General features: G+C 36.4%; 1 protein-coding gene across 4 annotated transcripts; it reads right to left on the bottom strand.

Moving 5' to 3' along the window:
- Positions 1 to 14,570: 14,570 nt before the first annotated feature.
- On the bottom strand, positions 14,571 to 57,129 carry cfap20dc (CFAP20 domain containing). 4 transcript variants are annotated; one of them, XM_038268514.1, is made up of 16 exons: positions 56,921 to 57,129; positions 56,725 to 56,814; positions 56,075 to 56,168; positions 55,898 to 55,970; positions 53,566 to 53,680; positions 53,277 to 53,418; positions 52,767 to 52,913; positions 49,639 to 49,784; positions 49,119 to 49,227; positions 46,152 to 46,262; positions 43,701 to 44,014; positions 34,557 to 34,898; positions 30,718 to 30,957; positions 21,716 to 21,777; positions 16,018 to 16,112; positions 14,571 to 15,170 (listed from the first exon to the last, which is right to left on the bottom strand). In XM_038268514.1, exons 1-16 carry the CDS (start codon positions 56,939 to 56,941, stop codon positions 15,052 to 15,054), a joined length of 2,220 nt encoding a protein of 739 aa, XP_038124442.1. In that variant the 5' UTR covers positions 56,942 to 57,129; the 3' UTR covers positions 14,571 to 15,051. The 4 variants fall into 4 exon arrangements, with proteins under 4 accessions (XP_038124442.1, XP_038124443.1, XP_038124445.1 ...); XM_038268515.1 differs by lacking the exon at positions 21,716 to 21,777; XM_038268517.1 differs by lacking the exons at positions 21,716 to 21,777; positions 30,718 to 30,957.
- Between the last annotated feature and the right edge of the window lie 14,960 nt (positions 57,130 to 72,089).

The raw sequence follows: 72,089 nt of genomic DNA, 5'->3' as shown, positions 1-72,089 counted from the left end.
CTTAAAGTGTTATCCCACTGATGGGAGCTGCTTCTACAATATTACTGCTTCAGATATAAAGCCATTCAACGAATGGCATCTTCTTTTATATACTGCAACAAAACATTTTCTTCTAAATTTATGGAAGGCATTCTTTAGGCATGAGCTTTTAAATGTTGATTACTGACTAAAAATTGATAAAAGGTATTTATGAATACTTTGAATGGAGGACTTGCAGTTGATATAGTCTACCACAAATCTTGATTCTGACAACGCCTTCTCTGGTTTAACAGAGCTGGTAGGTATGTTTTGGCCATCTGTTTACCAGTGCAATAAATCAAAGAGGAGGAAGGTTATGTGTCCTGAAAATAAAGGAGCAGAACGCAAAGACCCAGCATCCATCTTGTAATTCTTTTACAATCAAACTATCATAGGAGACGTCAGCGAATAATTAGATAGCAAGTATGGCAAAAGAAAAAGATGCTTTGGACTTAAAAATGTAATTATCTAACTTCCCTTTGGGATGAATAAAGTACTTTTGAATTTAATAGAAGCATGTTAGGTATATTTAAGAAAAATAACACATATAACATATTTAACATCCTTAGCTCACTAGTGTGCTTAAGGCCAAATATTTATGAATCCTAAAATTAAATACCATTTAGACCATCATGCTGTCTGTTTTTTTAAACTCTCACAACTGAAGGTTTAAATATATCGGTATGAAAAGCAGGGATGTTGTCACAGTAGCTACATGTATCTCATATAAACAGTTTGGTGTGACAGTACAAAAGGCAGTGAAAACGCATTCCTATAGCTCTGAAGATGAATAAAAAATAAATTCCTCAGTCAATAGGCAGAGATTTTTATTTGAAAAGAGAAAAAAAAATCAGTTCAGAGAGAAATTCCTTTCCCTCTAAGTAGAAAAAGGGTAGCCTTGTCTTAAGCAGCCCCCTCACAATGTGCAAAGGTTAAAGGAATCTGTAGATAAACCATAAAAAATAATATATATTCCATCTAAATCGCTGCAGAATAAACTCACAAACATGCTGTCTGATACTTTGTCCATCTTCTCTGCCACCTACGTTAATGAATATTTCATTTATGTTCTATTGTTGCACATTTTAGATGAATACTGACAATGGCTCCTTTAGCTTCTTTAAGCCCTGGGTAATGCCTGCAGGTACAACCTTCACCTATCAGAAGGTCCAACAGTAGCCGGAGGTAAAAACAAGGTCAAAGATTAATGCTTATCGACAGCTCGTGTCACTTCAAAGACGTCAACTTTAACTGTATCTGTTCGCTGATAGAAACTGACTCAACTCGTGGGAATCTACGAAGCAGCTGAGGATCAATACCGCACATCAAACAAAAGATAAAAGTCTGAGGCGAATTTAAATGAATGAGTCCACAGGGCAGGTGAATCAAGTCTATTATCTGATCCTCTGTAGATCAATCAAAGGGTGTTAGTAAAAATTAACTGACCTGAGTTAAATCATCAGTTAAAATAAAAATACTTTGTGGGTTCCAGCTTCTCAAATGTGAGAGTTTGTAACATAGTCTTATCTGACGGCGTATTAAATCTAACATTTTAGGATGAGCAGTAGGAAGTAAAACCAGTCCTAAAAATCTTCTGTCAAGAATTGTCTGCTGCAGGCCTTTGTGCCACACAATCCGTCGATGATGAACTATTTTCCAGTCAGTCCGGCTGCGTCCCAGTTGGAGATTTATTCCAGTAGCTCCTGTCGCAAAATAAAAAGAAGAGGCTGCATGAAATGAGGAAGGTTATGGCTGTGTTGACTTGCGCTTGGGGACGGGAGAGTGAAGGCTAGAGTCAGAGATGCCAAGATGCACTGACCTCGTCTGACTCCTCTCCCACTGTGGAAGGCCCCCTGTCTCCATCTTCCACTGTCACCGCCGACTCCTGGTCCTCCATGCTCCTCAGCACAGAGTATCTGTATGTTGCTTCGCTGGAATAAAGTTACGTGACAGAAGAGGCTGATTAGTTTCTCCTGCGTTAATGGTTTAAAATAATCACGCCACGGCTCATTAATCAGGCCTGCTTACTTGACTGGGAAGCAGTATTTTCGGATGATCAATACAGCAGCAGCGAGTGCCGCCACACAGACCAGGATCACCGATGCAATAACGCCAGGGTGAAGCCTTAACCCGGCCTAAAAAGACAAATGAATCCAATAAGATGTAACAGTGGGGTAGTTAAAGAGCCCATAAACCTAACAGCTCGGTTCATGATGTGTAGCACAGATAAAAAGGAAATACACGCAGGAGATATGACAGCTGAACAGCCATGGGTTATAAATCACAGCGAAAGCTCCACAGCAGGGCTGTGAATCTCTGAGTAAGCACAAAAAAAAGTGTCACTTTCTTGGACAATCACTAATCATACAAATCATCTATTATTCCTTAGTGTGTTTAAAGGACGGGTTTTGCATGGAACTGCTGTGTAAAGTGGACTCTGGGTATCGGTGTTTGCAGCAATAATTAAAAAGCACAGCGAGCGTGACTGAAGCCCAACAGACCCAATAGGAACAATTTAACAGGTGTGGCACCGTCAGACATGAGACACGCTGAAACAGAGAGGAGGCTAGATGTGACACTGGTAACGCATCATTTACTGCGTTCTTTTAATTGGTCGAGCTGAGGGCCCAGCAAAGGTATCCCTACTTTTTCAACCTTTGCACATTTTGTGAGGACACTGCACCTTACAAAGTTAAAGGAAAAAAATACATATCTGACTATTTATAGTATCTCTACCAGGTTTGCACAAATAGACACTGAATTTTTGCTAATTCAGTTTTGCCAACTAGCTTTAATAGGATTTCTTAATAAAAAAAAGTAATGCATTTCTACTCTTGCTGCATTAGGTCTGGAGGCAAATTGATATCACAAGGATATTGATATCCATTGCAGCCTTAGCTACGTTGTCTGGGTTGTTGTTCTGCTGGCAGGTGAACCTCCACCTCATTCTCAAGTCAAACAAATCCTTTAACTGGTTTTCTTTTTTTTTTGTTGAGTAACACTGGTTCTTCCTGCCAACTCTGTAGTCAAATTGCCATAGCATGATTCCTCCCTCAACTATATAACACCGTGGAGATTGTGCATTCAATCAATGTAAGGTGATTTTTTTTAACTAAAGCATTTTGCATGAATGCATATTGATTTCCACTATTGCTAACCCATATTTTATTCTGAGTGTCCCCCCTTTACCCTCCCAGACCCCGATTTCTGTCCCTCATGCTAGCAGTGGGGCACAACTCATCCATAAGCTGACTTCACTTATGCATGTTCAGCTAAATAAAATATTGACTCTGCTAACGATAAGCCATTGGTAACACCAACCGCAAATCATAAAACGGTCCTCATCGCAAGATTGGACATTTTCCAGCACAAACCCAACTCAAAAGCTACCCATCAAAAGAAAACAAACAAAAAAAAAACTCCTCCACTTAAAACCTCTACACTGCTACACAGAAGAAAAGGTCACAGTAAAAAAAACACCCATTAAAAAGGAAATAATTTACACAGAGAGAGTCCTGACAAAGTATGCAATCAGGCATTAATGCTCGGATCAATGATCTTCATGCAAAGCCTGTCAGGTCAGCACTGTGTTTTGTGTTTTTAATGTTTTTAATGGGGATGCACCGTTAAGAAAATTTGGTCTGATATCGACGTCCAATATTAATATCACCATTATGGCAGATAACCGATATTTCCTAACATCATAAGTCAGATATTACCCCACCCTTTGGACACCTTGACAGATCAACCACAGTGATGACACTAGCTCTTTGCTTAAAGGTATAGTGGAGGATGTTCTTTTTCTGGGTGTATCATCAAAATTAGAGGTCCTCCTAATTGTCAATCATTCTGGTGATACGTTTATATAAGGCCGTCCATTGTACTCATCCCCATTTTCACTTACCAGTGGTAAGTAGTGTTGCACCGATACCGATACCAGTATCAGGCAGGGCCCCGATCCAGCACTAAAATGGTGGTATCGGTATTGGTGAGTACCGACAATTATTGCACCGATACCATTTTGAGAGCCAAAAGTTTATTCAACTATTGTCACCCTGACATGGTTTTGGTTCTGTTCAAGTTTTCTCTGGTCTTATTTTCATTCTTGTGTTCTAGTCATTTTTAGTATTGTATTTTAGTTCTTATATATTTCTTGTTAGCGCTCTTGTGTCAGTCTCCTTTTCCCCAGCTCCCTTCTTGCCTCTGTTCACACCTGCTCCCAATCTGCTAATTAGCCTGGTCTTTGTTTCTCTCTCACATTTATTCTCCTCCTGTTCAGTCATTCTGTCGTCATTACTTTGTCCTCTTCTTGTTTTGAGTATTCGTTGTTGTCAGCATTTTTGGATTTTTGTGGATTTATGTTTTTGGATTTTTGCTTCTGCTTAACTTTTTGGATAAAAAATCTTGAAGTAACCTCCTTCAGTTCCAGTCTGCATTTCAAACCTCGACCCCCACTTGACACACCCATTCCAGGTAGGAAATAAAAGTTCTACTGGAATGACATTCTATTAGTCTTTTTCCTGCTTCACAACGGTAGGCAGCAGCTTGACAAAGCTGCAATTATTTTACATCCAAATAGTATGCAGTTCTTCACATCAATTTCAAACAGATGGTATTGGTGTCGGCGATACTGCACAGCCAGGTATCAGGTATCGGGTGTCGGTATCAGGTGCCAAAAATCAGCATCGGTGCAACACTAGTGGTAAGTCTGATACAGGGGAAAATGTTTAAATCTGCTTTTGGAAAGTAAGCTTATATAAGTCCTTGTGATACAACATTTGCTTAAAAAAGAGAAATCAGTGATCAAAGCCACCTCCGGTTATTGATAGTCTCTAGATAATAATAAATTCTTACTTTTTTCATTTATTGGGGGAATAATAGTTAATATAGTAAAATAAACACAAATCAAATGAACTTTTCGCCAAATAAAACAAAAACTGGCCATCAAAGCCAGCGGGCCTTCACCGAGGGAGCGCTTCTGCAGAAGGGCTATGATTAGACCTGGCGTTCTCTCGGGAGTGGGTACTGGGTTGTGCATATGCTTTTTTTTTTAAAGTGGAGAGGGTGGGTCTTTTCCAAAAATCGCGAAAATCCTTCACCATACCTCTAAGTTAAACTCCTACACTCCTGAGCTGCATCACAAACAAACCACACATGACCGATTCCCTCCTCTCTTTCTACTGAAACAAAAACCATGAATACATGAAAATAAACATTGTTTTAGTTATCGGACCAATACCTAGATGTTCAAATAAATAAACAATGGTATCAAATATCAGTACCAAAACATCATGCATCTCTAGCTTAGATAAAAGTAAAAAAAATATATTTTTTTTTTCACAGTTATCATCTTGTTATGGTCTTTTACATAATATCCAAGTAAAATACACTAAAGCTTAGATTCAAATGTAAAAGAAAGGTTTTCTTTAATAATAAAGTATCTGTAGGCTGGAACTTTATCTCTAAAAATACAAAAAGAGGCTAAAGTTTTTTCCAATATACAGAGGGGATTCCATCCTAAAACAGACATGCTTTCATAGAGCTTAACCAGTGTGTCATCTGTGAATTTCATGTTCCAATAAGGTGTTATAAAATCATCTGTATCTGTAGAAAAATAAGGAGAGACAGTCCATTGTAAACTATTTAAGAAAACAAATTAGAAACAAATGAGGAACTTGGAGCTGCTTAAACATTAGTGAATGTGTACCTCCTAATTAAATAGTGTTAATGATAGGCTAATGGTAAGCTAATTAAAAATGAAGAACGACACAAATTAGGAATTAGGTTTGATAATTGCTTAAACCAAAGAGCCTCCATAATGCTTTTGAAGAGAAATATGGATGAACTAACTCATTTCTCCTCACACTCTGAATAGAAATACATAACTCTGAAAAGACCTGAAGCACTCCGAGTTCTCCTTCATTACATCATTGATAACTTTAAAGCAAAACGCAGCCTCAAACTGGGAAGCTACTGCATATCGAACCTTATGTAATCAAAATTAATCTACTACGCAGATTGCAACTTCTATTTATTATATATTCTCCAGAAGTTAAATATTCCAATGCATTATTTATTTTTTCCCTTTTAGGTCTTGCTAATTTTGTCGTCACAGAAGTGCCTAATCCGACCATGATGAGGGGATGTTTTAGAATTCATCACGACAAGGCAGAATATGAGTTTATAGGGTTTCAAACATCATCAGCTCTTTGAAATAGAGGTTCTCAAACTTTTCAGCTTCTTAACCGAGAAAATGTCACCAGAGTTGATTGATGACCCCAACTGTTGGTTGAAAATGCAAACATTTCCATCAATCAATTAACGCAAGGTGTAGTTATATTAAAAGCAAGCATCAACAACCAAAGTAATTGATTACAAATTTATTAAGTGAAGATTTGATACCTTTAAACATTTTAAAGGTGTAGTGGAGGATGTTCTTTTTCTGGGTGGATCGTCAAAATAAGGGGTCCTACTAATTGTCAATCATTCTGGTGATATGATCACGTAATGCCATCCTACGTGCTCGTCAACATTTTCACTTACCCATGGTGAGTCTGACATTATGGAAAAACTGCAAATCTTCTTTTGGAAAGTAAGCTTATATGAGCGATGCAAATGGCAACTTTTATACAGAGCGTGCACGAGGAGAAATGTGCTCGTGCACGCTCTCACATGCATTTAATAGGCATTCCCTCTCGGGAGCGGGTACAGGATTGTGCAGGGTTGTGCATGTAAAAAATTTTTTCTGGAGCAGGTGGGTCTTTTCAAAAATTTGCGAAGATCCTCCAATATACCTTTAACATAGTTATCTATTGTTTAGTTGTTGTTTTTTTGTGGATCTCAAGACCCCATATTGGTTGATCAAGGAACATCATTGGGGTTCCCTCCTCAACTTTGGGAGTCAATGAGATAGTCAATAAGAAGCAACCATGGTACACGACTTCATTTGGGGGATGATATTCTGGAGTGATGGATTAACTATGTTGCAGTAATATAAAGAGAAGAGGAAAACAGTATGGTTGTAGCAGTAATAATGAATGAGTTGCATTAAAATTTAAACACCACTCAACAGTATAACTAACATGAAGGCAGTTTGACATATTCAGGAACTTCATGTTTATTAGATTATCGGTTTTCGAGGGGGAAGGTTATAGATCAACAACTATTTGATTGTATGCATTGGCACTCATTATAGCAAAAAAAAATTCTGTGTTGAAGTAAGTTAGATTTTGGATATTCGATATTCAAGCTCTGTGTAGTTAGAGGCACCTAGCTCACAGCTGATCAGATTCAGGAGCTCATACCAGGAGCCAGAGACTCTCTGTTGCTAGGTGGTTGTTTTAGGGACCGTCCAAAATAACTTGCAAACCAAACACTCTTGATAAACAAAAATAAATAAATTCCTTGTCCTGTAGCCAAATAAGCTTAACCAATGGTAATGATGCTATTTTTTTAATTTTAAGCATTTTTTATGTTTTTTTATTTTATTTAGAGTTTTTCCTCAATACCATCCCAATGATCGATCAATCTGTCTGTCTGTCTGTCAATTTCAGTGAAGGAAAAGTCACAAACCAGAAACTTTCAGTAGTAGTTGTTTAACAGCACAAGTGATAGAGCTGTTTCATAGTTGTCAATTTACCTAAAACAGCATGAAAAACCTCTACTAATGGATTACTCGTTTACAAATGTTAGGTTATTAACCTTGTCATGTGACAGAGTGTAAAGCTTGCAGCGGTACTGATGTCATTAAGTAAGAAACAGAGAAGTGACTGATGTGACCTAAATTAATTTCAGAATAATTTGATCAATATGTTGATTCATTTGATTCAGTGATTGACATCAACATTACTCTATGACATGTTAAGTAGAGCCTAACACATGTTGCATACATCATGTCATCTCTTATAAAGGAGGTGTGAGGTCTGTTATCCAGGTTCACCTCCTCATCCACCTGGAAATCCATCTGTGTCATTAACCTTTCTTTCCCAGATAAGGTTGTAAAACAGACCCTGATCTTCATTCTTAATTTATCTCTAACTCAAACCAAAAGGTGTAATCTTTTTAATTAAAAAAACCACAAACCTCCTAGAACAAAACCAAAACAAATCCTAAAACTATGAATAGGCTTAAATGAAATAACGATGAGTGTGCCTCATCTGTCACATCTAGTAGAACAATTTCAGACAGATTTTGAGTCAGTGGGTCACATGAAAACTATTGAAATATAAAATAAATCTTTAAAATTTAAAAAAGACTTAAGATTGCATTTAAATGTGTGTGCCTCGTTTATGTATTCTAGTAGCATTATTTGTTTTGGTTTTGCTTTAGTTAGCCACAAGACAAGGAATTTATTTATTTTTATTTCTCAAGTGTTTGGTTAGGAAATTTGTTGACGGTCCCTAAGTGAACCACCGCGCGTGAGAAGATTAAAGAGCCGCTGTTCCGAGCGCGTGCCGCTAACTCAATGGAGCTTAAAGATCAAATATCCAACTTTACACTAACTTCACCGCGGTACAAATAAACAACATTAAAGAATTAGATAATTTCACAGCAAACAAAAAAAATGTAGTTCCTCATTTGAGGGTGTTGTTCCTACATCAGTCAGCTTAAGTTGCTGTTAAGATCACAGGACTAAGTGTTTCTGCTCCAAGCAGCTCAAAAAATGAAAATAAAAGTTGCAACCGATCCATCAGCCAAAATGCAAGAGGTATTTGGAGACTTGGTTATGTTGAGATCGAGATTAGTACTTCGAAAAAAAAGCAAAGAAAAAAAAAAGCTTAATCTCTTTGCATTTACTATTTTGTACAGTTCTTTAACAAACAAAAAATGATAATAAAAAAAAAAAACAACTAGTGACATTTAGTAGAACATCTGATCTGCTCTCATGAGGAAGTCAAGTCTTTAAATATGTACCTGCTGCGTAGACATCCTTGAAAACTTCAGGGCTGTTTTTTAAAATACTTTGTCATCATAAAATGTTTCACATCTTTTTCTAATCTTCAGAATCCCAAATGTTAAAAACGGTAAAACTGTCTTAGAAAAGGTTGTTTTACAGCCTTTCCACCGGTTCAAGGACAGCCATCGTTGTTTACTTCCTTGTTCCTGGTCGCGGCGCATACCTGTTGCCACGCCCCCTGACGACGCTCGATAGCGACGGGTTTTTAAAATTTTATCACTCACTCATGAGTGGTGTAGGAGTTTGACTAAAGTTTGTTAAATAATCGTTACTTAAACATAGTAATATACACAAAGAGACAAGAGTAAAGAATAATGGAAAACTCTCTCTAGGATACAATAAAAAAAAAAACCTTAATAAGTAGGCTACCATTTTTTTTATAACAATTTATTTCTATAAGTAGCCAGAATTTGTGAGAAAGTTTTCCTTCCAAGTATTCTTACTCAGTCAAAAGTAAAAAAAAGAACGACTCAGAAAACAGAACTATAGGTTGTTTTTTTTCTTCCAAAAACTCCCTCAAATACTTGTTATCAGAACTGGATAGTAACTAGATAACATTCATTTGGTTACTAATATGTTACTCTAATAAAACCTAATATTACTTTTGTACAATCCAAAAGTAGGAATAATAAAAAAAAGCTTAATAAAAGTAAAAAGATATTCAGTGAAAATACTGCAGATGTATTAACTATGTAATTCTGTACTGTCACAGATTCATATTTTGGGGTTTATGCAATTAGACAGAAAATGAATAAGAACAATTAAAAGATATTTTATATTTTAAAATGTAAGTAATTAGTAAAAAGTATTACATATTTGCAACAACAAAAATAAAATAGCAACACATAATTTTTTCCCAATCTCATCCATCCATCCCTCCATTATCTTACACGCTTGTCCCAATTGGGGTCGCGAGGGGTGCTGGTGCCCATCTCCAGCAGTCAATGGGCGAGATGCGGGGTACACCCTGGACAGGTTGCCATTAATTTAATTAATTTTTTAAGAAGAACAAGAAAAAAAAAAACACCTCTATCATTCTCAGTAATAGAAATTATAGCAATTTTAAACTTTCTTTCAATATGTAGCCTGATTTTTATTTATTTATTTATTATTAAATATTCTTTTTTTGGGGGGGGGAGGGCTCCTCCACATCTAACCTTAAATTCCTTTAACAGACTTTTATGCCTGATGGGCCATAATACATCCCGTCAGTAAAATCTACCTAAAGATTTTTTTAAAAACCTAACTCTTCCAATTGTATGCATAAATCTCTGTTTAGTAGGATTTTCTTGGTTTCTTTACAGTATGTGTCTTTGTTTTTTTTTTTCTCTCATTCTCTGGTTGATGCCATTTTTGTTAATTTATGGTACACCAATTTCTTAGTTAATTTTTGTATATTTTGTATTATCACTCTTGTTAGGATTTCTTTCCTGGGCATTTTTCTTTTTCCTTCTGCTAATTATTCTCTCTCCCTCAGTCTATTACTTTACTTCTTTATTCTCACCCGATTACTTTCCCCCCTGCACTCCATGCCTCTCCTGTCCCCTGTGTATAAGCTGCCTGGTTTTCTCCTCTCATTACTTGTTCCTTCCATTTGACTGCTCTATGTCTGTTTACTGTTCCATTATGGCTCTGCCTTTTCTACATTTTTTGGCCTTGTGATATTCTACCTTGTAATTTCTTTCTTGATTCATATCATTAAAATACTTGTCACATCTGGGTCTATTGCCCTCAAAATGCTACAGCAGGCCTGGCAGACAGAAAACAACACTTCTTACATTCTGACCAACCTTTGGTACTACTTCAGAAGTGTATGGCAAGCATACCATTGTCTATCTATGTATTTTTAAATAGTACAATAACAGAATAAGTACAAAAAAGGAAATGGAGAACGCATTAAATCAAAACCTGTTAAGCTTGAAGTTAGATAAACTAACATGGATCATTAGAAGGTGGAATTCTGAGTGGGAAAGAAAGAGATGTCTTACCAAGCCAGACCTCAAGATTTTTACCACCGTTTGAGAACCATGGGATCATCATCGCTCCTTAAATTATCCTCGACTTTGAGGGGAAACCAAGGAGGCCAAACTCACAAGTAATCCCTCGACACATCCCAGTCAGTCATGCATTATGATATAAAACATTGAGATCATGTTTAAAATATATGACTTGTAGTTAATTTATGATAGCTCCTTATATAACATTCAATGTCTTTTTAACACTCATGCTGCAGCACAGTTTCCTCTACACGAGTCTTATAAGGCATGAGAACATGAGAAATCTGATTTTTTTCAACTGTATATCCAAGGTTTTGTTGTAGGTCTTAACTATTAATTTAAAATGATGAAATATACAGGAAATAGTCTAATACTGAATACATTTAAAGATGAAGGTTTACAAGCAGTCTTCATGAGCCTGAATGTCCTTCATTTTGGCCTTCATTAATGTATTTTCTGGGTTGGAATCATTATAAAGCCAACAGTTGCACATTAATAATTTTTTAGAAATTTGAAATCGTTAGAATTTTTGAAGGTTTTCATTCATCCACTCAAAGTATATACTCACATACATGAATCCCCACAACAATTTAGACCAATGTTTTTATTATTATTTTTTTTTTTATCAAGAAGTTTTGGCATAATTCAGGCTAGATATACAGTATGAACACTCTTCTAATCAGACCTTCTGCAGATAATTTCCAGGCTTTATTAACAGAGTCGTTTGTAGGGGTTGTTCTTGTCTCTTCACAGCTGGTTTTAATAAAGCAACTTGACATTAATTTTGTGAAAAAGAACCCTTTTGTGAATGTATTCACTTTGGAAACAAAATACTCAGCTCTGGCAATCAGCCAAATTAAATGAGTGTTTCAATTTCTGAAGAGTAAAGAGGTCAATATTCAGACACATTCATATCTAATCGTCTTTTTTATCTAAAAATCTTGTAAAAATAGTTGTAAAACAAGTTTGTAGATGCTTTCACTGTAATGACCTTTTCGAGGCATTTCATTCATATTTTAGAGCTTATCATAACACTGAGCCCTGGTGAAAGTCATTGATGACATCCTCATGGCCTCAGATAAATGACTTGTATCTTTAATTGTCCTGTTAGCTCCCAGTGCTGCACTTGATGCATTCGATCATAATACTCTTTCAGAAGGACTTGGTTTAAATATATTTTTTCTGACAGATTTCATTTTGTTCATGGCAATCATAAATCTTCCTCAAGCATCAGGGTTACCTGTGGAGTACCACAGGGATCCATGCTGGGACCAGTTCGCTTTGCTCCCAATTGGTAGAATTATTAGACAGTGTGGGATCAACTTCCACTGTTAAGCAAATTATACTTAGCTATATTTGTACATAAACCCTGATGAAACTAACCCATTACATAGACTACAGTCATGTCTTAAATATTTATCTTGAACACTTGGATGACTCAAAAATGTCATCTTTTTAATACAGACAAAACAGAATTTAATCTCTTTGTTCTTTCAAAAAGAAGCTGATTAGTCAGTCACTTAAAGGCTTGAAGCTTTTGTTGTTTGTCAAGCTTATAGTTAGAGTGGATCAGGTTATCCTGAACTATCTCTATAATCATGCTACTATAGGCTTAGAATGCTGGAGGACATAAGGACTGCTTCATTATATCTCTATTCTGCAATTCTAGAGTTTTGGTTAGATAAATTAAAACTCTAATTTTATCTTTTCTCTGCTTTTTCTCATCATAGTAGCCACATTTGTTTGGTGGCTCTCTGTTGGCTCTCACACCATCCTAGAGGAAAATATCAACTGGACTGCAGCCATCAACACCTTCAGTTCAGGATGATAGAGTTGGGGCTTTTTTATGGCTTAGTTCTGTTTCCCATGTAGACATAGCTGTGGGGTCAGCTTTTACTGTGACTAACTGTATGTGCTAACTTTGATCACTTTTGGCATGAAAAAGAGGTAAGCTCATCTGCTTATCTGTTTCTTTCATAGACAAAGCCACCTATGGAGTTAGTTCACTGTTACCTTTGCTAACATAGAACTTATTGTTTTCCAGATCAGTGCTTCTATTTTTCCTTTAGTATGTCTGCTTCTCTCTTCTCGTACTCCCAATCAGCCTTGGCAGAAGGCTGCTCACACTGAGCCTGGAGGTTTCCTCCTGTTAAAAGGGAATTTTCCTCTGATTGAATTTTCTCTGTAATGTGCCTTGAGATAACATTTTGTAAATTATTACTATATAAATAAACTGACTTAAATTGAAATAAAAAAAAATAAAAAATCATGCTAAAACTGTGTTTATAGCTACAACAGGTTTTTTGTTTTTTTTCCAGACTTGCTTAGAGCCAGCTATGTGAATAGAGAAAATATGTAAATGCTTCAGCCAGTGTATAAAATTGTATCTCTGTGTGCAAAAAAATTAGCCAAAAAAAAAATGATCATCCTTTTACAAATGATGGCTGCTAACTTCTAACCAAAATCTTACATAAAAAACACATGTTCACAAGTGAATCGTTTTACTAAAGCCCCTGTCAGACCTTGACAATTTAGAAAGTGTATGACACACATGTACGGAAAATCTGGCAAAAAGGCTGGCATACGTTGGATAATTATGGGTACGTTTTGAAAACGTTATGAGGTGAAGTAAGCTGAAGCATGTTGAAATACACCAGCACAAGTCATCATACCACACGTCCCGACGTATGCAAGCGTATGATCATACGTGGGCCACAAGTTACAGGTAAGTTATTTGATCGTTGACATACGTTAAGTAGCCATTGTCAGTTCTCCTCCAGACTTTATCCCCATCATTGGGTGAGCATGAAGGTGAGTGTGATGGAACCTCCCTGCCTTCATGACCACGACCAACAAACTTCCTTGCAGACATGACGCTGAATCTGCTGCGACTACAAAACTTCTTTCTTTCTTCTGTCTTGATCTTTTTTTGGCAGGCGGCAAACAGAAGCTAGGTTAGTACCGTAATCAAAGACATCTTTCTATGCAGGCCAGGCGCCTCCAGGTGTATCGCTGCCCCCCTTAGGACACTGGCTTGGGCATCATTTAATGGGTATTACGCTGCCGTGCGTTATGCACAGGTTAGGCTGTCGTTGGACATACGCTCTGGACTCATTATGGATACGCTATGTTTACACCCAAAATTGAAAAAAATACATAGAAAGTTCAGTGTATGCCAGCTTTTTAGGAGATTCTGGGACGTCAGGTATATACTGGCTAAATCGGCATGGTGTGACAGGGCTCTAACTGAATGATTTAGATTCAGTGTGATCAGAACTAATGGAACAGAGACACTTTTTTTCATTTTTTGTTTCATTTTGTGCAACAATTCTATATCAGCCACAGAAAATGATGAGCCAACACCCGATTGCTTCAGGTGTGACAAGTATTGTGGGGGAGAAATGGTTAGAGACCTGCCAGCCTAATCAGCAGCCCACCTGCTGCTTATCCCAGTAAAAGTTAAACACCATGAAAAGCCTGGAGTATTTCAAATTAGCTTGAATGTATTAAAATCAATCATCTTTCATTTTATTCCTGTATTCTTGGACAGCTCTGACTAATTTAAAAAGAAAACAAACACAAGAAACCGGAACCACAGTTTTCACATCAATTTTATTTTAAATACTATAAAACCACATCAACATATTTTGATAGCTTTTTTTGCATAAATTTGACTAAATAGGAAGCATCTGTCCTTTTAGTATTGAAATGTTAGACAGTGTTATATTAAAAGGAAGCTCAAGCAAGTTCTTTCAGAAGGTTTCCATATTCATTTCCAAAGCAAGTCTTATGAAAAGCTTCTCTTTTGTCATTAAAAGTCACTATGAATGAGCCCATACTTGCAAAAGGGCATGTGTTTAATTTAGTGACTTTCCCAATGCCTTACAGTTGAGTTTGACTAACCACACATGGCAAAGCAAAGCTGTCGTTGGTTCCCTGGAACAAAGGTGGGTTTTGGTGAAAAGGGAATTCACTTCCAATCAATAAAGCTTGGCCTCAAAAAAACTGTAAAATAAAATCTCGGAATAATTTATCTGCTTTAAATATGAATTATCAATTCTGATGGGAAACGGATTTGAGTTATGCTAGTTCATAGTACTTCCCTGACACTGGATCAAAATAGCAGTTGAGGCACGGATCATAGAGCAGTTTGAGATATTCATCTCCATTCTCCTCTCCATGCACCAAGTCATTCCCCCCTGTTTAAAAACAGAGAAAACCAAAGTAAAAAAAAAAAATCATGTTCAATACATGCAGAATGAAACAAGAAAGCATCCTTTACAATCAAGTCAGCACAGATATTCTTTTTGTATTTATTTATTTTTTGTTGCATTGCAACGCCAGATGCGAAGAAAGGCCTACTCTGTCAAGTTTTAATAGAATACAGCTTGGATTCGTGACCTTCAGACCGAGGTGGATTTAAAAGTTTTCTGCCGCTGCCATTTTTTCCCTAATCAATCAAGCCCTAAGACACCCAGACGCAGAACCAAATTATGAAGCCGTAAAAGGATTCGCTGTAATCCCCAACTACCTTAAAGCGCAGAAACCAAGCTGTTAAACTGACAGGCAGTTAAATGCTAAAAAGGTTATGGAACGAATCGAGACGAGCATTTTATCTTATCCGAACGTGGGCAACAATAATGAAAACTAATTATATGACACGTTGTGCTAGGGGTTTAAAAGTGATGTAGTAAACTGGAAAGGTTTCATCAGTTAACCTTGCGGATGTGTCTAGGGTGGTACAGGCCTGTAATGAGCCTGTCTCTTCTGACCTATGGTGTTATGTGGAGGACAGGGAGCTTCATTCTCATGGCTTTTTTTTTTAGCCCTAATTAGATACACTTTCAGTTGGTGTCCCATCTTCCTGCCCACATCCTTGGCGGAAATGTACCATCTCTGAAAGCTCTTTCAGCAGCGACTCTTTCCATTAGCTGAATGCTTTCGTGTAACTAGTCTTAAAGCAGTGGACTGTTTGCTGTCTTTCGTACTTGCAAGGACATAAAAGGGAGAGTGAGGGTAAAAGGACTAAAATGAAGGTTACCATACCTCTGAGTAGACTTTCCAAATTGTTCTCTGTGTTGCCTGACCTTCTCTGCTGGCTGGGAGGCATAATAGGAGGGCTGAGCACGTCCATCCACTCTCTAGGGAAAAGACCATAAAGCCAGACAGTCATGACAACACATACCATTACACTCACCATCTTACCCTATGACATTTTAACAATGGAGTCCCATCATCATGCACTCTCAGAAGCCCATCTAAGATTCCATTGTCCTTGAGCCACTTCTCCCACAGCCTCTCAGATTTACCAGAAGGATCACTTATTAAATTCTGACTCCAACTGTGACTTCCAAGTAACATCACATTGTGGCAACGACTCAGGGTCCTAACCTCGCTTGTTTCTGTGGGAGCATGACTTTATTTCTCCCGAAATGAGTGCATCCTCCCCCATCTGTGATGTACGCAGGGTACAACTATAGATCTTTCACTTACCAGTAAGTGAAAACTCTGCTCCTTTAGCACGGCGTGAATGATTGCAGCCAGGGAGGAAATATCGCAAGATGAGTTATTACTCGGAAGAGATGCAAGATTCATTTGTTAAACAGCATCCATAATCATTTTTCAGCTATACATCAGTTGTGCAATCATCCATTAACATTTTGCGCCTCTGGATAAGAGCAAACCAGAGCATATTTAATGTGGAATTATGGTATAATCTTCTGCACAATATTCGCCTGGCAGCAGGAGATTCAAGCGTTTGCCTCTGGTTGGTCTGCCTTCTCATCCAGAAGTGCAATGTTTGCTGCTGTCGCTCTTTCTGAAAACAGTTCATCCACTTAGGAGGCAAATTTTTCATGGTTTGTTTACTGCTATATTTTACAGCACACTGCCAGCAACATGACATATTTAAGACTCTTGTCAATTTATAAAAAAAACAACACGTTTACATAAATCCAAAGAAGCTTTTCTCAAAAGCTGCAAAAAATTAACAGACAAATTTAATCATTACAAAAATTTTTGCATGATTAATGGAACCACAAAAGAGGTAGTTCATATGAATATTATGCAAATAAATAAATAAATAAAAATACAAATGGCTCTAAATCACACCCATATTTCTTATCTTAGCATTGCATTTATTTTTTCCATTTCTACCTCTAGTTTGTGCCTGCAAGCATTCATTTTGTGCCCATGTACGTAAACCATGGTGTCAGTTTATTGTTTATTGTAGTTAATTACTTGCAGGAAGTCCCCAAAAAAGCTGAACTGTCAAATTAAATTCATAACAACAGAAAAAAAACTAAGAAGAGATAAAAAAGAAGAAATTCCCCAAATATTAACATGGTGAGTTTAAAGAACACTCTGTGCACTCCATGGGCAGCTGTGCAGAAGACCAGCACGGCCATAGAAATTACTTTGGACCTTAGTTGTGATGATGTTTTTGAATTAAGGGAATCTACTGTGGTGTGTGGAATGAGCAGTTCTCTGGAGAATACAAGGGCATTTCCTTGGACAACACTAATAACTGTGGAGGCGGATCTTGCATTGATAGAGAGTGGAGACAGAAAACCAATAGAGAAAGCAAAAGGTGGGAGTAAGGTGGTGAGGTTTTTTGAGTTTTAGTTTAAATTCTGGTCGCATTGTTCTGAATAGACTGAAACTTCTGGAAATTTGTGTTTAACATAACAGGTTGAAAAGTATTACATTGTCCGGCCAAGAGGAAATGATGGCAAGGACAAGTTTTTCAGCATCAGGGAGAGTAAGGAATGGAAGTAGAACTACACTCTTTTTCATTGATGGAAGAATGATGTCTTGCAGAGGGCCTTAATTTATTCTTTCACACATGCCACTCTACAGGTGTTGCCCTCCCACTTAATACTCATGATCACCACTACTATGTATCAGTTCAATTGCATAGTAACATTCAAACTTTATTTGCGTTCTGATTTTGATCTTAGATTTAGCTTTTTGACTCTTACAAAGCAGGTCATATGATGACTTCAGATAAAACTGTCACACAAAATGACATACTTAATTTATGGTATAACATTATTTATAGGACACATATAATGTCGTTTTCCTTATAGAAGTTTATGAATACCTTCAAAAATTTGCTTAGAATTGGTGGTTAACAAAGTAGGTACAATGCTTTACTTCAGAAGGTAAGGACTCATGCATGGTAGGGTCAAAATAACCAAGCGGCTTTTCTGGGTATGCCTCTTGGCATACCCAGAAAAATTTGGTACTTATTGAGTAAAAGTGAAAAGGGGTATAAAATACAGAACAGACCTCAACACCAAAAGCAAATATTCTCTTGAATATTTACAGAAAAAAATTACACATTTAAAAATCCATTATCTTCATGTATTTGGAGATGAATTAATTTCCTTTATTTTTGCTCTAATAGCATTTAAAAGAATTCCCACGCATGAGTTCTTCAGAGGGTTTGATTTTTCTGGATAACAAAAGCCTTTACCTCTTTTCAAAAAACTACTCTGACTGTTTGATGGGCAGGGACATTGTACAAAAGTTAATAGAAGCAATTTTCAAGGACAAGGGCCCCTGCAACCGAATTGTAAATTGGACTTCAAAATGTTAAGTGGGACTTGGCAAGAGTTATTAAATTCTTGGAATTTTAATTTATTACACTCCAAATACAGGCGTGGGATGAAGAGAATAATTCATCTTCATTTAACGTGAGCAGGTACGCTGCCTCGGCAAAGCTAGTCAGTATATTGAAAATATGCTCTTCGAATAGCTTCCATAAAAAGACAAAAAATCCAAAAATATGTATGTTTTCTTTACACCTTTGAAACTCCACTAAAGCTCACAAATGTATTCTCTTTGAAACTATTGTGCTTCTATTTACATCTAAATCGTTTTCTAACACTCTTATTTGCATTTTCTCATTTTGTGTGTCAGCTGACACCTGAGACAATTACAAGATGAATGTACACATGTTAGATTAGAAAATAAGCTGCAGAAAAAAATGGGTAAAAAAAAAGAAGCCATAGCAACATAAAGCTCAGAGACTTGAGCAGTTTAGTTGTTAAGGAAGCTGTAGCTCTTAGCAGAGAAAAAGCCTTGCAGTGATGCCAGAATGCTCTAAAAATCATAACATTATTCACTGTAGGGGTGTCTGAATATCCAAAGCCTTGAAGAAAACAAAGAAAACAGCCAGAAATCCTGTGCAGCTGCTATTTAATATGTAAATCATGACTTGCCTCTAAGTCTAATTTCAGCATTACAGCTATAGATGCTACAGAGCTGTATGTTTGAGCTTCTATTCAATACTAATATCCATTTCAGTGGACATTCAATCAAATAACATCCCTGCACTGAGCAATCGCACAGTTTGTTAGCCAAGTACAACAAAAAGGAAAACATTTATCTTGTTTGTTCCCACAGCTGAGGAGATATTTTACATGTGTTCTTACAAACGACACAGTGACTATTCAAACACATGGGAGTCAACATGTGTTCTGGTAGGAACCTTGCTTTTCATCAGTAAATCTGAAGCGTTTGGCCGGGTGATTGAGGGTGGTGGTGCTTGGAGTTGTATAATTTCAGTGGCGGATCTGTGATGCAACCTCTTTGTCTTCTTTTGTAACACATCACATGGTTGTGTACGCCCATAAAGAGATGGACAAGCACAGAGATGAGGCTGTGCTTCAGCAGGCGCTGGCGCGATTTAATGTCTCCTGAAGCCTCCAAGGACAACTGAATCCATTCATACACTGCCACAGCAGGGCGCTCAGATGGATAAATAGGAACAATACAGCCCCAGATAAAGGCTGGGATTCGGTATCACAGACTCAACAGTATACTGTGACATGCTTGCATTGTAAAAATCATTTAGCATTCTTTGTTTTTATTGGTGTATCGATGGAAAAATGCAGGTATTAGTGTGTTTGGAACCAGATTTCTAAGCCTTATCTCTCTCCAACGACCAAAACAGTTTTGACTGACAGTGGCAATAAAGAGACAGTGCGTCCATGTTGTGTCTGTTTTCTGTGATGTAAAAGACATAAGGCCAGGATAAACAACTTCAGAACTTGTTAGATCTGTAATGTGACTGTGCACCTGTTCAAATGATTACTATTAGAGCTGAAAACAAGGAAGATAACATTTTCATTAATTAAATACTTACAGTTTAATTACAGTCTTTTTGGATAGCAGCCCCTGGAATTGTGAAATGAAAAAATTTCCAATATATTTCCAAAATATACCTAGGGCTACGTCCTTTTCTTCATTAGAAAAGCTTCTATCCTGCTAGACTACACAACCTTATACATGAAGCACATGAGAACATATCAGTTTGTTTTTACAATGATCGCTTGCTGGGAATTTCTGCACTCCTTCAATGCTCCTAATGACCAGTCTTCTCCATGTCCTTTCATCAGGTTTGAAAAATGATCCGGCTGACTTTAATGCCAAAGTTGTTCTGCATTCTCCACTCTTCATCCATATTTTCTCAACTTGATTTACTGTATTCCACATTATATCTAATACCTTGGATAATTGTTTATACAATTCTCCTTTATATGTTAAGATCCTTCCAGTATTTTAGAAGCCCTCAGTAGAAGTTTGGCTTGTGATGTGATTAAGAAAATGACAAAACCACTTAAATACATTTGTGTTTCATTAAAGACGCTTAAATGGCCTCAAAATACTGATGTTTTGCAACTTATAGAGCTGAATAACAATGGAAACATATCTGAGAAGATAAGCTGGTATAACTTTTTACAGAAGAAACTGATGACTTTTTATCAACTCCCCATGAATGTTATAGAACATAATATTTCTCTACCTTTACTTAGAAACTTAGAATCTTAAGCAGAAATGATAGTTTGGAAATATTTCAGACATTCTTTCTAGCTGGTTAGAATGTTTTTGTCATGCAGCAGAATGTAGTTCAGCTTTAAACTTGAATGAAGGCTGGAATTACTAGATTATTCTATCTCCTCTTGTAATAAGAGGTTACTCTGCTGAATTTTATTCTATTTTTTGTTTGAATTTCAATCTACAGGCAAGGAAAACCTGTGGAACACGTCTAATGGGTGTTCTTTGTTAAAGAGAACTGACTATTCTGATTCCCATAAAGACAAAAGGACTTGCTTTCTGTTTAAAAAAAAAAAAAAAAAAAAAAATCTAATGTCTACCAAAATTTTACTTCTTATTATTTTTTTCCCCCAGATATGAAATCTGTCAAGCCTAATAATCTGTATATAAAAAAAAGAAACAAATGGCATTGTGAAAATGACAACAGCAGTTCTGGGAGAAGAAAGCACAGTACCTGACATACTCCAAGTTTATTTGGAGTCTTCTGAGAGCAAGATAAGCCCCAGTCTACATATCCATCTGACAGTTGACATTTAGAGTAAATATTGCAGTCACTGGTAACCATCCGATTATGAATTTCTATCTGCTTTTCCTTTTTTCCACGTCTAACTCTGAGCTTCAAGGCAATTTGTTTTCCAGGCAATGCATGATGTACATCACTGGTGCTTACAGTTTCTAAACTATTATCTCCTCTCACCACAGCTATTAATAATCCAGTATGCAAAGAGGTTAGACAGCATGTCAGTTCTGTTTAAGAGGAGCGAGTCTTTTACCAGTGAGATTTTCAAATTCAAAACAGAAAACCTACCCGTGTCCTTATCTAGCCCAAAAGTTTGTAGAATATAATATATTTCAAAACTATAAAAGGCACAGACATGTTTTGTGAGATGCATGCTTTTACCTTGGATTTGATTGAAGCAAAGGATTCATTTCCGTCTGATAATGATGTCCCTGATTCACTGCCTAAATAAAATGATAAAAATCATGTCAGAAGATCAGTGTGAAAAAGCACAAGGTATGTGAATTAGAGACAGAAATCAACAAGCATCAAGGCTCTACACTGATGCCTCTAACTGCCATTTACAACGGATAGTTGTTGCTGGGTTTTTAAGTCTCTTTTTTTCTATAAACAGAGTTATGTCAAAAGAGTCAGAAAAATTTTACTTCATTGTAAAATAAAAAGGTTTACAATGATGAATTAGGTAGTAAGTGGAGACAGTGCACCAGTACAAATACTCAGGTGTTGATCTGATAAGCTTTACGGCTGCCTGTGTTTGTTTTGTCTTTTGAATTGTATGAGGGAAATTAGATTAGTGGTCTCTAACAGAATAACTTTTTACTCTTCTTCCTTAAACAAAAATCACAAACAGTAGCTGTTAAAATTCAAGCTCACTCAATTTACTATATTTGGGGATATCAGAGCTGCTGGTAAATCTTTATATCCTACATAATACCTTTGAAAGCATTGGTTCATCAGATCAGCAGCAGACACCAGTGACAACAGAAGCCATGTGTGTCCTCGCTATCTTACTTTCTCCACATATTTCTTACGATGTACGATGTGTGGTTCAGATCATAAGCCATTCAAACCTTATCTGCTCCTTTTTTATTCAGCACCCTGGTTAATGTCGATCTCTCGGCCTTTAAAGAATGTTGTTCTTGAGTAATTGCGAATGAATGATTTTCCCCTTAGGGCAAACTCTTAGTATTTGCACTAATGAAGTTTCATGACAGATGTGGATAACGATCCGCCATTCTACTCCAGAGCCTTCTTCACTTAACTGGATTTTCTGAGCTGCTTTTTTTCTTTAATATTGAAAGGACTGCCACAACAGCTGTCTCCTATGGACCAGGTCCTTTAAATGCAGTTAAACTCAAAGTGCATTTTTTTTCCACTGCAGAATGTATCAGACTGTACTGTTTTCCCCCATCAACAGTGTTCCTGCTGTCTCTCTGATATATTTTGATTTGTTTCTGCAGCCTAAGGATGGCTGGTTCCATTTACACTGAGAACTTGTTTGACTGCACATTGTGTTTGCACTGCAACAGTTTCCATACACACAAGCATCAGTTTCATACCTAGCTGTCCACAATAATGTCATATTCGATCCATGAAGACTTTTAATTAGTGTTTAAAAAGACAAATTTTTCATTGTTATTACTTGAAACATCTAATTTTTTCTAATTTTATTATTTTATGTTAATAATTTGTATGACAGTTTCTTAAAGATTCACAATTTTACTGTTATTTGTGAAAGTTATTTATGTTTTTTTTTTAAAGAAAAAGTAGATGAGAAAGAGTGTTGGCAATGTTGCTACATCTATCTTGCTATCAGTTATTGTTCCCTTTCATTGAATTAACTCATAAACTAAGCTAACCTTAAATTAAGGTATAGCTATTGTTTAGATATACCTTAGTATAACTAAATCAGACCCCCTTTTTCCCATTAGGAGTATTTTAGTAGTTAATTTCAACGATTTAGCAAAGGGTTATTTTAGTCTACATTTACAAGAGAGCATCACATGGTTGCTGCAGATCAGTAAGCTGTGCATCCATGATGCAAAGCCTTTGTTTCACCACATATCTATAATTCTTTGATAGATTCTGGGATGAGTTGAGATCAGGTGTCTGGAGTACAGTGATCTTTTTTGTGAAGTTCCAGAAAGAAGTTTTAGATTATTTAAGCTTTGATACATTGTGTACTATCCTTCTGGTAGTAGAAATCAAAATAGGGGTATATTTTGGTTTTTAAAGGATATCCTCTTTTACCAACAATACTAACCTAAATGAGGGAATTATAGCCTTGGTTTTGCGTTTGCACCTTGATACTAGTGCTCTCTGGGTGTTACTTGGACAATTTTTTCTATACATTAAAAAAATGATCTCACATGAAAATCCGTAGCTTCTAAAGACTCAGACAATAGTTTAGGATCTTTGCGACAGCTGGGTCTGTCTTCATTTAAATGTATTTTCTTCACCTTTGTGATGCTTGGATTGATTTAGTCACCATGTCTAGATGTCCAACCAAGCAAATCTATTTGCTCAAATGTAATTGGCTTATTCACTATTTGTATTAATAAACAATTGAACAAGTGTACCTAAATAAGTGTCTGGAACTGTAAGTGTATGTAATCTATTACCTATTATGAAATTAAAGCTTAGCTTTGGAGCTTTGAAATTCAGAAGCTTAGGTGTGTTTGGGTAAACATCAAATCTAAATGTGTCAGAGATAAAAAAAACAACAACTCTAAACCAGGCCATCTGGTCCCTGACCTTTCTGCATGACAAGAATACACTCTGGTAGTCAGACTTCTTCTGACAGGGCTCCACCCATGTTTTACATGGGGTCTTCAAAAGGAGGCCCTCTGGCAGATGCATGTGCAGCCCTGCAGCGAGGACCAACCAGAGGAAGTGAGCTTTGAATTCAACTGCTGAAGTGTGCTTTGATTTATCCTCTGCTTTACAAAATAGCTTGCGTCCTTGAGAAATGCATATGGAGCCATATGCTTTGTACTTCCTCTCCCATTTGTGGAGATCCATGACTAAATTCAATGCAGTCTTGTCTGAGAATTAAACCATGCCAGCATGGCCCCTATTATCAGCGGAGTAATTTCTGTATTTCTGGAGCATGTCCCTCAGGTAGGCATTATATTCAGTGTGAGGAGTGTCTTGTGGAGACACGGTCCAGAATATCAACTCAACTCTCTAACACAAAGTGTACCACTGGAACTGCTCATCAAAACAGCACACAAGAATATGAAGGGGACCAGGGGGGAATTCTCACAAAAGCCTTTAGGTCTTTAGTTTCATATTTCTATGTAATTTATGTATATATTACGCTGCCTGGTCAGAAAGTTTGTTTCCTGCAGAACAGTTTTGGTTCTGCACAATAGAATAGGCGAATATTTTAATTCAAAGTAGAGAAAAAACAGATATGCAGACACACACAAGAGATCTAAGAACCTGAATAAAGGGGTGAGCTAAGAAAGGTCAACACTGCAAGATCAAGGGATCCATAAAATTATAAAAAACAAATTATCAGATGTATTATTCAAAACTAAAACTACTACAGGGAAGGCAGAGACAAACAGAAAGACAGAACCTGCTGAGGCTAAATACCATAGTATAGCCTCAGGAGTGTTTTTAAACGTAAGGGCTATTTTATTAGATGACTTTGATGAAGAAGAAGACACACTAGAGCTTTGGTCTTTGCATTGCCTGATTTAATTTTGGCTGTCTGTGTGGTCCCACTGCCTTTCTTTATGTAATACTGTAGTAGAAACTAAAATTGCACCCTGAGGATTTCTGCAGGTAAAATGGACTGATGATGACAAGTTACCAGGAGGGGGATAAGGAAAGAAAAAAAACCCCACAAGCTGAAGGTTAGAAAGCATTTCAGTATTCCATTGTAAAAGAAAAACAGTCCCACATGTCGTCATTTAAACTTGCTTTAACTGGAATTTCAAACAAAGTACTTACAATGAATAGAATATAAAAATGCATCTGCTGTTCTAAGAGGTACATTATTTATTTTGAACACTATTTCCATTTGTTTGACAGCTAAATGTGGTTTGAAGGTTCAGTTCGGCAACTGCAGCTGATGCAGCGATGGCTTGCATGACACAGGAGTTGCTGCTGAGCTTTTCATACAAACACATATGAGACGACTGGTTTTTACAGCTGACATCTCAATTGCTTGTATTGTCTCACTGTGTTATCATCAGCAATCATGGAGCTCTAGTTTATTATAGCTCCATCTCATATCGACATTTGTAAGTTAGGATTTTGCATATTGAGTATGGAAACCCTGCAAAAAAGTAAGAACTAAATAGAAAACCTTGAGAGCTGTGTTAGTCTCTTTAGACATTGTCCCAAACATACTTTTTTTTTCCTTAGAAAAATTAAAACATTGAGTAAAAGGCTTTGAATAAAATTATGCAGTGGAATCCTATTGGCAAACATGTCTAAATAAACCATAGCAGATAATTACCGTCTACCTCAAGAGCATTTCTTTTAATCAAGGCTGTTTTCTCGGGGATGAGTGGTAGTCCAGCTGCCGTCTCAGGGCTGTTTTCTTTCATTTTCTATGTATGCAACTCCAACTGTTTACTTGCACAGCTTACTGCCCAAACAAATTTACAGGCGAGGCAGTAACAATGAATATTTGTCCATAAGTGAAACAAATGTGTATTGTGTAACTCTCACAGAAACCTTGCTTAGCGGCGGCTTTCAGATGTAATTATATTACACTTACAGTGGGAATAAATCTCTCTTGGATTCAACGGGAAATATAGTGAAGATGTGTTTACTAATGAAAAAAGCGGCTTTCTTATTTATTAGTTAAATATTTCTCCTAAAACATTTTGTATCATTAAAAAAATTTATCTAGCAAAAATACTATAGATATATCAAAGTCTAAAAATGGATAGTGTGCTGATACTAGAAAGATAAGGGGAAAACATTTATTTTTCTTTGTGTTTAAACCAATTAAGAGATGCCTAGAAAATCAATTGGTGGGGCAAAATAGCTGAACTTTCTCCTTTACTTTGTGTGTGTGTAAGTGGTTATTGAATGAAGAAGGGAGAAAACTAATGTAAACAAGCTTCTAAACTATGATGTTTAAAATAAGGTTGGAAAAACCACAAAACAAGTATGAGGTTTCAAGAATGGCATTTTCTACAAGGTTATGCCAGCTATTTCTGCAGGATGTTTAAAACAGAAAACAGCAAGTTGTGTGTATTGCAGACAATTTGCTCCATATTATCTTTTTGACTAGCCAAGTTTTATCTGGTATGAGACACGCTGGATTTGGAAACAGAGTAAACTGAGTTAACGCTGAGTGAACTGGGTAAATACTCATATGAGATCCGTGAGGCAGCAGAGTAAACTTTTAGGTATACAAAAAAGCAAAACATTTGGAGAACAACTTTTCTCTTACACGGTGTAATACTGTATAAACACCCGCCTGAATGCCCTGCAAGCTTTTAATAGCCTAGGATAAATTATTATTTAGCTTTATTCCAAGCTTTTTATCCAGCTCAGTAAATTATTTTCCTGTTATTTATTGTTCTTAAAGAGAAACTAAAATTGGCTAACAGGGTTTTAATGCCAGTAATATCAGCCAGTCAGGGCTTTTAAGAATCTATGATCTATAACTGGATACAGAATTCCAGAATTCAGCTCTTTCCTACAGTATATTTATTATTAATTCAAAACAGTTAAAGGCTTGGATATGCTGTTTTTACACATTTTCTCTTCAGGGGGACAGATGTAGATTAAACTGACTAATTTGTCTTTTTGTGTGCCTCTGGATCCTTTATCAGGGTCCTACTGCCACAGGCCAAACCAAGCATGTTAGGTTAATTACTGATTTTAACTGAGTATCAGAATGAGTGGTTGTAATAAGATGCTTCACCTCTTTTCAAAAGTAAGCTAATAGAAAATCCAAACAAGATAAATTACATTGAGCTGATGGATGTTCAGATTTTACTTGAACAAACATTTTAACCATACATGTCATGAGAGTGCTATGTTTCAGATGTAGCACTAAGCTGGATTTTTAAACACAAAGGTTAAAAGTTAGGGTTCAGAACCTCTATAAGGTTAACTGCTTGTATGCACATAGTATTGTATCTAAACACTGGAATCTCTTATCTGTTTCCCCCAATGATGAGAAAATGTTTGTGGCTGTTTGTAACCTCCAATAAGAAAAAAGTGCTGTGTCAAGCTGTTTCAAAGCTTCCTCTGCCTTTATTTTGTCAAGCTGATCTAAGTGCTTTAGGTAAGGAAAAAAAAAAGGGCTGAACTTTTTTAAAATATGCTGATGTCATCACTGGTGCTACTTCTCAGGAAGCTAGCCATAAACAGAAAAATATTCACCTTAGCAACTACAGAAATGGAGCAGGACTACAACCGTCTGTAGTTGTTTTGCAGGATTTGTCAGAAAGGCATTTTCATTATAAACACAGGAATGCCCTGTTAGGTGTGAAAGACTGTCAACACAGTGTTGTTGGTGATTGTTGTGCTTTTATCCTTGTGCAAAATGCAACTTTGTCATGAGCTGTTTAGTCAACACTGATATATAGGAGAGCTATTTTGATGAGGCAACTGGATGTGGCTCTCTACAAATGCGTTTGTGGCATTTAAAATATCCAAAGCGTTTGCTTTAACCGTTTAAACTACTCACAGCATCTGTCACAATCTCAGCTTAGCAAAGGTTTTTAGGCAGGGAAAGACAGAGGGATTAATCATTTGTTGGTAACCTGTCTTTTATATGAGCTATTTTTGGTTCTGTTTAAATGACTTCCATTTTTACTAATTCATTTCTCTTTTTTTTTACATTTCTATCACAATTATGAATATATTTCATATTTTTAACTGGAGGTAAAAGGATAAATGTTTGTTGTTTTTTTATTTGTTGTTTTCTTCACTAATCTAAACCTGATGAAATCTGGCATCTATTTGTATCCAGTCCCTTAAAAAAACAAAACATATAAATTCAAGTGTATTTTTTGTTGTTGTACCAATATGCATAAGATCTTAGCTTATTACATAGTGCATGTTGGTAGTCCAAATATGCATAATATGCATAATTTAATCTCAGGATAAAGGCAGCTTTTCTGTAAAGGCCTCGTAGATTTTAAGAGATCTTTAGTAAAATAAAAGATATTAATGAAAATTGACACAGTAAAATGAGCAGAAAAGAGCTGTGTAAAAGATAAAATCAGGTTTATGTTAGAAAACATATCAAACTTTGACCATGTTATAAACACTGTGTGATCCATCATTTGGAAAATGAAAACAGCACTATCACAAACATCAAGATATCTTTAGAGGTCTGCAGCTTAATTAGGATAATTTGTCGTACAACTTTTAGTTGTGCACGCTATAAGTCTGATTATCATGGAACAGTGCAGGAGGAAAGCCACTGTAGAAAGAAGCCCATAGGTAATCCCATACATGGAAGGTAGAATAATTCCATTCTAAAACGAGACCAAAATGATGTTTTTTTTTTATTGTAACTCCAAAATGCATTATGTGGCTCAGTCCCCCTGAGCCAGAACACATCATTCCTTTATAGCATCTGTATCTTCATGCTGTGGAAATCCTTCCTTTGCCGTAGAGATGGAAAAACTTTAGAATTAATGGGAATTTATGACCATGCGTCAATGTCCACATTTGTGGCAGCATACCATCTATCTAATTGAATCTATCTCCAGCTGTTTCATTACAGATTAATGGGCAAAAATATCAGTCCCTAGATGTGGGAAGCTGCAGTACAGTAGTAGACATTTTACAAGGAGTTGACCCTTTGGGAGCTGAATACAAATGCAAATAACACTTTTCAGAGATTGAATTGAATGTATCATTTTCCCTCCTTGATACAATTCTGCATTTTTATACATTAGTCTAATGCATTAATAACCCTTATAAAATGCATTACCTTTGTGGGTGCACCAAGAAAAAGGATGAGGACATTCAACAGCTACTTAAAGCTTCAGCAAAACCGTAAATAAATCCACTCAGAAGTAATTCACTATGGTCTTAAACTTTATGTTCTTTAAGTTTGATTTTGCCAGTGCTGTATATAAAAATACACTCTTTTCCTGGAAAATAAAGCACATAACTGAGTTCTGATTAAATTGGAAAATACTTCAAGGTACACAAATATTGCCCTGCAGAGTTGTTGTTTTTTTTGCCAAAAAGAGTCCTGTACCTATAAAGTCAAAGACCACATGTAAATGTGACACAATTTCACACAACTGCTTAATCTACACGTAGAGTGCTAGTAATGCAAGCCTCGCACAGCATTGCCTGGGGGAGAACTTCTGTCTGGGCTCTTACAGTGGCTGCTGAAGCAGAGAAACCAGCAACAATGGCAAGAATGACAGCAGTGGGAATCACTGAAATCACAGCATCCAGGGACAAGAAATAGCTTGTCATTTCCTGTGAGCGCCTGCTTTTTCTATTAGGGTTTTATGATTATCTTCTGGTTCTAAATGCATCACTTCATTTTTTGTTGGAGGTTTTATTTGTTCTAATGTCTCAACGTCTATATTTACCGACACAACATGTTGTACTGCTTTTACTTGCCCTCTTTTCTCTTTATTTTGGAGGATTTTTTCGTTATATGCTGTTGGTGGTGCTGTTGTCATACTGTGCATATTAAGACTTTTAAACAGTGCTGCTGATAACAGATCACTTCTGTAAATCTCTCTCAGTCCTTCAGTAAAAGCTGCATGCAAGCTGGGCTTCAGAAACTTTTTTTTTTTAACAGTGACCATATCCTTGTGTCCTCAAACCAAACCACAGGATGAAAATCCCTTTTGGTACCACTCCTGTTTATATGCAGCTTTAATCCCTGTACTTTAAAGGAAACCTGCATGTATGGAGCTGCTAACACCCCCAGAACCTGTGCTTTTGTGATGACTTTTATTCTGTGGGGATTGCGCAGTGAAGCCAACAGTGTTCTGTCTTCATAAAAGACTGGTGCATATGCTAATGGGCCATAATATAATGACCTTCAATAGCCAAGAGCAAACTGCACCATCTCTGAATTCTGTAGACTTCTAAAGGGATGATTTCAAATGACCTAAATAATTTTCAGTCACTTGGGGTGCTGCCGATATGGTGCCTGTGTACTCTTAAAAGCAGGAATAAGCCAATAAATATGCTGCGCAAGTCCTTTGTAAATCAAAAAGCCAAGATGCATTAGTACTTCAGGACTCCATATGTTGGGGCTTGAAATGGAAATGAGTGGAAATGAGGGTCAACCAGGGTCAAAGGAAATATTTCAGACAGAAGAATAACCTACTAATGACTACATCATCCTGCTGAACAGGATTTGTTAGGAAAGAGTTAACAAGAACTGCTGGAAAGTATCAGAGGGTGATAGGGCATACTTGCTGGATGTGGGTCCAGGTTGAAGGGTCATCATTGCTCAGGCTGATGCTGACATCACACTGGTGGATCTGAGACGCTCTGAGGGCAGGAACTCTACACTCATCTTCCTCCTCCTGTCTTTTTAAGCTTGCCAACATTCGGAGCTCCTCCTCGTCATCTTCATACATCCTCATACTGCCGTGCAGTTGTGAGATATAATTACTCGACTCAACAGTCCTTTGGATCTCACCGTCTTCTTCCTTTAAATTTATTACCCATAAAAGAGAAATTACTCATCTGGAAGGCATCCAACACTAAGTCCATCGGTGTGACAATCAGTGCCTAGAATATGTGGAAAATTTGTCAAATACCCCTTACACTGTTCCACATGTTGTAACACTAACACCATAAACTGTCATGTATGAATAAAACCTAGAGTATGTGCCAATTATTAGTATACCCCCCTTTCCCTACATTCACAACTAAATGCAGCATATCTACTACCAGAGACTATCAAATGGATTTACGTAAACTAGTCATTTTAACACGTATTATTTTTAAGTCTTTTAAATGTCTATATAGCTTCATAAGCCTTTCCATTACCACTGAGCAGCTTCATCTGAAAATCACTCCCCAAGCATGATGCTGCCACTGCTATCTTCTGCCATTAGGATGGTAGTTTTTGAGCGTTAGTTTTTGCAAAACTGCATTTCAATGTAGTTAAAAAAGGTTAATATGGTTTTATTTAACCATAGTACTCTCCTGTGCATAAATGCAGGTGTCTCCTTCATGACTCCTTGCTAAGTTTAAACTTGACTACAACAGATACTTTGCCCTTGCTACTATTTCATAAAGGATGTGTCAGGTGAGGACGAATAGCAAGTGTGTCGCACAGATTCTTACACCTGAGCGTTTTGTTTACTAATCCTCTATAACGAACCTGTGAGGCCTTGGAAGAACAGCTGGATTAGGCTGGATTAAATACAAACACTTGCACTTTATCAACTAATTTGGTTATCAGAGTAATTTTATCTTATTTGCAAACAAATGAAAGAAGAAAGTGTTTTGTTCTCCTTCAACTTTACAGTTATTTGCCAGTTTGGACTGTTCTAATGCATTCCTTTGCAATTAAAAAGATATAAATAAGAAATAAGATATATGAAATGTGTAAATGAGCTCTGTGTTCTTTGCTGCTTACATAGGTGTAAAACTCTTAAACTCAGCCATGATACCAGGTAGTCATTAAGGAATTACAGGTCTAGCTCTGTTGTTTTGACCCTCTTTAAAGAGTACATCTATTGACTTAGGAGACCAATATAGTAACTCTATTGGTATGGCAAATGTAAGGAACCCTAGTGGTGAATCAATTGTAGTCAATACACTGAAGCTGCAGGAGAGGAAACAAAACTCCTTGTCATATTTCTCTGACAACATTTCACTCAAAGCTGTCACTGCACGCTGCCTGCTGGGTTTGGCACAAATCAGGGGTGAGGTGCTCCACTGATGAAGGATGCTGCGATTTCACTCAGCAGAGAGTTGTGTGCATGCTTTTTGCATGCACAAGACTCTCTCGCTTACATTGAAGCATGCAGCTTCAATGTGAGTGAGAGTCTCCCTTATTTCTATAGTATAATTCTAAAAAACTCCTTTATAACCCCTTTAGCTATGTGGACTAACAGTGATCACACAGTGCTATGTATAGGGACAGCTAGAAAACTACATTGCCTTGCAAGATGTTCATAGGCTTTAAACTTTTAGACATTTTTGTTGCCAAAAATGTTGCCAAAAAACAACTATTAACTTACATATATTTTATTAGGGCTTAATGTAATAAACCATTACAATGTAGTGCATGACTAAAGAAACAGGATAATAAATCTGTCATGGTTTGTGGAGGAGTAGGACTGAAGTGGTAAGCAGACATCAGGCGTCACATAACATTAAAGGAGGATTTAATGCAAAAACTGATGACAGAACGACGAGAACCAGACATAGGGAAACTGAAAGACAAAGGCTTAAGTAGCAAAAGGAATAACTAAAAACAGGTGTGGGTAATTAACTACAAATAAACAAAAAACTGTTAATCTCATCTTGTTTTTAGAAGTAAACATCTGAAAAGTATAGCATGTAGTTATACATTAAGCTGTTCATACCATCTAACTGAGCTTGAGTTATTTTGCAGAAAAGAAGAAAGTGAGTCCCCAGATTGGAAAAGCTGGTAGAGACATACCCCAGAAGACCACAACTGCGGAAAAAGGTAGGTTTAAAGTGTTAAACTCAGGCGGCGGAATACTAATTCACATTACACTTTTCTTGTTTTATGTGTAGAAATATTGAATTTTCTTCCAGCTCTAAATACACCATTTCACCTAGTTCTATTATGTAACATCCTGAATGTCATGAGACTAAATGCAGAAAAAGGTCAAGGTGCCTTCAAACTTTTACAAAGTTATGATACCAAGAAATGTGTTAATATGCAGCTTGGTTGCTACAAGACCACAAATCTTAGTTTTTACAACATGAAAAGGTAGATATTTCCAAGTTCTAAAAGACAGGAATCCACAGGAATAAAGTCCTCTTAAGGGAAATTATATTTATGTTGCTTCCTTTTTCATTTTGTTTTTAGAAAGAACAAACAACAATCAACTGTCTTCTTTATTTCTCTGTGGCGTCCACAAACTCCCCACAACCGCTAGGATGTTTGATTTAGCCCACTGTGCATATACCTGTTCTTTCTGTCACTGCTTCATCTGATGTTTCTTAAAGGACAAACAGTTCATGATGGATTCTTCTGAACTTCTAAAAGAAATAAATCCCTGCAGGGACAGCTGACAGGTGCAAAGTCAGGCTTTGACTGTTTAGCATATTTGCAGAAAAATGTAGGCAAAGAGGGTTAACATTTCTCTGCCTTAGTAGAAACCAACCCATCTCATCTGATCATTTTCAGCTTTAAAAAAACAGTTGTCCAAAACCTTCAAATCAAAGAGAACAATGGCAAAATACACTGTATAAACCACACTTACTTGGTTTTCAGTTGGAAAAATACTAGGGTCAAGCCTGATATTCTAGGAATGGGTTGCGTTTTACTGAGAATACATTTTTTTGTACGTTTTGATGCAACGTTATCTGAAAATCTGCTGTCTTTTGCTGCTAGGCATTATAACACCAAACATGAGGAACTCACAGTAGGTTCAGTGTCTCATCAACAGCTATTCAGTTAAAAGAGTTATCACTTGGAAATCTGACTTTTTCACGTCGAAGCATGTGTGAAGGTGGTGGGCTTCTGTTGAAACCTGCCTTAGAGTTAAAGTCTCTTGGTGTATTTCTTTGTTCAAACCAGAAAAACTCACAAGAGTGTGCTCTCCAAAAGCACCAATTTGGACCTCCTCTTGGATTAACATAATTTGTGGAAGGGTGCTAATATTAGCTCACTTTGGCATGACCCTGCTTTCTATATTCTACCAAAAGCAGGGATTCCAACAATCAGAAATTCACCTGCACGAAGTTGGTAAGTGTTGCTGCTTGTGTTAATTATGTAAATGACCAGGAAACTATAGTAGACAAACAATGGGAAACTGCTGATTTTTCTAACCCTACATATACATAAATGCACATTCACAAATAAAATTCTCACCTTCCCAGAAAAAGAAGGGTGGGATTCCAAATGAGCTCCATTCATTTTTTCTTCTCAGAATATTTAAGCATATATTTAAAGAGAATTTCAAAGGGATTGTAAATGTAAAATACCAAGTGTAGACTCCTCTAATAATAAGGAGAAAAACAGAAACATTGGACCATAGAACCATTGTAAAATATATGTTGTAAGGTCAGTGATTATTGGTAAACTTGTGAATCCTACCTTAGGCTGTTTGGAGTTGCTGAAGTGAACTTCATGCAGAAGTCTCCTACAAAGTGAAATGCTGATGTCTTCACCGAAACCCTCATCTGATTTTTCAGACTTGTGGCGTCGTCTGTTAGGTGAGAGGCAGCGCTTGGGGACCATGCTTGCTGGTTCAGCTCTTCGGTTGCAGGGCGACTCTATGCAGGTGTTAGTTACACCTTGGTTCTGTGAAACTTGGTTTGTATGTAGAGATTCAGATGGATTCATGGTCAGCACCTGCTGACTTCTATCAGCAGATCTGCTGGTAGCAGGATAAGGCATGCTAGTTTGTTGATGGTGGAACATGATGTGACTTGTATCCTAAAAGAAAAACAATGTTTTTTGTTAACTCAAAACACTATTAAAGGTAAATAATTAACTAAACATATGTGACTCTTGGAAATTGGAGCGTAAACTTATATGTGTTGTTCTGGTATTTAGAACGATGTGAGCATTGCCGGAATAGTTTGGGTAAAAGACAGGTAACCGGTGCCAAAGTGTTAAAAGCTTACATAAACAGCTAAGAGTGTTTGAACAGAGGGTCTGTTCTCAGAAACTGTTTCAGATACTTTTTCAAAGGCGTAGACAAGTCTCAAGTCTTTTATGATTACAATTACTCTAATCATTATTTGTATATACTAAGTATATCACATAAAAACTGACCATATTTGCCAGTTGTTAGGTTACATATTAAAATAAAAGGATCTAATATTTACTGATAAAATATTTCTAAATATGTTCGTTTTTTTTTTTGTTAACTGCTTTTTATTTACATTTTCAGGGAAAATGAACTGATATTAATCAGTACCAGTAATTGCAATATTTCTAAATCTATTAAAAAGGAAGTCCTTTTATTTTAAAGAATTAATGATACATTGTGCTGGTACTAATTGAAGGCCAAAAGAAGAAGAGAAAAGAGAAAGTTTAGTGTGTTTTAAACAATACAAAGTCAGAGCTCAGTTAAAGATTACTATGATGCTACATCAAACATAAACAGGTTGCTCTAAGCCATTGATTTTAATCCCCACTAAGCAAACAGAGCTTTAATAGGAGACTGTTAAAGCAGCAGACTGTTGGCTTGTGTTATGGTAGCATTAGATAAAACAAGAACAACATGGAGGTTAACTCTTTTTACGATGTTACCACAGAAACTGGTAATTTTGTAGTCAAAAGGGTCAGGCCATATGGACTTAAAATGTTAATGGTGGTATTGTGATAACAGCAAAAGTGATGATTAAAAAATATTTCTTACTTTTTTGACTTTTTAAGCGACTGTATGGCAGTGACTGCTTGCAATAGCATGCATAGCCTCACAATGACAAATTCTGCTGTTGAAAAGCAAAGTAGGCTTATTCAGGATACCAGTTTCTTTAAGAATTGTGATTTTTATGACTAAACTGCACACATACTAATCAAATAAAATCATAATTTCTTAATTCACCAGTTTTCTATTAGAACAAGCAGCAGAAAAAAATCCACCAAGTTCTTTCATTTTCCAAGCTTTAAATATCATTAATCTCAATTTATCGTTGTGAGGATTGCTGTAAATCCTTATAACAACAAACCGTAGGTCAGAGGGGACAACAATATTCATTTGCTTAACTGAGCTACACTTCAGTGCTTCCTTCTACAAGGAAAAAATTTTCATAAGACCTTGAATCCAAGTCAAGTGCCTTTTATTTAGCGTCTAACTCTAAGTCAATATTTGCACATTTGTGTCATACATTTATGCCTCTATCTCTAGCATCTAATGTGAAATAATGTGTCCACATTAATTTCATGTTTTAATCAAAAATATTTTTGGATTTATCTGGATTTTTACCAAATGAAGACATCAGTGGTGTTATGTATTCCTGGGAAGTCTTTCAGAGTTAGCACCGTTCAACACAACAATATTTTAAAAATCCTAAATAACTTTTTTAAATTTTGACCTCACACTGAAAAAGGCAGACTTAAAGACCCACCGGCTTCAGATCTGTGCCTACCAATGAGATAACATAAGACACTGGAAATTATAAAACTGATGCATGGTTCTTCTCTCCACTGAAGGAGAACTCATAGAAACCACAGTTTTGAATACTATAAGTTTCTCCACGAAGCTTCAAAGATGCATGATGCTAAAAAGTTTGTGACTTGCTACTTTGCAAGGGATGGGAGCTGAATTCACAGCACAAATGTGACCCACTTCTATTACACAAGAAAATAATATAAGAAAAAAATCTGATCTCAAATCCTTCAAAGAATGTTGTCCAGATCATTTGGCCACCCTACAGCCATACTATAAAAGCAAGCATGTGTTGTTCATTCAGACGTGCAGGGAAAACAGGTTAGCAAACTCATACCTGCATGTTTTTAAACTTATTCAGGGGTAATATACACTATATTGCCAAAAGTATTTGCTCACCTGCCTTGACTCACATATGAGCTTAAGTGACATCCCGTTCCTAATCCATAGGGTTCAATATGACGTCGGTCCACCCTTTGCAGCTAGAACAGCTTCAACTCTTCTGGGAAGGCTGTCCACAAGGTTTAGGAGTGTGTTTATGGGAATTTTTGACCATTCTTCCAGAAGCGCATTTGTGAGGTCGCACACTGATGTTGGACGAGAAGGCCTGGCTCTCAGTCTCCGCTCTAATTCATCCCAAAGGTGTTCTATCGGGTTGAGGTCAGGACTCTGTGCAGGCCAGTCAAGTTCATCCACACCAGACTCTGTCATCCATGTCTTTATGGACCTTGCTTTGTGCACTGGTGCACAGTCATGTTGGAAGAGGAAGGGGCCAGCTCCAAACTGTTCCCACAAAGTTGGGAGCATGGAATTGTCCAAAATGTCTTGGTATGCTGAAGCATTCAGAGTTCCTTTCACTGGAACTAAGGGGCCAAGCCCAGCTCCTGAAAAACAACCCCACACCATAATCCCCCCTCCACCAAACTTTACACTTGGCACAATGCAGTCAGACAAGTACCGTTCTCCTGGCAACCGCCAAACCCAGACCCGTCCATCAGATTGCCAGATGGAGAAGCGCGATTCGTCACTCCAGAGAACGCGTCTCCACTGCTCTAGAGTCCAGTGGCGGCGTGCTTTACACCACCGCATCCGACGCTTTGCATTGCACTTGGTGATGTATGGCTTGGATGCAGCTGCTCGACCATGGAAACCCATTCCATGAAGCTCTCTGCGCACTGTTCTTGAGCTAATCTGAAGGCCACATGAAGTTTGGAGGTCTGTAGTGATTGACTCTGCAGAAAGTTGGCGACCTCTTCGCACTATGCGCGTCAGCATCCGCTGACCCCGCTCCGTCAGTTTACGTGGCCTACCACTTCGTGGCTGAGTTGCTGTCGTTCCCAAACACTTCCATTTTCTTATAATACAGCTGACAGTTGACTGTGGAATATTTAGGAGCGAGGAAATTTCACGACTGGATTTGTTGCACAGGTGGCATCCTATCACAGTTCCACGCTGGAATTCACTGAGCTCCTGAGAGCGACCCATTCTTTCACAAATGTTTGTAAAAACAGTCTGCATGCCTAGGTGCTTGAATTTATACACCTGTGGCCATGGAAGTGATTGGAACACCTGATTCCAATAATTTGGATGGGTGAGCAAATACTTTTGGCAATATAGTGTATGTCAAACCCAGCTGTTTTGTCAACATAAAGTATCAGTGATTATGTACAAAGGGTTATGCAAAGTTTCTCTCCCTTTTATTTACATTTTTTTCTCAATATACAACTGGGTCACAAAAAAAAAAATCCATTGCAACGGTTGTGAGACAGAGCTGACAACAGCTTCCGTCGTTCTCAAAGGAGCATGCGACACACATGAGACCCACTGCTCAAGCTTACACTGCATGAATGTTTCATATTGAAATCATAGATTTTCTGTGGAACATTAATTTAGTGCTATTCTGCACTATTGGTTACAAACTGACATTGATTTAATATCCTAACTTGATGAATAGATGCATCAGATTCTATTTATATTTTAATAAACCATGTTTTCAGTGATACTGAGAATTCCCAGCACAAAACCAATGCTTCTCTAATTATGTGTCCTTTTTTTCTCTCCAGCCTTTGCAAGTTCTTCACAAAACAGGGAGTCACAGTTAAAGAATGCATTTGAACTGATTGCTGGCAAATGTACATTCATTATGGACATTGTATGGCCATTATTTTTCTCAAATTAAGTCATCCTACTCTATTTCAACACTATCTCTTCCTTCTATTGTCCTCCATCTTTAGCTTTGTTTAGGGTGAGATGTTATCACAAGCCCCTGGAGGTTTTCCGCTTGGTGGCTCCACATATTATTTCTCTCTACTTTCTTACTCTGCTTTATCATTTTCATAAGTTCAGGTGAATAAACAATGAATCACATGTATTATTGAAAGGCAGGATATGGGTGGGGCTGGGAGCATGAATGAGCTTTACTGAGCTGCTGTGCTGTGCATTGTTTGAGTTATTTTTACATCAAAACAGCTGCTTTCCTCTGAAATTATAACAAACTTTACCTTGGTCCGTTGTTTCTGATACATTTCAAAGTGTTTCATATGCTGTAAGTTCGTTGCTTTGTTCTGCTTTTAATATTTCTCTCTGTTTAAAAAACAGTGTCTGCTCAAGAGAGTTGCATGAACCTGATGCAACATTTTGAAAGATCATAATGTTCCAAGTTCGGAAAAGAGCAACCTACAGTAAAAGACCAAAAATCAAAATAGGCCTGATCATTGTTGGATGGATAAACATGTTTTTAATATTATTAGGAGGCAACACAGTTGCTTGAATAATAAATAAAAAAAATAATGGTTTGCAATTTATTAGGAAAGAATATATATGCTCATATTGTTGGCAGTGTGGATTCCTGTAAAAACCTATAGATGATATTTGAACAGAAGAGAGTAAAACTTCTCTAAGACCCAAACTGCCGTTAGTTTAGATAGAGATAGGCTTTTTTCAAAGTAAACACATAAACAATTATTATTAAAACCATCGTCATCAGAAGTGTTATGAGTGTTTAATTTAGAAATGCTGTTAGCTGTTCGCATTCATAATGTCATCATGTTTTTTATCAGTAATATCCAATTTAAATCTTCTGTTCAAAATCTATGCGAAGGTGCATGAGCAAAACCCATAACTAACAGGCAACAATCATTGGTTGAAGTCCATATAAACATCACCAACTGCCTCACAGAACTACTTACAATGTAAAGCTGAATGACTTTAAATAAACTGCTACTTCATTATGTACCAAAATAAAAAAAAACCTCCAAATTAGTTATTTAATGGCCTCTGTATTACCAGGAATTAAATAGTCATAACACTTAAATGTTTTCTTTAACCTGGTCCACAGAACTGTAAAGATTGTTCTTATTCTGTTCTTAACAAATCTCCTTTATGTGACTTTATCAAGATCCTCTTATGCCTCACTCACAGGTGCTTGTGTAGCCATTATTGCAGCTCAGGAAGGTTGCATGTGAATTACCCCATAAGTGGGACTGAAAGGTACTTAGACCAATATAGCAAGGGTTCTGAGTGCATTAACGCCATGGTGGATTTTTTTTTTCTTTTCTACAACATTAAAAAGCAAAGCTGTATTTGATTTACATGCCAGTAACAAAACGGACAAATCAGGCAACCCCTAAAAAAACTAGATATTTATAAGGAACTGTGCAGTAAATAAAAAAATATGTTACTTTTATTAGGCAATCAGTTACTGTCACTACTGTTGCTCATACTATGACTAAACCCAGAACTGATTCAGTGTATAAAACATTAAATAACCTTTGTAGAGTTATGTTCAACAATGTAGGCATTTGAGCTTAAATATTTTGCAACCATAATAATGTTACATTTAAAAATCAAACAAACCTATATAAATTAGGATATATGCCTTAACATTAAGTGGATGTAAGACCCTTTATTTTATGATTTATGCTACATTTTTCATGTTTTATTCTCACTGCTTCTTTAATTTTAAGTTCACAGAGAAATATTCTTCATTCTTTTGGTGCACTGTCATAATGGCTACATTTTGTTTTCCTCATTTTACAGAGTAATGATGGTCATCACAAAGAACAAAAGTTTTCAAATGTTAGTGTGTAAAACGAGGTTAGCTGACACAAAGTTTTACAATGACTGATGAAGTAGTAGTGGTGCTCTCAATCAGTCGGTTTAAAGTTCAGAGGCATTGTTCCTGTTTTTCAGATGTTTATGGCCGGTTTTCTGTAATAAAAGATGAATCAATAAAAAAAAAAGCAGCAACAGATGAAAACAATTACATACGAAACACGATATTGTATTTTGAAAACCTCAGGGTGTCCTCTCGTACGGTGGTGTTTGTTTCTTTTGAAGTGCTCTTTTTCTTTTTGAAGTGTTCAGACGAATTCAACGAAGAGGCTACATGATCATTTGATTGCATGGAGAGAAAGATGCTTTTCTCTAACAACCTGTCTGCATGTGGGTGTGTAAGTGTGTTTGTGAGAGGTTGTGTGGGCGTGCAGAGCGAGTGTGCCCATGAGTGTGCCATGTGATGCCTCCCCACATACAAAGCAAGCACTTTAAATTGTCGGTCTTTTTAAACATGTTGTTTAGAGCTTGTTTTGTACTATAATGCATATAGCTTATATTATATAGCTAAGTGCTTTATGAAATTATGCAAGATTATGCTGAGCATTTCCAGCTGGAGGGAGGGGCTTTAGATACATAGTGCCTTGCAAAATTATTAACATTCTATTAGGTGTTTTTAACTTCTTTTTTTTACAGTGAATCAAAAAAAAATTAAGTGAAACAGTGCAAAATATTACAATTTATAAAAAATAAAAAATCTGTATTGTGAGATGCAAATGTATTCAGCCTGTATTGTTCTGATATTCCTAAATGACAACCAGTCTAACCAAATGTTTTCAGAGTCCAGCTTTGTGTGTATATAATCCCAGCACTCTCACAAAGCCATGAAAATAGTAAGAATTTGGTATAACTGCAAACAAAGATATGGCCAGCCACCTAAACAAATAGGCCTGGCATGAAGAACATTAATCAGAGAAGCAGCCAAGAAGCCCATAATTACTCCAGAGGAGCTTCAGAGATCCACAGCTCAAACAGGATAACCAGTTGTTGTCAACCCCATAAATCTGACTTTTTGGAAGAGTGACAAGAAAATAATCATTACTGATAGAAAGACAAAGATGTTGGGTACAGCAGGAAAATGGAAGAAGGTGTGCTCATTTTATTTTTTTGGCCTACATGCATAATGCAATATTTAGTGGAAAATCAAAAAAAGCACAGCCTTAATGAAATTCTCAGGCAGTTACAGGAAAGCTGGTAACAGGAAAATTGAGCAGAGTTAATAAAGGTTTATCAAAGAGAGGTCCACCTTCCAGTGGGAAAAATAACCTTAGTTAGAGTTAGAGTTACAGTGGAACGGGTTAAATTCAAACAAATTAATGTGTGAGAATAACTCAGTCAAACTCCATAACAAATCTGATTAAGAAACTGTGGAAAGACTAGAAAAAATACAGGTTTACATGCTGTATTTGAATATTTACATTGAGCTTGGGCTACATTGTATAGAGGAAAATAAATCTACAAATGGTAGAGAAAAAAGACATGCAACTATAAATGCATCCATCCATCCATTATCTGACACGCTTGTCCCAATTGGAGTCGCTAGGGGTGCTGGTGCCTATCTCCAGCAGTCAATGGGCGAGAGGCTGGGTACACCCTGGACAGGTCGCCAGTCCATCGCAGGGCAACACAGAGACACACAGTAGAAACAACCATTCATGCACACACTCACACCTAAGGACAATTTAGAGAAGCCAATTAACCTAATAGGCATGTTTTTGGACTGTGGGAGGAAGCCGGAGTACCCGGAGAGAACCCACGCATGCTTAGGTAGAACATGCAAACTCCATGCAGAAAGACCCTTGGCCGGGAATCAAACCCAGAACCTTCTTCTTGCAAGGCAGTAAAATGTTAATCTATGGTGAATTGAATAAGACGTGCTTATTATAAACATATTTTTGATGTTTATTTCTCAAGAAATCTGCATAAGAACTGATTTGTTTTAATTGTTTAGGATAAGACCCCCTCCCCCCCAAGTTAATTTGTGATATGATGTGTATGTAAATGTGGACATAAAAATAAACCTGATACCAATGGTCAATTTAATACATTAATTTATACTGAAGCATTGAAATTTTTTACTGATGGTTCACCAAAGAGCATGGATGTCTTATTTCTGGTGGATCTGCGCATTATAGGACTGTTTTATTGTTGTTGTTTTTTTGTGGCTGAAATAGCAGATAGTTTCTGGTTTTCTAATTAAAAATATCAGCTGCAATTACTCAGCTGTGATTTACCAGACTTATTACAAGTTTGAATAAGTAAAGCAATTTGGCATTTCTTTACAGTTTGCTTTTTATTACTTTACTTAAACAGTTTTAATTTCTCTGTTCACCATAAAAAATATAGCCTTTGATTAAATTTAACCTAATTTGATTTAACCAAACTTAAATTAAAGTTAAATTAATTAAAATCTTCAAATGTTGATATAGCATGAATATATCTTAGTGAAGCTCTTTCATAAATATGCCACATTAATATATATAGAGCTAAAATCTGATTAACTTGTTTTAGCAACACAGAATAAGCTAAAATGTCACTACTTTCCAAATGTTAATGCAAGATGTGGGAGAAGACTCCTTTCTGGAATATGCAGAAATACCAGAAAACCTTGAGGTAGTAAAGGATTTTTAAACACATACATATGAAACGGAAAGGACAGGTCAATCTAAAAAATATAAGGAAAACTATATAACAATATCTAATACTTAAGTTAGATTCTTCTTCGGTATGCCAATTATACAGGAATCATCTTTTATTATTTACATTTATCTGATGTTAGTTTCATTTGCCCTTTAATGTGTGTCTGAATCCCTTATTTGCGATAGAAACATCTTAAAAACGCTGTTTAACAAAAATATCAAGGGCAGCTTTGAAATCTATCAAACCTTTCAAAAATAATGCTCCCTGTGATACTGAAAAGATGTTATTCTACTTATTTGTATCTAACAGTTTATTGCTACATAATAAGCAAATGAAACTTGTGAATGACATAAAAACACACATACCTCATCACTTTCACTGCCGATAAAGTCATCTTCAAGCGTTGCATGCTGCCGCCCTCCACCAGTCCTTTGGACCTGACTGTCTCCAAGCTCCATCTTTTCCTGATCACCCTGATTCTGCCCTCGTCTGGGTGAGTGCGGCAGGGATGAGAAAGTGAACACCTCCCCCTGCAAAGTGAGCTGGGGCTCGGACCCCTCATTACTCTCCCAGCAATTCCAGACCTCTGGGTCAGGAGACAATCCTGATCGAAGTTGAGACACTTCTGGTGTGGAGGCGGCTTCCTTGGTTACCTTTGCAGGGCTGCAGCTCTGCACAACTGGGATTACAAAACATACATTAATCCCTCACTGAAGCAACATTTTAAGATTATTTACTCTATAATATGCTCAACCTTATGATTCTATTTATAATAGTCACTAAACAATCTTTGATACAGTTTTTCATCTGCAAGGAAAAGTCTACCTTCATTCCTGAAATATGTAATCATTATATGTTAGCACTAACTTTTCATCAATCTTTAACAGAAATAGGCCAATGCGATTTCAGTCATATGAAAAAAACAAAAAAGCAGCTTTAAGTGTGCTGCATGCATATGATCCCAGTCAAATTGGATGGAGAACATCTGGAAACATCCATCTATCTTCTACAAGGTCAAGGGAGGCTGGCATCTAACTCCAGTACTCTATTGGTGAAAGGCGGGGTACATTCTAGCAGTCCATCATGAGGCAACACAAAACCATCAACACGCACTCATAACTAAGGGCAAATAGGTCACCAAAGCACTTCATGTTTTTGCAGTGGGAAGAAGCTGCTCTACTCAGAGAAAACCCGAGTATACCGTGGACAACATGCAAACAGCAAGGAGAAACTCCCCACACCAGAGATCCTACCCCAAACTGTCTTACAAGGCGTCAGTGCTGCACACTGCTTTCCTGTGCAGCTTACATTGAATAACTTGAATTTTAAAGTTTTGCTACAGATTCTTAGATCTGGATTTTGAGTAGGACATTCCAAAACAAGAAAATACTCGAATCTAAACTGTTCAATATTTACTATGGCAACATTTGTATGGTCTTTTTCCTGCTGGAACAAAGCCCAGCATTTTTCTGCAGCCTACAATTACCTTTCTATTATTATTGTCCTATTAGGATCCATATATCATTTAATCTAAATCCCTGCTGAAGAATAGCCTTTCCACATCCTGATACTGCTTCTGCTATGTTTAATCATAGCAACGTTGTTGTCAGAGCATTGTTTTCTACTTCATATAAAACTTTGTAAAGTATTTTCTGTGAACAAACAACTGTTCTTCCACCTGAGTTGTGAATCTCCACAGCTCACCCAGAAATTCTAAGGGCCTCTTAGCATCTACAACTTTAAATCTCAGCTGGCTTCCTTTGTTTTCATGATGCTTTTCATGACCTTACAAAAAGCTTTTATTTGGTAACTAATGAGAGTGATTGATGGCATATTGTTTGATTTATGGTTATAAAAGTAAAGAGGACTGAATATTTAGTTACGCATAAAACAGGTACAAGTCTGTGTGCAGGTTTATCATGTACAATTTTTAGAAATATATAGGAGATTGTGATTGTAGTGTGAGCAAGTTCAGTATATATGAATACTTATGCAAGGCACTGTATAGAAAAGCCAAGAGGGGTAAAAGCTGTTATAAGCTTAATGAAAGTTACTTCAATTTTTAAGTGCAAGTAAGACACAGTGAATCTTTTTTCTTCAAGATAAACCTCAGCTAAAAGACAGAGGCACCTAAATCTGAATGAGTGAGCACATTTGAACCTCTCGACAGTATAATCACTTCCTCTAATTGCCCACTGTGTGGCAAACCCTGGGCCCAGGAGATGTCCCTCTGACTTTTATTTAATGTGCCACATTACCATTAATGAACTAACTACTTTCCATCGGTGGGCAGGGCAGCACCAAAGGAGCTTACTGCTTGTGGAGAAACCTCCATAAATGAGCTCTCAGAACGCATGCACTCATTTTGCAAGGACAATGTGAGAGTGGGTGTGTGCGCATGAGGGTTATGTGGGGGATGGCGGTGGGGAAGAGAGCACAGGTTGGAGAGAGGAGGGTCATGCAAGTGGCCCTGATGTGGGTTATGTAAAATTTAAAAGAGGTAAAGAAGCATATATGCAGCACAGAAGCATTAAAATTCATGCTACATTTTTGAAGGGATCTAATTTCTGAGTTATCTAAATATGTAGAAGGACAGATTTTCAAGTATAAAGGACCTAACTATTTAAATAAGCAAAACCAAAAATGATCATGTCTGTCTTCCAACATTGTTCTATGCTACTGTGTCTTTATTTTTGTCTTACAAAGAACATGTTATCATACTCTTAACTTCCCCATGACTAGATTTGCAGATGTTTGGGCTAGAAGCCCAAAAGACAATACTACAATACATACCCTGATTCACATAAATAATGTACCTGATGATGGTACCGTCTCTCTTCTGGCAGTCAGGACTCGTAGCTTCTTAGATCCCTGCTTACCAAACAGCCTTTGTTTAGGTGGGCGCGGTTGTAATTTGCAAGATGCTCCTACAAATAATAATTTGATCATAAAATGGTTTATAACACAATGGATTCAAACAACAATGTTATTAAAGCTTGCCAGAAGCATATCTGTGAACTGATTATGCACCGTGAAAATCCCTAATAATGAAGGTATTTCAGCAACTGAGCTTCTTACATTCATTCATTGCAAAAAGAATATATCCAGCTACATTATGTTCAGCTGAATTAAGGAATTTTAATCAGCCAGATTTTGCATTCAGTCATGCTGAAAGGATAGTGTATTACCAATCATAAAGGCTGTTATTGGATGCTCCAGATACTTCATACTCTGCAGAAACAGAGCTTATTTTTGTGTTTCCCTATACAAAATACTTTTACAAGGATACAAGGCTTGGCAGAAGAAGCTAAATGATTTCCTCAAGGAAGATTCTCAGCAATAGGTGACACCATGTAATAAGCCAAAGCTATCTAGACTCATGGTGATGCAGCTGCATAGTCAGTGACACTTTCTTTTAATTATTTTTTACATTCATCCGACTGTAGACATGTCTAAGGTGTTCCTGCCCTCTCTACAACTGACAGAGAAAGGGATTTTCTTAGCATCATACTGTATACTGCCTTGTATACTTTATATATGGAAAGATTCTCCAGAAAAAAAATCCTAACAAAAAAATAAAAATAAAAGACTTAAGTTTGCCTCAATGGCTTTAAATAAGTAAATAAAGATCTTTTTAAAAGGAACTTAACCATTGCTCATTTTATAAATTAGGCTTAAATAATGCAAAGAGGTGTGACCTGTGGGACCCTATTACCCCTTCTATACAGCTTCTTGTGTCTCTAAGTATTATCAATTTTACATTTGTGAGCATTTATGTACAGAAGTCAGGTTTTTTATATAATTTTAACAGAAAAAAAACTTGGAATTTTGGTATTTAAAACAGGCCAGTGTCTTAGAAAGGCTATTAAATTATATGGAGAAGTCTATGCACCCATGAAGCTAAACAGATTTTATTGGGGTTAAACAAATATGATATTTTCTGTATATAAAGGTGATTTTTAATTTTTCTTTTTTTATGTAGCAAATCACTTCTTCTACTTGGCAGTCTTACCTGCTGGGCCTGGTCTCATTTTACCTTTGGCATAACAGCATTACTTAGTCCAGTTAAATGGAAAATACATTATCTTTCACTTGAATCTATAAGTTTGGATAGTGTTCTGAAAAGTTAAGATAAAAAAAACAGTGTATATAGCTCACAATTTAAAATTTAAGATCAATTATGCTGATAGAAAAAAAATAAAACGTATCCAGCTTGTGGCAGTCTTTATTTGTTTTGGGCTTTTACAGGGTGTTTCTTAAGAAAGCTGCCAGTAACCTTTAAAAGTCGGAAATAGGTTGTGGAGATACAACAGTAAACCAAAACAGCAAAGGTATTTATGTATCTCAGTAATAATTTGAACTCGATTTTTAACAGCATGTTTAACAAACGTGGCACTGGGTAGTTTATTAGTGTATGTGAAACATACTACAGTAAGCATGGACCAGAGAGGCAGAAGTTATGACATCTTTATCAAAGATAAGGCCTACAGGACGATTTCTAAGTAGCTTTTTCATCCTATTACAACAGAGAAGAGTAAATGTAGTTTCAGGATGATTAAGACAGATAGTTCAAATAAATATTAGAAAATATCCAAATCTATGATTGACAAATAATTGTTGAACCTAAGAGGCTCCATTGCACAAGCTGTTTAAGAGCCCCAGCAATTACACAAAGGACAACAATAAAGCCCATCTTGAATTTGCCAAAATGCATATTAAAAAGGCCAAATGTTTCTCAAAGTTTACTTAATGAACCACACAGATGCAATGGAGCTTTAAAGCTAGTCACCGGTTCTCTGTCTATCAAAAAAGACCACCTTACCAACTGTGAAAGATAGGACTGGCTTTTCTGCATATTTTATTTTTATTTTCAGTGGCAAAAGATTTAAAAGTTAATACCAATGTGGGTATTTCCCATGCCAAAAACTACAGCTGTAATCAGGGCCCTTTAACAGTTTCGTCTGTGCCAAAAACAGGGTAATGACCAGAAAATACAGCTAAGGACAAAATTACTGGAAAAAAAAAAATGTTGGTCAAGGAGCCCAGATCTTCATCTTATTATACATATAATAAATCAAAATGTTACAGAGCAAAGATGCCACATAAAAAAAGGTAGAATTTTTTGAGCATTTTACTTATGAAAAGTGGAGACGGCAGATATCTCATTGCAAGGAAAGAAATTCCTTACTGGCAGGGACTGCTGCAAAAAATGCTGACATAAAATAGCAACAGTTATTAAACTACAGTAATTTAATGAAACATTTACCTAAATAGAAACATTTTAATAAAACTGAAAACAAAAGATATGTCTCACTTTTGTTAAATAGGAGAAAATCAAAGCCATTTTTCAGTTACTTTAGAATTGTTTTTTTTTTTTTTTTTTTTTGTTCCTTAGTGAGGTAGGAAATCAGAAGGTTTATGTCTCTGAATTAAATGCAAAGCAGTAATACATTACAGATATCACTAAATCCAACATCAGTATGACCTGGGCACACATTTTTTTTAAGTACCCTTTCTTTTATGATTGTTTCTTCTTTGTTGTTATAAAGCTTAAAATCTACTGTGCAATTACAGATCTATATTCTCTCCTGTTTGGGTTACAGAAGCGAAGTTGTATGCTCTTTCCTAAGCTGTTAATTTGAGCCAGTACACAACAAAGCTAACAAAGAAAGCTAAAATTAAGGTTTTCAGTGATGAAAGAGCAGACCAAGGACGTTCTAAGATGTTGAAAACATTCACGCATAAGAAAAATACAGATCAATACTCTATATACTCAAATTTACCTTCAGCAATACCATTGGACTGGTGACCATGAGAGAAATCTTCACCTCGCATTTTGATTTTCTGAGTCTCAGTGGTTTTCTTTTGATTCAGTCTACATGATGAAGAACCCTGTGAAACAATACCAGAGGCAAGAGAAAGGTTCAATCACAAGATATAGCTACAATATTTGACTCCAAAGATAGATAATTCACAGATATATACACCATCTCATGCAGATATATGAAAAAACTAAATCCATTAACAAAAAGGCAGGGAATTAATCATATTATATGTTTAATGCAGTCAATGTTGTGCAAGGAAGGTAATCACCAAGTAATAGCGTCACTGTTGGTCAAAGCTCTGTGACATATTTTTATAGTTTCAAGCCATTTTAGAAATGGATGGATGGATGGATGGATGGATGGATGGATGGATGGATGGATGGATGGATGGATGGATGGATGGATGGATGGATGGATGGATGGATGGACAATATTAAAACCAAATCACAAGTAGTAATGCACTGTAAATAAATCATACACTTCTCTCCATTCTGTCCAAGTTTGTACTGCTTGTTCTTCCAGCACTGGGTGACGCTGAATGAGAGCCTGAGGCTGTCGGTAAAACACCCTGGGGCTTGGTTCTCCGATAACTGCTTGATGTGGCAGTGGGAGACTGATCAGGTACTGCAGAAAGAAAGAAATTTCCACACCTCATTGGTACACAGAACTGTATATTTAAGGTCAGAGAAGCAGCATTTGTCTGCTAACAATGGCTAGTAAAACTTTCTCTTCACTGTAACTGGAAAAAAAAAAAACTTTTAAAAAAGGATTCTGTTTAGTTTATATAAAGAGGTATTTTTCCGGATACAATACTTTGTAAATATATCCAACAATAAGGTTTATGTATTGATATGATTCCAATGACTCTTTTGGGATCAAGTAAGATAGAGCATAAATTAAAAGACTATACACATAGACACATAAACAGCTAATAATTGGATTTCCATTAAACTAAGACTTATCTAATAGAGTTGAAAAATGTGTTTCTAGCTATCAGTACCATTTCATTGTGTGAAAATAATAGGCTGAAGTGGGAGTTGTTCTAATACGGTATCAACCTGACCTTGCTGTATCTGTGCCAGGGCTAATCAAGACCACCTCTGCTGAAGCTAACAGCAAAACACCCGTTCTATCTGATCCTCATCAAAGCGCAGAGCAAACACTTTCACTCCGCAAGACAAACATGATCGACAACATGATACCAACCGAGCTTAACTGGATGTTCTAAGAAGGAAATAGGAAATCACACTTCTCTGATACAGCAGATGGAACACACTGAGTTGTACCTGTTGTGTGAATAAATTTCAGTGTGCCTCAAATCTGCAAAAGCCCATAAAGAATAGGATAACAGAAAGGATTACAATGAGATATATGTATGATAGCTGGCTCTGGAGGAGTAGTTTTAACAGTGATTTGGATCTGTGAAAATTCATTGACCTTCAGAGCAACAAAGAGTCTTTGGTGTAGCACTGAGATAAACAGGGTTTGTTTGTTGTCGCATGACAAAAATGAAAATCTGTAGCTTCCCTTTAAACACATTTTGACAGTTTGGGTACCAAAAGAAATACATTCAACAAACAACTTAAATTGAATGCCTACTTTAATAGCAATCTTCTTAATTATGACTAGGTATGTTGTGCTAATAACACAGATGCTAATTATAAAAATATTTTTCTCGTGTGTGGTTACTGCTCTCATGTAGGGGCACTGCTGCTTGATTCAACATGACTTGGACAGCTGTCAGAACAAATAAACATGCACTGATAAAAAGGCCACAAAGGCAACAGAACTGGATCACTGGTGCATGTCTTTTTATATGAGGAGATAATTGCTGCTTCTTTTGAGCAGGTGAGATTGCAATAAACACAAAACTGGGAAATAAAGAAGTTCGGACAACTAAAAGCAGAGTGGTTATAATCACAAAATGAAAACCCAAGCCACTATCGATGTCTATATATTACTGTAAGTAAGCACATGCCTTCAGCTACTCTGTATTTTTGGCTTCAAATGTTGAAAAAAGACAGTTTATTGACTAAATAAAGCTTTATTTTCACCACATAATAAAAAAAAAAACTATTTATAATTCTGGATAATAACTCTTTTTTTCAACACAGCTGATAGATAGGCTGGAAGGATGGGTGGGGTTGTACTGTGCATGATGGTTAAAACCTTTATTGGCTGATTTACTTGGACCAATTTACATGTGGCAAATAGAAAGCTGATTGAAAGGAAATCCAAATTAGAGATCCCTCAATGCTTCATTACAGGACCACTTTTTACTCAAAAGTGTATCATAATGTACAATTTTATATCTAACCATCCTGAAGAGTGCCTTCAAAAATAATTCAGTATCCTTTAAATCTTATCCCAGTTTGACACTGCTAAATCAAGTAATGATTCAGTAGATTTGATACAAATCTGAGGAGTTAAATCCAAGTATTCATATCAGCTATAAGGGAAGAACAGATATTAAGCATAGTGGGGACCACCCATAGAGGACAAGTTCAGACCCTTGAGGATATTTAGGGACCTATTTACTGTATGTTCCCAGGTTTAGAATTAAAAAATTACTGTTTTTGCTCTGAAACCAACTCCCTTAAGCCTGAAATGTGCTAAAAATGTTTGCTACTAGCTTAACAATATGACTGCTTATGTTGCTTTCCCATTAAGGTATAAGATTATTGTTTTATAAGCAATTGTTTGTATCATCTAAATCACTTATGGGCTTCAAATAGGCACAAACAAAGCATAAAGTTTGTCTTATTTACTGCCTTTATTTTCACTATGTTGTTTTTATCTATTCCTAGCCCTAAAAGTAATTGCCAATCTCTTTAATTCTTTATTTTTCTGTAAAGCACTAAGAAATATCTGAATATAAATGCTACATTGAAAACATTTCCCTTGATTTATAGTCTTAAATATGCATTTGAGATAAAAAAAAAAGGTATGACTGTGCAAATATACAGTAATTTGTCCTGTGTTTTTTTGTGTTACTCTCTGATTTACTGATGATTTGTCCAATCTGTGCTGCCGCTTACCCATTAACTACAAGCACCAGCATCCCTCTCCCACCTACATGACACTGCAATATTTTAGGTTATAAATGATGCTAGGATGGATCATGGATTTTATCTTCATAATGTTATTTTTAGATGTTGAACATGTCACCATTATTATTTTTGTTACAATAACAACCTTTTTCCTATAAAGATGGATCTCCAGGCAGCAGACATGTCTTTTAATAGAGCGGTGGATGTGGTCAGTCAGATACTGATGCTGAAGATAAGGCCATTTCTCAATCCACAGCAGGTTAATAGCAAAACAGAGTTTAGGTTACGTTTTTAAAAAGAAATTGGCCTGCACAGAAAAGCTTGGTTGTGTGTGGGGCAGCAAAGTCAAGCTGAAACATTAGAGGGTTTTTCCAAAGCTGCAGCTGCAAAGGCTACAGCCTAATAACACAGACTGTGTAGGAAACGTCCACAGGAAAAGCACATAAAGCTATGAAGAGGGTAATCTGTTTTATTGTGTTTTTGTTCTGTTAAGTAACCTAACGCTGTTCTTAATTGAAAAAAATCATATTCATTCTGAGGTTTTTGTCTTACTTACCAGAGGCAGATGTAAGAGGATCACACCCTTTTTCAGCCCTTTGTAAATTTTCATAGTTCAGCACATTAGTAATTTGGTTCACATCTGAAGGGTAGCAGAAACTGCGCGGGATCATCTCCATGAGACAAGCCCCACTAAGAAATGCGTCTGCAAAAGAAATGAAAATGTGCACTCTTCAATAATTTATACAAAAAATGTAGGGGTATATTTTTGACAAAACAGGCCAAACTACATCATTGTGACATATTATTCATGTCACAGAAATAAAAAAAATTTGTGGTGTCGAGTGAAAATGAACTGGCCAGCCATTTCCTTGCACCTGTTCTGTTGTGCATCTCCACTAAAATCTACCAATTTGCTTTTAGCAAACCATCACAAAAAACAGAAAACACACAGGATAAGGCAGTTAAGCCTTACCTGTTTAACAACCAACCAGACACACAAACGACTTAAGGGCAAGCTGATAAAGCTTAATAACTTGTAGCCAATACCAAAATTCAGATGCATCACCTGACATGACTTTGGGGTCCGTTTTCATGGTGAAGATCCTCCTAACTTTGCAGGTAGCAAACAACGTGATGCCATCCAGAGTCAAAAATCCCTTGAAAAGTTCACCGGCGATTGATACAAGGTCGATGCACACCGTGGACCACTGAGACAACAGGTACAACATAATTTCAAGCTTTTAGTGATTCAGTTCAGCTCTTACATTTAAACATGAAAAAGGATAAAAAGTACATAGCCAAAAGTGCATTTAAAAATTCATGATGAATGCATAAAGCATGAATAACATACTCACAGTATTGCGCTTCAGCTCTGTGAAAGGTATCTTTGCGTGCAAAAGTGTGGCAGATATCTCTTTATGCACTGTTGAAAAGTAAATTCTTCTTTTTAGATGCTCTAAATCTGTTATCCTGTTTATAACAGATAAAACAAAAGTACATGAATTATCACCTGCTGCAACCGTGTTGCTTGGAGATCCTGATTATATAAAATGCAAAACGTTATTGTTTTCTGATAGAGAACCTTAAAAATGTTTTCACTTTAAATATAAGATTGCATCAGCTGTCTAGGTTGATTTAAATCTAAAGGTACATCTCAGTGAATACAGATATACTGAAAAATTTGAATTAAATTTAGAGATTCATTACACACAGTGATCTAATTTAGACATGAATTTCTGTTGGTTTTGAAGATAATAGTTTACTTTTAATAACAACCCGACATTATTTTTCTCCAAATAATTGGATTGTACATAGAAGCAGTAAAGAATATTAAAGGCAACACAATCATGGGGAAGAGTCTGGACATGCTGTCAGTTGTGGTACAGCAGACAGTCTTTGACAGATTTATTGTGAAGAGTAAGAAGCAAAAAGTCATTGCTATCCAGCTACTGTATATCAGCAGGACTTTTAGTGGGGGGGGGGGGGGGGGGGGGGGGAATGGTGTGTTGGTAAAAGATAAGACAAGGCTTGTTTATTTGCATAGCACATTTTAGAAAGAACACAATTCAAAGTGATTAACCTGATAAAAGCATGGATACATTGTGGTGGTATGATACAAGGATTAAATACAAGTTATACTACAGAAATTGTTTGGTTATTTATGCACAAACACACACCGCTTTGTTTTCATGACATATGGGGACATTTCACTGACTAGCATTAATTTTATTTGTCCTAACCCAGACCCTTACACTAACCCTCACTATTACCAACAAATATCTAACCCTAACCTAAACTGAATTAGTACTAAACCTACCCCCGAATCTAAGAACAGAACCTTCCTATATGAGGACCAGTTAAATGTCCCCATATGTACCTGTAAGTCCCCGCATGTAGGATATTGGATAAAGATGAGGTTTCAAAGATTCCGTCACATTAGTTTGTAGCTGTAATAACATAATAGCTATTTGCTAACTTGATCACCCCTACATCGATCCAAACTAAAGAAATTGATCTAGGCTTTGATTTGTTATATGGATCTATTAAACACTTTGAATTGCCTTAGTTACCTTGTAACATCAAAATATTGAACATCAGATCTGCTTGGTCATGTTAACTTTTATTTTAACTGATAAGGGGGGGTGTAAATACTGTGTTGAGCTGCTGCCTATTTTTTTTTACAAGGCATTTACCTGTTAAGCTCCACTTTTTTCATGGCCTTACTGATATATATAATATCTTATGTGCAAATGCTTTTAAATTTTGAGTAGAAACGCATCCAGATTTTTTTTTTTTCACAGTGATCTGCTGCTTTTAAAACCAAGGGGGGAAAAACACCTGCCTAAAGGGATGAAATTAAAAAATAATCAAATACACTACACAAACAACTGGGACAACAACAGACTTGAGAGCATTGTGAAGCAAAGAATTTGGCAGAAATTTACAAGGCATGGACTACAGCCAGAATTGGCACTTCAAAAGATCCAGCATATCGGCTACAACTGTTGCGATTCTTGTCTAAAGACACCACTAAACAGAGACAACATCAGAAGCATTTTACCTAAGCCGAGAAGAAGAAGGACTGCACTGTACCTTAAGGATGCATACTCTTTTTTATCTGAGAAAGTAGATTAAGATCTGAAAGACTTGAGCAGTAATAAGAGGCCAAAAAATGTATTTAGTCAAGGTACAGTGCAAAGTTTCACATTTAGTTTTTTGGGAAAATAAATAATATATACCTAGACGGACGGATGGATGGATGGCCAGACAGAGAATGAGGCAGTAGAAAGATAGATAAATATACAATGCAAAAAGAGCCCAAACCAATTTAATGTGTCTGCAATGAAGGTTGGTTATTTATTGTTATTTATCTAATAGAAATATTTAATTTTCTCATATATTGAATTTTCTGCTTTTTGTGAGCTGATGGATGTCTGCTATCAAAATGACCAGAAATCGATTCCTAAAATATATCATCTGTTTGTAATAAACTAAATGATTTTGATTTTATTATCTGAATTTATGGGGGAAAAAAAGAAATCACTATCAAAAGAGGCTAGTAAACTATATATCAAATATCAACTTTTTTCTTGGAATCTGAAAAATATAGTATAATAATACTTTAACAAAACTTTTAAGAGTTTTAAATTTCATATTATGAGAAAAGTATTTTAAATGTATACTTACACAAGCTCAATAGAAAAATCACAGCGCTCTGGAACATTTACTTGAAGGACCAAAAATGGTTGAATAAGCCCAACTGTGATGAAACACCAATAATGGAAAAAAAAATAATCACCATACAAATTAGAAAACAAACATAATTGTGCAGGAGCTTGTATAAAAAGAATGATATTGACTTACGGGACATTTTAGCATTCTCTGGCATTTGCATTTTGACAGTGTGGCTGCTTCCTTTCAGACAGTAAACAAATCCTTTAACTTCTTTATTATACTCCTAAGAGAGAACATAATTCAGAAGAGGTCTCACTAAGTCTGAGGCCTTCCCATGTATGACTGTATACCTGTTGTGTAAATGTCCCGGGGGGATAACAAATGGCTTTTATGGGAGCATATATAAGAGGCTTAAGCCATAAAGTCTATATGTCAAGATCAATTCCAGCTGAAAAAAGTGTTTAGTTGGCAGTATTGCTTGGCATCTATTGTAATGAAGGTAAGAATCTCTGTCAGCTCTGTATGAAAAAAGCAACTGACCTCCACAGAATCTGTGTTGCAGACATCTGATCTGATTTATCAGGATCCCACCATATGGCACTTATGCAGTGAACATCGCTATTGAGCTGTTTTGTAACATTTCTATTTTTTTTTCTTACAATAGTGCTCACTGATGTATTTTGTTCCACTATGCTGCATTAGACTGTGCTATATATTGCATGCTTGTGCAAGCCCGTATTGAAGATCTAACAATAGCGTGACTTAGAGGACACATGGGCCTGTTAAATTTGATTGTGGTGTAAATAAAAAAGCAGAAGGAGCGCGCTTGTAAACCTCACTTTATGTATAGCCGAAGGTCCCCCACAAAGCTTCCATTTGGCTACAGGGTCATTTCCTTGTCCACTGAAGAGATCAAACACAGCTCCCCCCTGCAACAATAGGAGCTATTCACTATTTTATCCTCCTCCTAATATTAATTAACATTTAAAAATATATGCAGAAAAATTAGTAAAGCATGCCGCAGATATCAGTTACCTGGTAATTGCCCTTAAACATTGTGATGCGTCACATCGAAGATTAAACTGAAGAGTTCCTCGGAAATTATCAGGATAAAGTTTGTCTGATCCCGAAAAGTGAACTGCATCAAACGATTAACTGAAGGTATATTAATGCCTGTCTTAACAAAAAGCGCTAACTAGGAATGTATAGGCGTAAGAAGAAGATAGACAGGTTAGCTAATTCAGGAAGCGTCTCCATGGTTACCAGACTCCAAACATTCCAGCGCTCGCGAGGTTTTCCTCAACATTCAGCTCTGAAAATGAGACCTAACCAGAGGCGTAGCCAGAACATTTTTATAAGGGTGCCCAGGCAATAACCATTGTATACTAAGGGGTGACCGAAAGTGGATAGGAGCCAGAACCTCAGGGTCAGTCTACACTGTTCCAACAGGAAAATTAACAAGCACAAAGTCCATATTTTCTAAATAAAGAAAAACTATACTTTATTTTATAAATTTTGACGATAATCTGGTATGATCTGGTAAACTGTAAAGTGCCTTGAGATGACATTTGTTGTGAACTGGGGCTATAGAATTAAACTGAATTGAATTGAATTTAAACTTTTTTTAATTTTCTTTTAATTAAATTTTTTTATTTTGTTTTTTTATTTTAAAAAAAAAATAATTGAAACTTATACTTTCCTACAACCTTTGTTAACAGATAAACAGATAAACTGTATTTTTAAACATCTGTATAGATAAATGGTATAGCGAACATCTTTCCATTTTACAATGGAAAGATGTTACCTTATTTTATCAATAACCATTCTGCATAAAATTGATATTTACAAGTACTAATATCAACATAAATTGATTATTTACTAAGTTTTTAATAAAGTAGTTATTTATCACTGGCCAATCATCGAGGTGAACGATGATTGGCCACCCATCTAGCTCCGCCCCTGGAAATAACATGTGCTACATTTTGAACAGCAAAGTTATTTATTCAAATGTGAGTTCTCACAACCGTAATGTAGTTGTATTGTCCCTTTACCATAGACTTCAGTGGATTTTAGGTTGCTGGAGGCGATTTTCACTCATATAGTGATTAAAAGTTGCAAGATTTTACAAAATTTGCTTTGTCTATGAATGAGAATGATAAAGACAGTAGATTTGAAAATCAATAAAAAAAAGTCAAAATTCATTATGTTAAATGTGGTTCTATGTGACAAACACTATGCATAAGAAGAAAGCGTATTATGTTGCACTGCACCATTGACAGCCACCTTTTTAACGATGGAATGACAAAAGAGACAAGCCAAGGGAATCTTTGACAAAGGAAATTTTAGGCTTTACAAATGTAAGTAAAAAGAATTAATTTTAAAAATAGAACATAAATTCACAACCAAGGTACTCTCAAGGAACTTTACAAAAGAAAATGGCTATAGTTTCAGAACTTGTTTGTCAGCATTATCAGAATTTGAATAGCTTCTTATTTCCTTTTTAGTTTCCTTTTTTTTTTTTCAAGTTAAAAGGCCTCTTCCTAATAGTTTGGTGAAATTGGAAGTTTTTATGTTAGAAAATCTAACTTAGGGCCGTAATATAAACGTGTTACTGTTAAGTGGTAGTACCTGATTTTTCTTTTTTTGAGAAGCACTGAAATACATTTTTATCCCTATTTTTCATAGGGAAATTATAAAAATAGACATAGATAAAAAGTTTCCTCTGCTCTTGAAATGCTAAAATCCATTACTGTGTCATTGTCACTTGCTTTGTTTACCCAAGAAGCACTGCTATTACAAGATCAAAAAGATGTATTTTAATTAGCTTCTGAGGGAGAATACGTCCGGAAGTATGACTCTATGTCTTACCGCTTATTAACATTTCTGCACATCTTACTTCAAAAGCATAGGTGGTCTCAGTTATTTATGGATTTAGAACAAAAGAGGCCAAACAAAGAGAAATATTTTCAGTTGCACCTATAACTACTCTGAGGTTTTATTATTCCAGAACAAACGCTGCTGCAGAGTTTGTTACTGTCAATGTTCTCCCTCTTTGTTCAGTTTTCAGCAGAATGATTTCAGATATTGTAGCGTAGGGTAAACAGTTATATAGGGTTTAATGAACACCTCTCTGATTCCTTATGACTCCTTTTGGTTGCATGTAAAATATGATTGATATGAGGTCAAGTACATTCGATGATAGGAACATGATTTAATCTTTTTGTCTGCTGCCAGTGTAAAAATCACATCAGTACAAGTAGAGGACATTATGACCTGATTTTGTATAACTTCTTGCCTTAAGAAGTTAAGCCTCCAGGGTCTATTATATTCTCAAGTTGGCATGCCTGTCATGTTCACATGTGGATTCACAACAATTATGTTAAATCCTCCTGTTCTATGTAGGCCAGTAGTACTCAACTCAAATTAGTTGGCTTGACAAAAAAGCTTGCCCATGATCTTGAAATTAATTGCCACAGATTTTGGACTCATTGCTCTGACTACTTTCTTGGTTCGCTTCTCTTTACCATCTATTTCTTGAAGTTTATGCCTATCTGTGCAGATTTGTGATTGCTACTTCCCACTCGTGGAGCCCTAAGAGGCAGCAACATGTCTCTGGAGAGGTTAACATAGCTATTCAAAAGTATTTATATCATCTTTGACATTTTGAAACATTTCATTCCACAAACCTTAATAGATGTCATGGAGATTTTTTTTTTTTGCTGTTTTTTTTAACGCTATATGTGGACATCAAAACATTGTAGACGTGTGTATTATTGCTGAGTCCAAGAAAGATTATATACCCTGTTGATGTTTTTCATTGCATACAAATTCAAAATATTTAAAGTGTCCCCATCTAGGGACAAGTACTGTGAATTAGCTCTTGCTATACAGACATCAGTTGTTGTATTTGTCCGTATAAATAGATACAGTAGCATTTAGCCTTATGATTTAGATATTTGTAGATTTTTTTTTTCGCTGCAATTTTTGATTTTTCCAGCTTTTATTGTCATTACACTGTCACAAGTACAGAGCAACAAAATTCACTATCTGCATTTAACTCATCCTCTTGGGAAGCAGTGGGCTGCCATTGTGCGGCGCCCCGGGAGCAGTGTGGGGTTAAGGGTCTTTTGCTCAGGGAGCCAGAGTGGCAGTTTGTGGGAGTGAGCCTTGAGCTGAGAACCTCTGGATTCCAAGTGCAATGCGCACTAGGCTGCCACTCCCCTGCAAAAGCTATGAATTATTGGGGAATCTCTACTAACGCTACACATTTGTTGTTGTCCAATGTTTTGGTTTTTTTTTTAAGAAAAGGGAAAACTGTTCTGGACTATGGCTATAGCATCCTATTTGTGTAGTAGTCAACTAACATTTTTCCTTTAAACAACCCTCCCATCTGAGCTGTGAATCTCTGTAGCTCCACCTAATTTAAGTCTGTATATGCATTAACTATTATAACTATCGCACTGACTTAGAATTCACTAAATTGTTTCAGTAATGTGTAAAATGCTCATTGCAGGGGAGAAGACAGGAAAGGTAAGGGAGAAGATGGAAGGCAAAAGAAGTTGACCGAAACAATTTATCATCAGTACCGTATTTTCTTTAAACAGTAACATTTCATTCTCTACCATGGTGACCAAATGTGTAGTACCCCTTCTTCTCCTTCTCCCAGACATTCACCCATATGGTATGAAATGTCATAGGGAATACTTGGATTGTTTAGCCAGCTAATGAAGCATATCCCCTCTCCACTAAACTAGAGATCAGGTATGGTACTAAAACTATTACCTACATCTCCCACTGACTCATAATCACTCCAAATATCCTCCTCTCTGAATAGATGCTTTATTAGGATGCTAAATAAAGGGTTGTGTGTTAGATGAAAAAAGGAATCAGCAGAGCCTGGCACTTTGAGAGCTTCATAACTGACTTCTCTCGCAACAATAAAAAAAGTAGTTTGATGATGATTGGGACAGACAGCATTATTAAAATAAAGCCTGGCATGCAGTGAACACTGACGAAGCCGGTATGGAGAAATCAGTTAATAAATCAGCTCTTGTTAGCATACTTGATTATGACTAATTATGTTCTCATTATTTTCAAAAGAATCTATTAATTTAGACCAATCAAAACACTTCAATTAGGGTTGACACTATTTGTTATGACATACTATAGAAGGACAGTTACATGAGATGCTTTGCTTTACAGCTAAAATAGTCAAATAATACCCTCCAAGCTCTGATGGATGCACAACATTTTGTTTCAAAGGAATCATCATGACCAAGTACTTTATTTACATAGCATTTGAATGCAGATGACATTTGAATGCAGTGAGTGACCCTTACAGGCGGGCTGAGAAACTAATGCATCTCAGAGCATATACAGAAGCAGTCTTCTACCTTAAAGTTATTTCTATTGATCCAGTCTGGGTTTTCCTTCCAAATACTCATCAACGCTCAAGCGTAAGCTTCTTACATCATAAAAAATGTAACTATTCAACACAAGATTCTACAGAAAGTACAGTCCAAAAGGCCAAAGAGCTAAAAAGGCACTCTTTGGCAAATGTAAAATCACACACCTTGTGTAAGCGCATGACTATTTTTTCTCAGTCTAAATATGGGAATTAATAAACACTATCGTTGAAAAGCATTCATTGTCAGCACATGTATTAGTAAATATCTTTTCTGACCTCCAACCAAAGAACATGCATTTTTTATAGAGAAGATAAAAAATAGATTACCCAATCCTCTCGTGGCAACATCCATAGTTTGCAAGAAGATTCATATGTTTGTTGTTTTTTCTCATTACTTTTGTATTGATTTAAAAGTGTAGAATGTGTTAAAGGTGTAAAATCTTAGGTGACTACATTTGCTTTGGTCTTTGTTTATCTGCTTTGATGTGCTGGATTCTTTTCAGGCTCTGTTCTATATACAATGTGTTTGATTTACTCTTTTTACTTTTTTATAGCCCACTGACCAATCAAGAGGTTTCTAAATGGGAATGAGTCTGTACATGAATCTCCACCAAAGTGCTGATATATACTAGCATACACTCTTCCCTATTAAATAAAATTAATCTGCTAAATCTTCAGATTCTATAGTTTGTCATTTGTAGTAAGTAGTTATTTTATTCCCTTTTGCTTCCTAAACTTGTCTAATGCATTTAAATATAAGTGTGGTCTTGAGTTAGAAGAGCAAAAAAGCACATATATATTTCTTTTTCAATTAGCTTACATCCATCCATCTTCTCCCACTCATTCTCTAAGGGTCACGTTGGGATCTGTGCCTGTCTCCAGCCATCTAGGCCAGAGGCAGGCTACACCCAGTACAGGTTGTCAGTCTGTTTCAGAGAGATACAACCATGCACACACACTTACACCCAAGGACAATTTAGAGACGCTAATTAACTTAGCTGTCACATTTTTTTGGACTGTGGGGGAAAGCCAGAGTACCCGGAGAGAACCCACCCATGCACAGAGAGAACATGCAAACTCTATGCAGAAAGACCCCGGGCCGGGAAGGCAACAGTGCTACAAACTGTGCCACTGTCCAGCCCCCTTTATGAATATTTTTAATTTAAATCACACAGTTAAAATCACATAATTTAACAAGAAAAACACTTTCAAGGTATTATGGGAATGTCACGTCTTGGTTGTAGTTAAGAGGACCCAAAATGCAGAGGCAGAGAGGCTGAGGTGAATTCTTGTAGTTTTAATGAAAACACTAATAACAGAGGCAAAATCCAAAAATCCAACTAAAATGTAACTCAGACCAGAACCACGGAGACATCAAGGGAAACACGCACAAGGAGCCAGGGAGAGACGAGGTGAGAGGACAACTGCGACGACAGGACCAGCAACAACAAGGAGTGACTGCAGAGGAAGAGTATATGTAGCTCACAGACAAAGGCAGGGCTAACGAGCTGACAAGGAGCAGGTGTGAGGAGACAACGAGGGAGCCAAGGGGAAAGGAACACACACAAGATGGCAACAGAGGAAAACAGAAAAACAAAATAACTAACATAAATCTAGAAACTACAACAAAATAGAAATTAAACCAATAAAACTAGAAAACAAGGAGCAAAGTAAAGCACAACATAACCAAAACCATGACAGGGAAATACTTAAATTGGATTAGAATTAAAAGAAAATTAAAAAAACAATATTAAAAGTCGTTCTATTTATTTAGTCGTAAATGTCTTCTGATCAAATAATTTTAAAAAACCTACTGCTAGTACATAATATTATAGAGTTTGTTTAGTTTGTTAGTTAGTTTGTTTAACAGTGTCTCTATCATTGAAGGAGCAATGGATTTCTATGGCTTCCATTTACTTTGTACACCTTGTCTCCCTCATAGAAAGTACAACTTGCATATGCCCCATATGTTCGACTGTGGTACTTCCCTATAATGAGTCATGGGATTAATGCAATATATAGGAGTTATTTCTGCTACAATAATCAATATAAACTGTTTGGTTTAAGTTGTTTTTATAAAATAATTGTTGGCTTATTGTTGTCTCTTTCCTGAAAAAAAAGTAATTACTATTTACCATTACTAGAGACATTCCTACTATTAACTTTATGTACGCTTTGTCTTTATTCTATTGGAGATTACTCTGTGCTTAGTGATTCTCTGTCTAACTGTGTGTCTTTCACTACTGTATTCATTAACCGATTTACTGCTGTCATTAGTTATATATGCTATAATCTCTTTGTTACAAGGCTGGCTCTGTTCTGTAAACTCTTCTAGAACCTCTCTTTTCAATGTGTAGGAGCCCTGTATCAACACTTCATCCTCCTCATCTGTAAAGCCATGCCCAGTCATCCTACAAAAGGAGCGAATACCACCACTTGTATCAGGCATTACTCTTTCAGTAAAAAGGATTGTTCACATTGTTTTGTTCCTACTGAAGGGCACATTGTTTATACCATGACCTTTAATATATCAAAAAAATATTGATCTCAATTCCACAGACATGAAGAAAACACTAATATATTAATAATTCTGGTTGTTAATGTCCTGAAAAAGTTTTAATTTACATAGTTTTCCAAGCAAATTATATTTCAAGCCAAATTATAACTCATAAACAACCAGCTTCTCGTGATCCTATTCTCTCTAAATATGTTTTTTCTTACTTGCTTATCTGCCACATTCAGTTAAACTTTGCTTACAAAGATTGGAAGATTTTACAGTGAGTCCTTTGCAGGCTCTGGGAGCTTGAGCAAAGACTCAGCCTCTGGTCTAATAAACACTATCACCTTGAAGGCCATCTCTTCTGTTATATCTGAAGACATATTTAGGTCACTCTGTTCTTTGTTTTTCTCTTTATGGGCATGTATTCAGCTACTCTGCCATTATCACCACTGGGTAAATGAACCCATGGCCATTACAAAGAATAACTGTTCTGACTCCTGGAAATGTAACTTTTGCTACCAATCTTTTGAAACCTTTCATTCAAGCAAGATACTATATGTTACAAGAAAAGCTCTATATTAAAAAAAACTAAAATTTCTCTGTTATGTTATTATTAGCCACACCAGCAATCTTCTTGTCAAGCCCACTGTAAACATTTATTGGGAAAAAAGCCTAATGTTGGTCAATTGATAGAGCTGACAGGTAATAATTTACTTTTATCAGTGAAAGTTTGTTTAAAAATTAGTCTTAGTGCTATGCCATTTATAATAGCACTTAAATATCTTTTCACATGTACCAATGACTTTTTGATGAGTCATGGACAATGCTCAAATGTCTTATGATGAAATTAGAGGATGTAATTAAAGAAGGTAATTATAATGTCATAAATGCATTTTATCTTCTGCCATATTTCATCACCAGTCTTTATAATAACCTTGTGTGATCCTATCAAAATCTAAGAGGAAAACATAAAAGAAAGAGAGCCGGAAACAGAAAATGGGAAAAGGACTGTCATTCAGTTAAATCAGCCTGAGGCGTATAAGCCAGAGTCAGTGAAGTCATAAAAGGGGGGTTGATTAAGCTGTCATAGTATGCTGTTTCCAAATTGCATTTCAGCATTGATTAGAAAATGCTGGTTCCCTTTAATGACAGGTGATAATTCATACGCATGGTTGGAGAAAGACAGGCTGTTTTCTGTATTTAAGGTTTTGAGCCTCTGAATCTGGATAACAGTCACGTTTGTCATGAGCTGTGTAGCTCTGCTGGAAAGTAGGTAGATAATATGGCGAGAACACACACGTCTTTGGCTCTGAAACACTGTCATTCTTTCCGTGTTTTTGTCTTTAACGTGACCCCCACTTCGAGACAAGGTTTTGGAGCGGCAAAGAGTGATGAATGTGTCTGTTGGATGCAGACGAGGCTGGTGGGCTTTGAATTGGCCGAGACCACAAAAGCACATGATGAAAATGCATTACCTTTCTGATGTTTGTGAAAGTAACTGGAGAGCTCTGCAGGTTACAGTAAAAACGCTCCTAAAGGAAATGATGAAAAATGTACTACGCCATATGCTGAGCCCACCCTCCAACCCTTTGGTCTAATGTTATTTTCCGCCCAGGAAGATGAAAACATACAACATGAATCATGCAGTTACCATGGATCCTTAAAGCCCCCCCATTCTGATTCTGATCCCCTACAATATGCTGCAGAGTGGTCAATTTCGTCTTTAATATAAGACCAAATATCTTTCCTAAAAAAAACTTTTTTAAACACATTGATATTAGCAATCCTCTTGATGATGACACTCAAATGCTGTAAATTAATTATCTAATTAAAACATTTCTCCACTTATTTTTGACTGTTACAGAAATCACAGTGACCGTCCATGAACGCTGTACCATTAGGCTCCAACAGGTTTTTTAATTTATATTCTTCTTTTTTCCTTTAAATAATAATTCTGCAATTAATTTAATTGACTTTTTTCAAAGTAATACCTTTTTGTAAAATGATATGTGTCGATTTTATGAAATTCAACAAGCATTTGGCAGCATAAAGAAAATTCCCTTTCTTTCAGTAGTCATCAACACAGTTCTAGGATAATTCTCTGTGGCTATTTCACCAGTACTTGTCAAAAGTAGGAGAGCTGAGTTAACTTTGACAGTTTCTTGGAACATGCTGGACTTTAAGGCATTTTCCATTCATTTTCTATGGGATGGAGGTCATTGCCATTTCAAAATCATAATGTTAGTGCGCTCTCCTCATTTCCATATTTATGTGCATTTGACATTACTCCTTTGGTAAAGCAGACGGTTATGTCAAAATACCAGCTGTATGGAAGCAGATCTGAGGTGAGGCCAAAAAATTCCCTGGTAGATCTCCTTCTTTAATATTTTATCAGCTTTTATCTATTCAGCAGTCCCACTGGTAGTGAAATAGATACTTAGGCTGATGCTAGCACCATGCTTTACAGCTATGACAATGTTCATAGGTTTTAAAGCATTACCTTGACTGCTCCAGACATTTACTGGTCATTGTAACCATCAGCTCAATTGCATCTTTTTTAACTGTTCTGTGCAAAAAATCCATTTCAGTTGTCTATGTGGGGAGTTGCAACTTTTAAGAAAGTTTAAGGGTTTCTGTCCTCTGATTATTTATGGTTTAATATTCCTACCTTTAAATCTAATGATGGAAATAATCTAGGTTAATTGATCTTTTTGATCCAGTAAAGGTTAAATAAGTGGCCTTTTTTTTCTTTTTCTCTTAAATCAGGAAGGTCCTCCTAAACATTTTCTTTACAATTTGCTGAAAAAAAAACACATCATCTACATAATCTATTTTTCCAGCTGTACCAAATTCTACCTGAACAAAAAAATTAATTAAAGTCACCTATAAAATACAATTGAACCAGAAACTAAAATGATATGTAGAATATGTGAAGCCATTTGCCACCTTGCTTTAATGAACTGGTGGGTAACTGGGATATAGTTTTCTATTTTTTGTGTAATCCAGCATTCAGTGCTGCGAGAAACGTTTTGCTATTAGAACAACTGCTAAAAAAGGGGGCTATGTGTGCTCTCAAAAGAATGTTAAAACTTGGCAGCATTAATTGAATATCAAACCCCTTTCCCATCTACTAAGCTTATTGATAGAATATCTGTTTCTATCATGTTACAAACATTTTGCATCTTGATTTCAACTTTTCTATATTCACATCCTCACCTTCCAAGCATAGCAGAGAAGGGGGCTGCATGTTCCTCCGTGTTTATCTTTACAAAGAGAACCACATAAAGTACATTCTACATCCTTATTGCCATTAAACTATGGAAATAATCCCAGGACCAGACTTTTCTGCTTTTTTTCTCGCAGATGCATCTGCTTCGGTATTATTCCATTTTAAAATACCAGTGAAATTTTGCTTAAGAATTAAGATTTCAGCACTGACAGAAATTCCTTTTAAGTGGGTGTTATCAGGTATATGGATACAAAGTATGTTTGTGGAACAAATATTGATCTAATAAATCATTGATCGAGAATAAAAAACAATTCAGCTATTTGGCTAAATTTCTAATTTAAACCGTTCAGTCATCATAAAACCTTTCGCTCGTATTTGAAAACCAACACTGAGCATCAGCTTTAGTACCCCATTTTCAAATTGAATCAAGGTAGTGGGAGCATCATACTCTTGTGATGACCCTCTTTACCAGAGACAGGAAAGCTGGTTATGAGCAGATGGTTCCACCCAAACATCAGACGTCATTTATAATTGTCGGTTTTTGGGCTAAATCTGGTCGGTCCGTAATAGCCTTGTACTGAAATAGTTGTTAAAAATTACCATTTTTTTGGTCTGTCTGAATTTGTCCCACCTAAGTCCAATAATAAATAATAATAATAATAAAAACTGGGTTTTCAAAATATTTTCAACGATCTGAAAATTACTGCTTTTTACATTTCACTTCTTAACCAAATGTAGACATTGTAATTCATGTTGTCTTTTCAACCATTTTTTTGTCTGGTGGGTTGGAAGGATTCAGGACAACTTCTGAGAAATTCAGGTAGAGACCAAAGATTTAAGACTCTGGCAGACTCCCTGTTCTAATGGGGGGGGGGGGGGGGGGGGGGGGGCTATACTTGAAATGGTATAGATTAAAGAAAAATTATATATTAGAATGGCCCAATCAAAGTCTAGATATGCAATCATGGAAAAGACATATTAGACTAACCTTGTCTTTTTTGTTTGTTTTTTTTAATTACACCCTTCAGATAATGTACCTTTAGGACAAGAAATTAGAGAAAACAAGGGTTCCCAATAATTTGTTTCCATGACTGTAAATTCATCCAAGTATGGGAATTTTCTCCAATACTTCTAGTTCAATATGACTAGGTCTGTATTTTTAAGAAAAATACAAATGGGCATAACTTTATATCTCTAGAATTTCAAAATTGTTAAGAATAGAAAAACAAAAAGATACTTTTTCATGTTTGGATGAAACTGTCTGATCTGGCCTTAAAGCTACAGTGTGTAATAATTACAGGGATATACAGTCAGAAATGTAATATATTATACATAACTATGTTATTTATCATCATCTACGAGCTCAGCCTCTTAACCTTAATATTTGCGTTGCCTTAGAATTCGTTATTTATAAAATTACATAGGAGCGGGTCTCGCAGCCATGGAGGCAGACATCTTTGCGTTACGGCAGCGCAGAGCCAACAAACTAGCGATTGCGAGATCGCCCATTACGCTCGAAAGTAACTACGGCAAGTTGAGAGAGATGAACTGAGACGGTACTGAAATCTATACCCTACACAGACTAATGAAATACTGTCTGTAAAATTATCTATGTAAACAAACCTCATCACTTGAGAAAGTAGGTGATGCGGACGTCGTGGAAGACATTTTGTCCCGTAACGCTCGCCGTACTGTTGGGGGGGAGAAGCGGTGGGGGGGAGATGTTCATGTTGCTGCGGTCTGCAGTCTGAACGTTAGATGTCACTGAAAATTACACACTGTAGCTTTAAACTGTTCAGCTTAAGAAGAATACAATTAATTCACCTGCAGAATTTTTACGACAAAAATAAGAACTGTACAAGCAAAGCCTGCACCTGATGACAAGAGTTGACAGGACCGAGGCTTGTATGTTGGCAAAATCTGTCAGCGAGTTATGTTAATGTTTTGGCAAGGCAGACAAGTGGCAAGCAAGGCAGAAAAAAATAGAAGATTAGCAGGGCTCATTTACTTCCACTCTAATTGCTAAATCTCCAGATATTTTCACAGAAGCTGCTGAATTTGATCATTTGGTTTCTTCTCGATGAAAATCAGATGTGTTAGTCACATGGTTGTAGCTAAATAATGCTTGTTATTAGACTAATGAAGCCATTTGTAATCATTTCTCAGCATATTGCTCCTTGTGTTGCTGTCAGGTTAGGATGATTTGATGATTAAATTAAAATGGAACAAGAGTATTTATGTGTTACAGACAAGTCTGTCACAGCTCTGTTGCAAATGTTCTGTGTGTGGAATGGTGTTGATGTAACAAGAAGTTTTGAATTCTGCAATCTTTTTAACATTTAAGCATTGTCAGAGCTCTTGGAATGGGTTTTTTAAATGGTTCAAAAAGTGAAATAATTGCGCATGAAGATATGCAAACTTTTACTTCATAGCTAATTATAATTATTATGTGACACATGCATGTATTTTCTCTGTATATACATGGTTGACTAAAGATTTTACCTTCTTTTGATAATTTTCAAGCACTTTAAATTAATTTCTAGCACTGAGCTAGAGTATATACTTGCCAAACCCTATTTGCCTCAAGTTTGATATTGACTGAAAGTTGATTGATATTCATAAAAAATGTACAATGTGCTCTTCGGGGCTGTGGTCTAGAAGCAGTTTGAAAAAAAAAAAAGAAAAAAAGAAAATGAGAAATCGTTCATCCCACTGATGTTAAAGATAAATGTATTAATTGAAGCAGCAGTCTATCAAACTGTAATTGTAAAGCCTCTTTGTGAGTGTTTAATGAGAGGTAGGCCCGCCGCTGCAGACTGAAGACGAGAAAGGAGCGCTGAAGGAAAAAGCAATTTTTCTGACTGGCTCAACTCCTTTCATGTTGTTGGGCAGCTTTGAATAGATCCAGGGCAGGTTCGTCCGACCCCCATGTTTTTTTTTTTTTGCTAAAACGATAGTTTTGTAGCGGCATGTGTTCGAGAACAGCACACAAAAGCATAATGACGGACAAACAGACATATTGAAAGACAGGTTGGGCTATTTTCCATTGTAGTTGGCATTGCTAAACCGAGAGAGGAGCAGTGATTTTGTTGAGCCCTGATATGGCTAAGCATCATTGGCAGCTGCACATTACCAGCTACCAAGCATACCTGCCAGTTAACAGTGCTCAACCATTTAGCAGTGATTATCGGGTTTCATATTTGTTTCAACTTGCCACTCATTGGAACTGGATTTTGAGTTTTTTATGAGATGAGCTTGCTTGAGTGGTCCTTAGTTTCTGTCTGTATGTTGAAATACTGTAGCTCACATCCACAGAAGGAATAGAAACAAATATACATCTGCATTAAAAGTAATTTAGCAAATGGGCTGCTTTGTTGTTGTGAAATAACCCCTGTTGTTTGTGACATGGTGCCACATTTGGAAAAAAAATACAGCCATTGTGTAAAGCATCTCCTTCCAACAATGTGCACATGTAGCCTTGAGGGTCAGTAATGTAGAATCACTTACTGTGTGTGCACAGGGGGTGGGGGATATATGTGGTAGCTATTTTGCTGGACTCTGCCCCTAGAGCGGTGCAGCCCTTTGTGTGAAATGAAGTAGTAATACAAAACAACACAGGCCCTGTAATCTCTAGCTCAAAAACAGTTGGGTAACGTCATAGGATAATTCACATTGGAGAATATTTACTTCTGTTATTTTAGAAATTGCAATTTTGTATTTTTAAAAATATGACAATTCAAAAATTTTAAACTCAAAGTGTAATTGGCCCGTTTGGATATATACTACAGGCAGGCAGACAGATGGATAGAGGATGTTTACAGCTTAAATTTCCCCAAATTTTCTAAAGAGGTCAACTTTGTGCCATTACTGAACTGTGTTCTGGGGCCTCACAAGATCCCTTTTAACAGCTACAAATGGTCCACAATGATAATTAGCAAACCTTTGATATCACTTATGAAATTCTCATTGTTTTTCGAGGCCATTGACAAGATCATACAAAAAAAGAAAAATTTTCATCTCTCAAATTTAATTTTAAGAACTTCTATCCCTTATTACTAGTCTGAAGAGAAAGATAAGCTAGAATAGCTCTATGCAAGGGAAGAATAATAACAGGGAAGATAAGCACTGATAAGGAGTCCAGGTGGTCTATTGACTGTCAGTGATAGTGGAAAATGGGGCTGTGGCTGCTTGTTTTTTAAGACACTTTATTCAAGCTTGGGCATACAGCTGCTAAGAACAATGAACAAAGCAGTTGAGTATCCAGGTTAATTTGGTTTGAAGAAGGATGTGACTTGAGAGGTCCAAGGGAAAATAGCAGGTTTCCCAAAAGGAGACCCTATTATGAATGGTCGTCTGACCACTCCTTAAATCCAAGGCGGCCTCATTTATGACGTCATTCAAGTAAACACACAACCTCATGCCTGTTATGTATATATACATATATATATATATATATATATATATATATATATATATATATATATATATATATATATATATATATATATACACACTACTTCACACTACTTCAAAAGTTTGGGGTCACCTGAAAAGTCACACTTATTCACCACCATACATTGTGAAATTAATAGAAAATAGAGTCAAGACATTGACAAGGTTAGAAATAATGATTTGTATTTGAAATAACATTTCTTTTACATCAAACTTTGGAGCAATTACAGCATTGCAGGCAGACCTTTAGCATTCTAGCTGTTAATTTGTTGAGGTAATCTGGAGAAACCCCACGCTTCCAGAAGCAGCTCCCACAAGTTGGATTGGTTGGATGGGCACTTCTTGCGTACCATACGGTCAAGCTGCTCCCACAACAGCTCAATGGGGTTCAGATCTGGTGACTGCGCTGGCTACTCCATTACCGATAGAATATCAGCTGCCTGCTTCTGCTCTAAATAGTTCTTGCACAATTTGGAGGTGTGTTTAGGATCAATGTCCTGTTGTAGGATGAAATTGGCTCCAATCAAGCGCTGTCCACTGGGTATGGCATGGCATTTCAAAATGGAGTGATAGCCTTCCTTATTCAGAATCCCTTTTACCCTGTACAAATCTCCCA

The sequence above is a fragment of the Cyprinodon tularosa genome, unplaced genomic scaffold (genome assembly GCF_016077235.1).
Source record: "Cyprinodon tularosa strain WSP-4 unplaced genomic scaffold, ASM1607723v1 ctg700, whole genome shotgun sequence".
Lineage (NCBI taxonomy): Eukaryota > Metazoa > Chordata > Actinopteri > Cyprinodontiformes > Cyprinodontidae > Cyprinodon > Cyprinodon tularosa.
The sequence above is the reverse complement of the archived record's forward strand: the minus strand, read 5'-3'. Positions and strand labels throughout refer to the sequence as shown.

Coding starts and splice junctions, on each gene's coding strand:
- cfap20dc (XM_038268514.1), bottom strand. CDS start 56,941: ATGTTTAAGGGCAATTACCAG. Junction 49,228..49,638: donor TGGACAGAATGGAGAGAAGT/GTATGATTTATT, acceptor ATTGTTTCACAG/GGTTCTTCATCATGTAGACT. Junction 44,015..46,151: donor AGAGACGGTACCATCATCAG/GTACATTATTTA, acceptor TTGTAATCCCAG/TTGTGCAGAGCTGCAGCCCT.